A 72089-nucleotide genomic window follows, 5' to 3' on the forward strand; every position below is an offset into this window, starting at 1 on the left:
CACCTGTGCACTGGGGTGATCCTCCAAGGCAGTTAAACCAGCTATTGAGCCTAGGGTTGCAAATTTTGGTTGGCTGTATTCCTGGAGATTTCATCACATGATATAATCTTTAATTAACAATTAATCTTTAATTCCTGGAGACTCCAAGCCAATCCCAGAGAGTTGGCAACTCCAATTGAGCTGGATTGCACAGGTGTTGGTGGTGTAAAGGAGACACACCTCCCAGTGATCCTGGCCCTGTTTTTTGATAATCAAGTCTTAAGAGAAAAGAAAAGAGAGAAAAATAAACAAAAGAAAGTGAAAGCTTAATAGCAGCTAATAGGAGAACTCATGCTGTGCAGTAACTGTTGCTCATTGCTATAGTGTAGTAAGCAGTCCCTTCTGTGACTGTGAAATCCAGGCCAAGATTTAGGTGCTCCTAAAAGCACAAGCATGTTAGACAGCGTCCTAGAGAGACCCATAGGATCTGCCTGTGTCCGACAGTCTCCATTCCCTTTATATTCATTGCAACCCAGTCCTGTGGCTTCTTTACTCAGGGGATGCTGTCAGAGATAGTAGGAGATAGGGAGAAAGTAAGCTGTAATGTATATTTGTTTTTCTTGCTAATGAGACACCTGCCACTAAACAGCACATCAAGGTTGCAGGCTTTTTGAGGCTTCCATAAAGGGTTCCTTGGTTTGTTCGTATTTATAACACTTGCCTTCCATGCATTGTGCCAGCTTGGAGAGGTCAGCTATCTGCTGAACAAAGGGAAACCATGCCCCTTGAAGGACAGGGTGTTCTGCTCTTTCCATTTACATGTTACAAGTGGCCTCCCAGCTGTCAGCAGATCTGCCATAGATCACTTGTGTCTGGGGGGGACTGAAGAATTGTGAAGGAAGGGCCAGGATCGCAGGCATCAGGCAAATGAGGCTGTAACTTCTAGTGCACACTCTGTGAACTCACCTCTTTCTATCAGTACAGGCTAAATCTTGATTTACTGAAACTCCTGTTACCCAATCTCTAGGTTATTAACCAGTTCTCTTCCCTGGAGTTACTCACAGAACTCCTAAGTAGAACTGTCTTGGAGGTTAGAATACTTTGGTGGTGGGGGTACAAGTCAGAGAGGTGGGTTTGGGTTTGGGGCACCACTCATCGCTGGCTCAGACTCCTCTGTTCCACAGCATATACCCAGAATCTCACAGTCCAGCTCTGCAAATCCAGCTGTTCCATCTGCCTTCAGAGCCATAAGTCTTAGTTATGTAGAGCTTCTGAGCTCTGCAGGACTGAAACGAAGCCCCCTGTGGAGCTCTTAAAACTTTGCAGGAATGGGACCACAGAGGAGGTATGAATCAATTTGCCCTTAAGTGAAAATTCTCTCCAGCAAACGTCAAATAAGTAGGTGGGTTAAGGATCTCAGATGAGCTGGAATATATAGGTGCTTGGGAACCAGTTTGTACTGAGTTCTTATTATTAGCTGGAGGTAGATCATTTTGTTTTGCTAAACATTATTGAATCCCATTCTCCCTATATCTGTTTTTTGCTTTCTTTCTCATTTTGGTCTAATATAGGAGGAAAGATTCCAGGGGAATTATGCAATTTTCCTATTATCTGTAATATTTATGACATTTTGAATAACCTATATTCAGTGCCTGGCTTGTTCTGAAGTGATGTGTTGGTCTTTTTATATAACATTAGTAAATACTTGTGGACTTATATAAGCACAAACAATTGTGAGTTCAATTTTTCAGATACATTTCAATAATTTCTGTGTCTAAGTGGCTGATTTATAGGTATAATAGTATACTTAGGCACATAAGGGCTAGATTTTTAAACAAATTAACCTCTCTTTTTGACACTCAGTTATTTTCAGGCACAGTTTAGGTTATATAAGTACCAGACTGTGTCCGCAAATCAGGCACTTTAAACAACTAAAGGACTTGGGCCCTAATTCAGCAAAGCACTTAAGCACATGCTTAACTTGAAGGGTGTATCTTAAGTCCTATTGAAGTCAATGGGACTTAAGTACATGTTTTAAGTGTTTTGTTGAATTAAGACTCAAACCGCACCTGCAATTATATATACCTGAGCAATTGCACTTGTAATTATTTTTGTTTGCAAAATTGTTGGTGGAAAAAGGGAAGCCCGGTTAAGGTTCAGCTCTGATCAGAGTCTAAATAACCTCAACTGTGCCTGCAAATAATTGCAGGTGCAAAACTGTCCTTGCAATTATTTGTACCCTCAAAATGTGGTGGGGAGACCACTTTTGAATAATCTGTCCCTGAAAATCTAAGTTCCTTGGGGAACTTCGTGGTGGAAACTGAATTAACCCAGATCTCAGTGAAAAGAAAGGTCAATGGGTGGGAAGTCTTACCACTCTGATGTTCTGGGGGACTTCCCCTAAATGGACCAAATGCTATTCTCTGCCTTCGTATCAGTGACCAACTCCTCCTCTATGGCTATCCAATGACAGAACCCTGACTTAGGCTGCCAGTATATGAGTGAGCACAGGTGGAGAGTTTAATATTATAAGAAAAAATCAGGAAGCAACACCTTGCCTTTCTCCAGCCTGTTTTGCAGCAGATACAGACACATTGTAGGGTATTGACCTTCTCATAGGTATTGGTTTATAAAGCGCTAATCCAGCAAGATGCTTAAGCATATGATTAATTTAGAGTCCCATTGGACTCCTCATGTGCTGAATGTTAATCACATGCTTAAGTATTTTGCTGGATCAGGGATCAGCTTCTGAAAGTCCTTCAAGAATATACCAGATAGGGTTGGTCATAATTATTTATTTCAAGTAAAACTCATGAATTCACCCTTTTTCTTTTATTAGCAACTGATTCATGAACTGATCTTGACCTATGGGCAGATGAACCTTCCTCTCTGTCCCATGTCTGTCAACTTTCCACACTGAGAAGCTCTTAAAACCCCCACAATATATGTTAAGTTACACATGTGCTTTGTGATGGTCACATGTCACATACACAACTTGCCTAGACATATCTAACCACAGCTTTTCCTGATGCTGAACTCAAATATGTATTATGACATTAAGCAAAATGCATGCTACAATGGTGATGAGATGAACATTTAAACAAGAGGGGAAAAAGTGTCACAGCCCCAGGACAGAGGAATGTCTAAGGACATGGCCTGTATGGGTGGTCTCTGGTACCCTAACAATGGTTGCTCACAAACTCTTTGCTTCAGCTAAATACTACTAGCTATTTGTAATGAATCAAGTCCCATCTGGGGTGCCATTTTGTAACAAATTATGGCTGCATCCTCTTACAAACACCAAGGGCATCAGTGGAGATGCAGATCAGGACCTTCAACACCAAAAGTGTAAGCCTCTAAAGCAGCTAGCCCAACTGTGAGTAATTAGAAAGTTGTTATCGCTGCTGGGACCAGTCACTAGAGGGAGCCATGATCAGACCGAGAAGGCTAGTCTACTGTAAATTTGTAGTGTGTGACTGGTCTCCTTAAGTCATGTGGTATTGTTTCTGCTCCTTGAATAGATGACTGAAACTTTTAAAATATATGATATGATATGATTGATATATGTTTGTATTACCATGGCCCAGGAGCCCGTTTTGCGAAGAGCTGTACACACACAGAACAAAAAGTCAGTCCCTGCCCCAGTGAGCTCACAATCTAAATAAATGGTAGAAAATCACAACAGGGAATCACAAATAATGCACTTCCTGGTATGAATAATCATTGGTGCACATCTGTGGTGCTTTAAAGGTGCATGCACGTTTTCATAAACACTCAACACCAACCCAAATTCTCATAAATTACAAACAATGAGACCACAAATAATACCAAATAGAAATTGTTATATTTTTCCGTACACAAAAAGCTACAGATACTTCCAGTCTGAATTTCCTTTAGTTCAGATTTGGAGAACAACAAAACTAAAAAGAAGAGTAAAGTCTCCATGAGAGAGACTGTGTGTATTTCCTTTGATATTCTGCACAGGATTTATCACAAAATGGCTGCCTGTCTCTGCAGATAGCATAGTACTTAAAGATATAAAGGTGCAGTACACAAAGAGTAAAGGCATAACAGTTACGTGGATAAATTCACCACAGAGCTCACTGCTTTTTTCAAAGGTGTATCATTTTTTTATGTTGTTGCTCCTTCTGATGCCATTGTCCTGTACTGACACCAGTGTCATACCAAAGCCAGGTAGTAGCAGACATAGGGGGACTTGCAGGTTGGCTTCCTAGTGCAGGAGATATCAGTGACACAGTGTCTGGGTATATTATGTGTGACTTGCTTTATTTACATACATACACCAGTCCTAGGACAGAGGTGGTCACAAATAACATGCAGGGCAATCCCTTCTTCCAGGAATCCCAGTCCAACACCAATGCCCGGTTTCCAGTAAGTCTCAGGTATTGACACTAATGAGCAACTAACAGGAGAGAAGACTCGCCTGCTGCTCACACAGTTCCCTCTACACGAACCTTTTATAACCAAAAACTAACAACACAAACATTCCTTCCAAGACCAAGAAGTTAGAATACTATGTGTAACAGTGTGACCTGGCAGAGCTGTATCTAGGGGCAGGTGAGCAAGGCAGTTGCCCTTAGCACAAACTTCCAGTGGGCACTCTACCACTGAGCTACTCAGCTTTTGCATAGGTGCACACACTCTGCTGATTGACCAGCAGTGGGTTTTTGTTTCGTTTTTTGCTCAGATGCTCAGGGTGGGGAAGAGCGCTGCAAAAATGTTTTCTACCTTAACTGACAAAATGGCTATGGCTGCTCCTGCCCCCTCTTGACACCTTCCATAGCATAGTTTTTAACCAGCCATCTGAGAAAAAGAGATGGGCCAGAACAAAACCCTGGATCCAGACACCTCCAAACATAGTGCTGGAATTAGAGGTGCTGCCGCACCCCCTGGCTTGAAATGGTTTCCATTATATACAGAGTTTACAGTTTGGTTCAATGGCTGTCAGCACCCCCCCCATACAAATTGTTTCAGCACCCCTGCCTCCAAACTTTAGAAAAATGTGGATCAATATCAAAGTTCTCCCTCTCCAGTAGAAAACCCATCACTTTGATGATGATATACATAGTTTGCTTGGCATGTAGAAAATAGGTACCCTTTTTGTGTGTATAGGGCTTTATTTATTGTTTTGATGTTTCTAGGGCAAGGGACAGAGAGAAGGAAGTACAGATAAAGCATTGGGGAAGAAGGATAGGTAGGTCCCTGTCCACTGACATCTTTTTCTTCAGATGCTGGCTCTAACTGTCAGGAAAAATATCCTGTTCTGAGTTTACTGGTCATTACTTTTACTGAATCACGTGATGTTATGGGACAGTGTACAAACAGGGACTGATCAGTTTTCACTGTGCCCTTCAGAATCTTTAATACTTTGACCAAATCCTTGCTAAACTGTGCCCTTTGCTAAACTAAACAAACCCACACAGCACAGACAGCTCTTGCTCCTGGAAACTGTTCTTTTCTTTAGCTATTGGTCTCTATCTGGTGGACAAAGAAGAAAATTGCTTCCGCCTTTTACAAGCTGCAGACACGCTTGCTGAGAGCAAAGCCCTGGAGTGCAGTGTGCTGTTTTGCAGAGGGAAAGGGAGCCTTTCCTATGGAAAATGCATCCGATGAAGTGAGCTGTAGCTCACGAAAGCTTATGCTCTAATAAATTTGTTAGTCTCTAAGGTGCCACAAGTACTCCTTTTCTTTTTGAGAATACAGACTAACACGGCTGCTACTCTGAAACCTGTTTCCTATGGAGCTGCTTCTGCTTGTCACTAGATGGCAATAACGTACAATAATCTGAATGCAAACAAATACTCTGCTGAACTACTAGGCCCCAGCTAAAATAATTAACATTAAAAAAAAAAGCCTCTGTTAATAAGTCAGGAAGAATTTAATGGGGGCCAATGGGTGCTCAACATTTTTGGAAAACAGACCACTCACTTACATGCTCAAACAGAGACTGAGTGCACCTAATTTTAGGCACCTACTTGTGAAAGTCTTGACCAGTATGTGAATGGCCCCTTGTGTTCTTTTGGAGCATTGGGATCCATCAGCTCTTCAAGGGAAGAACACCCCCCTGCTGAGTTATCAATATTATTTCATTCAGCACTTGCATTTTCATAGGAAGTCTCCCATTCAAATAATGGCTGGATGCCCCATCTGCTTAAATTACATAATACCCCAAAAGTTCACAGTCCAAGGTAGTGAGGATACAGTCCTAAGATGCAGTTTGGCCAGGTTTAAAGTTATTTCACCTGCCTTTCCTCTCCTGTTGTTCTGTGCAGTGTAGATATAATAATACTTTGTCCTTCTCCATCTCCAAGCACTTTACCAACATTAATGAATTTAGATTAAAAACATCCCTGGAAGTTTCTATGGATAAGACTATCCAGAGTTACAATAGTTCATGCTGACAAAAAGTATTCAGTATGGCTAACTCTTGCAATTTTATCATGAGTCTCAATAGTCTGTGGTTTTTCCTTAAAGCCCCAGCTCCTGGAGTCATGTGATTTGTGAGAATCTCAGAGAAAAGTTGAAAATGTGACCTAAGTGCATCCTAAGGGCTCAGAAACCAGAAGGCAAAGAAAAGGAACCCCAAATGTATTATTTTGTAAAAAATGTGTGACCTGACTCATGATTTTTAAACACTTGGGATGGATGATGCTGAGTTTTGGAAGGGTGATAAAATCTCATGTGTTGGGGCCAAAACCAATGTCTATTAGAAATTAGGACAAAACCTTCATGGGGATTAGATTAACCCACATCTGCTTGCTGTAGGGGTTTCTTGCACCATCCTTGGTACTGATCATCATCAGAGACAAGGTGCTGGACTAGATGGATCTTGAGCCTGATCCAGTCTGGCAATTACTGTGTTCCTATCCCAGTTAGGAAGGCTGGTATCATTATCCCCATTTCACAGATGGGGAAACGGAGGGGCAAAAAGAAGTGAAGTAACTTGCCCAAGGCCACACAGCAAGTCAATGGCAGAGCCAAGTAAGCGCTCCAGATGTCCCATCTCTGTGCTTTAATCACAAGCCCACCCTTCCTGCATGTTCACATTCACTGATGACACTGTCATTGTGTTATTTTGCCCTTTAGGGCTAAATTATACCCTTAGCTCTGCTGATGTAAATCCAGAGTAAAGCCAGGCAAGTAACTGAATTTGTAACTGAGAGCAGAATCTGGCACCTCACACACCAGTCTCTGGCTATTTAAATAACAATGGCATTTGTGCTGGTGTAGGTGCTGCAATGCTGCCCTGTGAATCCACTGCTGCTAGCAGCTGCGGTGCAGCAGCCATCTCCCCCATCAATATCCTTTCCCCTGAGCTGGAAGGACTAAGGGATAATTTAGTCTTTATGCTAGTTTGGACTTTTGCTGATTACCAGCTGAGCCTGATTACACAGTCCATGTGGTCCTTCTGGGATACGGACTAGGCAGCACTGAGGAGACGCTGTGACTGCTGCTGAGACCATTTATTTCATTTTGGATTCGAAGATGAATCACTCTTTATCTCCCGTCCTCCCATGCACCCAGCCTCAGATGGTTAAGGGCCTTGGTTCTCATGAGTACTCTAAATTGGATTCTTGCAAGGCTGAAATGCAAAATTGCTGGTACAGATGTGACAGATCTGAGCTCCTGTAACATCCGTGCCTTGGCATGCCACTTAAATGGGGTGAAGAACTTACTTTTAGACAGAGTTGGGTACAAGCGGCAAAGTCTAGATCCTAACTTTAGGTGCTTGGATCAGGAAGACACAAAATTCAGGTCTGGCTCTCACTTGGCACTTCCCTGGAGTTCAGTGGTGTTTGGATCCGGGCTTTGGCTTTGGGCTCATGGACAGTTTAAAGTCTAAGGCTACAGCTGTGCTGCTAAAAGGTGTGCAGTGTAGCTGCTCTTTGTCAGCAGGAGAGAGCTCTCCTACTGACAAAATAAATCCACCCCCAAGGAGAGGTGGTAGCTTTGTCGATAGGAGAGCTCTTCGCTGACAAAGCGCTGTCCACACCAGCGCTTTTCATTGGTAATACTTTTGTCATTCAAGAGGGGGGTTTCACACCCCTGAACAACAAAAGTTTTACCAACAAAAGTGCAGTGTAGACAAAGCCTAATTAACAAATGATGTTCTCCCTCCTGTCTAGAGACCCCTTTGTGGCATGTTTCTAGCATGCCCAGCCAGGCAGGAGTGTGAACAATGCTGCAGCCACTGTACATCAGGAACCCAGGGTTAGGGCAGGGATATAAAGTTTAAACCACAATGTGACACTCTGCCTTGGGGGAGCACTCTGGAACCCCCATATTCCTCATCTGTATATACTGTAATTGTGATATTGCATATAAAGCAGGCTGTGTGAGGTATCAGGGGAAAGGTTATGATCTGCTGAAACCCACTGTTCTATCTATCTATCTATCTATCTATCTATCTATCTATCTATCTATCTATCTATCTATCTATCTATCTATCATTAATGCATATGAAGTTATGAGAATTGTGTTGTATGATCGTCACTAAAACATGCTGTAAGTCTGGGAAGTGCCCAGATATTAGCTCCCCAAAGACAATAACCAGGGGGCTAACCAATGCCCGGGCAGGTATTGAACAACCATCAACAGACATTGTCCAGCAAGGGAACTATGTAACAATGCAATGACTCACTTGCCCCAGGCCATTGTGAGAGAGTCAGCCCAGGCTGGAGAGAGTTCAGGGGGCACAGCAGTCCCACAGTCCCAGGCTGCATCCTGGGGATCCTGTTACACACAGTTCTCTTTATTAGCTAGTGTGACGGGATCCCCAGGGTGCAGCCTGGGACTGTAGGACCACTGTGCCCCCCTAAATCTCTCCAGACTGGGCTGTCTCTCACAATGGCTTGCTAGGGACCAGCCACAAACCCCTCCATGCGCTGTGATCGCTCAGCACAACAGCATGGGGAGCCCCACACCCAGCTGGATGGCATGAATGCTCCCAGAGCCACTCATGGATCACACAGAGAAAGGCACCAGAGCCAAATCCCACCCAGCTCCCAGCACTGTACCCCAGGAATATGCATCTTGCACTGCTCAAGATAGGTAGTGCAGATTTATCAATTGGTTCACCACTTCATTAATGGAAAGTGGTTATACACCAGCCTTTGCAAAACCTGAAATTTTCCATACACTTTATACAAACTCACTGGTAAAGATAAACAGCTAAACAACTTTATTCATTACAAAAGATAGATTTTAAGTGATATTAAGTGATAGGCAAAAAGTCAGAGTTAGTTACCAAAATAAAATAAAATATAAGCAGGCAGTGTAAAATCACAATCCTATTAGACTGGGCAACATCTAGATTAAGCAGTTTCTCACCCCACTGGATATTGCAGTCTTTAATATACAGGTTTATTCCTTAAATCTGCACCAATCTCCTCTGCTGGAGTCTTGTTTTCTTCTCAGTGTCTTAGTTGCCTGCAGCAAAGGTGGGGGCAGGAGAAGGGCCCAGTATGTGTCCACTCTGTCTGTTTTATACCCTCAGTCCATGTGCTTGGAAAACAAAAGTCCAGGCATGTCTAGGGCATTGCTGAGTCTCCCAGCAAGGTTGAGCAATTCCGCTGGTGTGGCCTCCTGCTGGTGAGTCATTGCATTGTAGCTCCCTTGCTGGACAGTTGTTGTTGATGGGTTGATTGATACCCCACCCAGATGTTGGTTACTTTCCTTGCTATTGTCTGTGGGGAGTTAATATCTGGCTGATTCCCCAACTTACAGCATGTTTTAATGACCACCATTCAATACAATTCTCATAATTTTATAAGCATTAATGATACTCATATGTGGATAGAGAAATGACTTTCAGCAGATCATAACCTTTCCCGTGATATCTTACAAGGCATGCTTTATATGTACGATCATGATTATATAAAAATGAGGAATATAGGTGTTACAGCAGTCTCCCCCAAGGTATAGAATGTCACAGATAGGGGTGAGGGGTTTTTTAGCATGGCTTCAGCATTGTCTCATAAATGAAACTCGGTCCTTACAAACTCACTGAACCCAGTCAGTTGAGCACAAATATCAGATAAGTAAAGCGGCCATGAGTTGCCATCCAAGCTCCTGGGCAACTTGCCTGAGTGAAGGGACAGGAAGTTTTGCTTGTCTGCTTGGAATTCTTTCAGACGGATCAAGGCTCCCTCATGAAAGCTAATTAACTTTGTGTGAAGGAAGAAAATATCTGCTGTGGTGAGAGGCAGCTTAGAAATGTGAAGGACACAAATAAATAGATAAATAGATAGATCTCGAGGGTGCTCCCTGTGATAAATATTGCCACCCCATCCAGCACCTTTGGGTCCATTGTTTTAAATTAATGGTTTATATATGATTGTCAAGTATCAGGGGGTAGCAGTGTTAGTCTGTAGCCACAAAAACAACAAGGAGTCCGCTGGCACCTTAAAGACTAACAGATTTATTTGGGCATAAGCTTTCTTGGGTAAAAAACCCACTTCTTCAGATGCATGGAGTGAAAATTACAGTTGCAGACATTATTATACTGATAATACTGAGCATAATAATGCCTGCATCTGTAATTTTCACTCCATGCATCTGAAGAAGTGGGTTTTTTACCCACAAAAGCTTATGCCCAAATAAATCTGTTAATCTTTAAGGTGCCACTGGACTCTTTGTTGTTTTTATATATGATTGTGTTCTACTCTATGGGTAGTAGTTCTACCACAGCTCCTCCAGGAACTCAAAACAGTGTGTGGTGATTAAGGCAAATCAGCCAGTTTGTAACCCCCATAGGGAGGTAGCCTCATTCCTGGTAAGGGTCACTTATACTAGTTCAAAACACATTCTCCAGACACCAATAAAGAAAGAACTTTTGAATAAATAGCCTGAGTTTAAACTGACTCAGGGCCTTCTTATGGATCCAGCAAAAGCACAGGACCTTCTGTCCAAGGGAGGGCCCCCAATCTTTGTGGAAGGGTTGATAAGACTTGACCTATTAGGGCCCCATAAGACTGATGGGTGAACCCTGGTAAGGTGTTAGCATGCATATAGGAACATATATTGGTTTAATTTGTTTTTTCTGTATTGCTTTCACCTTTAGAATAAAGATGCTTGCTTAGAAAGAGCAGGATGGTAACTTGTAACTGCTGGCAATTACTCTGTTTATAGCCCTTGTAGAGAAAGCAAAGCATAGATGCTGGCCTGTTTAGGCAGTCTGGCTTGCTGGGAATATCACAGTGTAGGCAGGAAATTGTGTCACCTGGAAAAACCCTCGTTAGGAAGGAGAGAGACATGGGTCTCCATCCAAGAGAGGTGATGGATGACATCCAGAAACCTTTAAGTGTGTGCCCTTGGTGGACCATGGAGGGAGAACACAGGGGCAGTTACCCTAAAACTGTGACACTTCCTACCAGTTTCATCACATTTTGCCCCCAAAGTAAACTCCTGGTGTGAGCTTTAACCACATTAGGTATCTCTGCAGAAGCATCAGTAACTGCCAACTGTGCTGGGATTTTCTTTGTAGATAGGGTTTCCCTGTGCATACTGCCATGAGATGAACCAGAACAGAAAACCCAAATCTGGACCACCCTCCTGCTAAATCTTGGGGAAGTTCAGCTTTGTACTTTGCAGCGTGAACCCATCTCTCTGTTGAACCTGCCCCCTGTGCCTCTTGCTTATTGCTCATGCTCCATTCATGCTTATTCCAGCACAACAATTATCAGCAAACTCCACAAATCTATCTACTCTTTGAGAAATAGACTTTGTAGCTGTGCAGGTTGGCAAAGCCTGTGAAGAAAGGAACTCTTCTCTTTGCCATTGGCTTCACTTCCAACATACAGGAGATGCTTCGCAGTGGAAGCCACATCAGTGGATGCATCAAACTGAATTGCAAAGAAACAGCTGCTATGAACTAGGGTCATGGTTGGTTCTTATACTTCCGCAGTCTTGGCAGAGATTATTCTTGATACTGTGTCATTTGGCAAAAGTACCAAGTCCAGGTGCCTTCTTTTCTTGTCACCAAACTGCTCTCAAACCATTTCATAGGCTGCTGGAAGATCTAACCTTTCCCATATTATGAGCTTTTTCCAGGCTTTTTGATGCACAGACACACGATATGACACCTCAAAAGCTTTTGTGTTAAGGGCTAAGACTGACTGCACATTCTTTTTGTTGGCCTCAATCTTGCATGACAAAAAATCCAGAAGATTTGTTTTTTACATCAACATATTCTATCTCCAGATGTTGCTGAAGATTTGCTAGTTTGAAGTTTTCATTAGCCAATGCTTTATAACAGATGACTCAGTGGAGGAGAAACTTATCTGGGGAATCAAGCCATGGAAAAGCCATTTCTATATGTGTTGATCCACAGAACTGGGCAAAAATTTTTTGATGAAATATTTTTCCATAGGAAAATGCCATTTCATCTAAATAAAAACTTTTCATGGGAACAGTGCTGTTTTTGAAGAAAAATCTGAGTTCTATCCCGGCTTCCATCTACAATTGTTAATGGTCAAGGTGTGCAATATAGCAACGACTGTGAATTTGTTATAGCCTACTAGAAAGGCTAGTTTGTGACTTGACTTTTTAATTTACCGAACTGTGTGCATGTAATGTGTGTATAGTGTTGTGCATTTAAAGTATGCGTTACAGCTGCCTCTAATGGCTAGTCCACATAGAAGATAACTATAACCTACTACTGCTGTCTGCTAATGAAATACTCCTTTAACTCAACGCAGTGATTGAGGTCTGCACTATGGTAGTGAAAGCCCTGGGTTCTGGTTCAACCCCAGCTGTTGACCACTGGGGAAGAGGGTTGTTACATTTGCTAACTAGGTAACTGCCTGTGAAAAATTACCAACTGGATACATAACTGTCCATTTGCCTGAATAATTACCTGAAGTGCATATGCAAGTGAGGTAATGTTGCATGCATATTAGATGTGCAGTTTTGAAAGCTGTCTCGGTATGCTTGGAAAGTGCTCAGCAAGCTGTGAGCAGAGACGGTGCTCCTTCTCCATGCAGAAGTGCTCCCCTACTCACCTGGATTCTTGCTCTGAACATCCCCCTGCCCCCAGAGAAAAAAATTCATTTTTTTATTCTGCATTCCCTACGTGCAGAATACCTGGGAAAGAAAAAGTAACATCTCTGTCCCTCAGGGCCAGCATTTGGAATGCATGAGGCTGGGAGGAAATATAGATCTACCAGCTGCTGGACACAGCTCTCAGGTTCTTTTCCTAGACACCTGAGACAAAAGCTTAATGTTCAAGGCTGTCAGTAGCATTCTCAGCCTGGGGAAGAGCCATTTTCTGGCTTAGCTCATCTTTTCCCTCATACAGGTATTGTATTCACTAGGGTAGGCTGAGACTTCTGGGGATATATGATCAAATGAACTGATCGTTCATGGACCTTAATCAAGAGTCCTGTTTGGAGGATCAGTTCCTGATTTCATTGATATGCAGCCACTGTTAATATTTCAGATCTGCCAAGTGCTGCCCTCATTTTTCATTTTGGGATTAATTTTTAGGCAGTTTTGAAAGTCTCTCCGGCTCATTCATCTCTCAGTTGTGGTCCCATTAAATTTAGTAGGGCTGGGTGGATGTAACTGGGGCCAGAAATAGACCTCACTGTTAAGACAAGAAAGTTGCCATGAGACCTACAACATCATACTTGGAATTGTCTGAAACCTCCTTCATTGATACGGATAATGAGACCATCCAGCATGGCAGCGGCAAGAGGTGCATATCCTGGGTGCCTCATCATGTTCTGTGTCCACAGCAAACACAGTCTGAATCCGAATCACATTGGCATCCCTTTTAAATACAAGAAGAAGGGGGCATTTGGTAAAATTGAGAGTGGTAAATCTGAACCTGACAAAAGGAAAGGCTTTTTCACACAGTGCACAATTAGTCTGTGGCACTCAGTGTCACAAGATATCACTGAAGCCAAGAGTTTAATAGCAGGAGTCCAACAGGGATTAGACATTTGTGTAGCTAGCAATATCCAGAGTTCTATTAGTATATATTAATAATAAACAAAAGTTTTGGTGGGAACATAAACCCATATGCCTCAGGCTTAAATTGGCCACGCACCAGTGGGATTAGGAGGAGACTTTCCCTAAGAGCAGCTTATCCCATAGCTGCCTACTGCAGGGTTTCTAGAATCTTCCTCTGAAGCAGCTGCTGCAGGCCACTGCCAGAGACAGGAGACTGGAGTGGATGGACCGCCAGATGGATCCAGACTGGCAAGTCCTGTGTTTGGACTTGTCAGAGTTCCCTCCCCACTTTGAACTCTAGGGTACAGATGTGGGGACCCGCATGAAAAACCTCCTAAACTTATTTCTACCCGCTTAGGTTAAAACTTCCACAAGGCACAAATTCTTTGCCCTTGGACGGTATGCTGCCACCACCAAGTGATTTAACAAAGAATCAAGGAAAGGACCACTTGGAGTTCCTATTCCCCCAAAATATCCCCCCAAGCCTTACACCCCCCTTTCTGGTGAGGCTTGAGAATAATATCCTAACCAATTGGTTACAAAGTGATCACAGACCCAAACCCCTGAGTCTTAGGACAATAGAGAAATCAGTCAGGTTCTTAAAAGAAGGATTTTATTTAAAAAAAAGGTAAAAATCGCCTCTGTAAAATCAGGATAGAAAATAACTTTACAGGGTAACAAAAAATTCAAAAACACAGCAGAACTTCCTCTAGGCTTAGTTTCAAAGTTACAAAAAACAGGAATAAACCTCCCTCCAACAAAGGAAAAATTCACAAGCAAAACAAAAGATAATCTAACACATCTTGCCTGGCTTTTACTTACAATTTTTGTAATATGAGAGACTTTTAGGATGGTTTATAGGAGAAGGAGTTTTCTGACCTGATGCTTCTCTGCTTCCCAAGAGAACACACCAAACAAAGCCTTCCCCCACCGAGATTTGAAAGTATCTTCTTTCCCCATTGGTCCTTTTGGTCAGGTGCCAACCAGGTTATTTGAGCTTCTTAACCCCTTACAGGTAAGGAGGAATTCTAGGCTACCCTTAGCTGTATGGTTATGACAGGATTAAAACCAAAAAACAAGAGTTTTGTGACATAGAGAGCCTCATGATTCAAGGTGTAAGCCAACCTCTAACTAAGGGGCATTAGGAAGGAACAGCTTACTCCATAGCTGGAGTGTCTCAACCCTCTTCCTCTGAAGCATCTAGTATGGGTCACTCTTTGAGACTGGATACTAGACTAGGTGAACCACTAGTCTGATCTGGGCTGGCAATCCCCATGTTCGTTGTTCCTTCTGGTACATTCTGAGTCAGCTCTAAATATTTCAAAGATAAGAGCAGAACCCTGGAAATCCTTACAGTTCATGTTTTGTACTGATTTGTTGTTGTTCATTTGAGACTTGACTCAACTCAGCCTTGCTGATGGCATTTTTAAACCACAGAGCTGAATGAAGATGAAATAATGTTTTTATTACTAAAAGAATAAAGTAAAATAAAAATGTGGGGGACCCCTCTTAGGTAGATGTCAAGTTGATGTGTATATATGTGCAAGAGGAACAAAAAAAGCCACCATGGCTAAACAACAGAGTAAAAGGGGTAGTTAAGGGACAAAACAACATCTTTTAAAAATTGGAAGTCAGATCCTGGAGGAAAATAGAAAGAAGCATGAACTCTGGCAAGACAAGTGTAAAAATATAGTTGTAAAAATATAATGTGAAGAGCAACGACCAAAAGACACAGAAACTAACAGCTAATTTTTTATAAGTACATCAGAAGCAGGAAGCCTTCTAAGCAATCAGCGGGGTCACTGGACAATGAAGGTGCTAAAGGAGCACTCAAGGGAACCAAGGCCTTTGTGGGGAAGCTACATGAATTATGTGCATTGGTGTTCACTGCAGAGGATGTGAGGAAGATTTCCACACCTGAGACATTCTTTTTAGGTGACAAATCTTAAGAAGTGCCCCAGATTGAGCTGTCAATAGAGGAGGTTTTGGAACCGATTGATAAATCAAACAGTAATAAGTCACCATGATCAGATGGTATTTACCCAACAATTTTGAAGGAACTCAGATATGAAATTGCAGAACTACTAACAGTGGTGTATAACCTATCACTTAAATCAGACTCTGTACCAGATGACTGGAAGGTAACAAATGGTAACAACAATTTTTTTTAAAGACTCCAGAGGTGGTCCTGGCAATTACAGGCTAGTAAGACTACTTTCAGTACCAGGCAAATTGGTTGAAATGATAGTAAAGAACAGAGTTATCAGACACATAGATGAACCTGATTTTTTGGGAAAAAGTCAACATGGCTATTGTAAATGGAAATCATGCCTCACCAATCTATTAGAATTCTTTGAGGGGGTCAACAAACATGTGGACAAGGGTGATCCAGTAGATATAGTGTATTTGGACTTTCAGAAAGCCTTTGAAAAGGTCCCTCACCAAAGGCTCTTAAACTAAGCCATCATGGGATAAGAGGGAAGGTTCTCTCTTGAATCAGTAACTGGTTAAAATACAGGAAACAAAGGAATAAATGGTCATTTTTCACAGTGGCAAGAGATAAATAGCAGGGTCCCCCAAAGATTTGTACTGGGACCTGTGCTGTTCAGCGTATTCATAAATGATCTGGAAAAAGGGGTAAACAGTAAGGTGGCAAATTTTGCAAATGATGCAAAATTACTCAAGATAGCTAAGTCCAAAGCTGATTGTGAAGAGATACGAAAGGATCTCACACAGGGATCTCACAAAACTGGGTGACTGGGCAATGAAATGGGAGATGAAATTCAATGTTGATAAATGAAAATTCATGCTCATTGGAAGAGAAAATTCCAACTACATGTATAAAATGATGGGGTCTAAATTAGCTGAAGAAAGAGATCTTGGAATTATTGTGGATAGTTCTCTGAAAACATCTTCTCAATGTACAGCAGCAGTCAAAAAAGCTAACAATGTGAGGAACCATTAGGAAAGGGATAGATAATATGCCAGAAAATATCATAATGCCACTACATAAATGTGATATGCCCACACCTTGAATACTGCATGGAGTTCTGGTCGCCCTATCTCAGAAAAGATATAGTAGAATTGGAAAACATACAGAGAAGGGCAACAAAAATGGGGGGGGGTATGGAACAGCTTCCATGTGAGGAGAGATTTAAAAGACTGGGACTGTTCAGCTTGGAAAAGAGACGACTAAGGGGGGATAGGACAGAGGTCTATAAAATCATGACTAGTGGGGAGAAAGTGAATGGGGAAGTGTTATTTACCCCTTCACATAACACAAAAACCAGGGGTCACCCAATGAAATGAATAATAAGTTTAAAACAAACAAAAGGAAGGACTTCTTCACACAACAAACAGTCAACCTGTGGAACTCATTGCCAGTGGATGGTGTGAAGGCCAAAAGTATAACTGAGTTCAAAGAAGAATTAGATATGTTCATGGAAGATTGGTCCATCAATGACAATTATCCAAGCTTGTCAGGGACCCAACCCCATGCTTTGGGGTCTCTAAACCTCTGACTGCTAGAAGCTGGGACTGGTAATATGGGATGGATCATTCGATAAATTGCCCTGTTCTGTTCATTCCCTCTGAAGCATCTGGCACTAGCCACTGTCAGAAGACAGGATACAGGATACTATTGGTCTGACCCAGTATGGCCGTTCTTGTTCTTATGTTTTTATATTCTGTCTTTCTTTGTGTATTGGTACATATGGTCTCAATGGATATGGAGTGGAAGCGGTCCTATTTTGTAGGTCCCCAGTGCTCAGGTTTGTGTTTGTGTACTGGGAGAGTTAATGAGAACAGACTGCCTTTCTTTCCCTCCACTCCCCAATCCCATCTGTTCAAACAAAAGGCTGAAAGGGAGAGAGAGCTGAGACCCTGCTGGTCAAGAGGGGAGGGATAATAACACATATCCTTGGGCTACATTTCAGCACATGCAACCCTTTCATGCTGTGCTAAAGCTTTTATTCAGGCAAGAGAAAGGACTGCTAATACAGAGTAAGTTGTGTTTTTGTTTTGTTTTGCTTTGTTTTTTTGTAAAAGATGCTTCGGGCCTAGAGGATGCTACATTCCTTTCCATTCACATAACATTTATCAAGCTGGAATATCAAGCAAGGAGTTTAAAACATCATTGTTAAAGAAAGAGCCATTGGGATAGAATGTGCAGAAGGTACAGGGATGGTTTAGAAAGTCAATTTTCACTGTGTTTGCACATGGTAACAGTTCCAGAGCCATGTAATTAACAACACATCAAAAGGGTGTGAAGGAAGACATATTCCTCCCTACCTTGGGAATTCAGTGGGTACTTTGCAATTCATCATAACCCCCTTTCACATATTTATCATCACGGTCATGTCAAACAACTCATTTGAAGATCAAAACAGCTTTCCCTGGGACTGTTACAGCAAGAGCAAGGAGAGAGATGGCACCTAGAATCCCAAAGCGGAGATAGCGTGCAATAGAAAGAAATAATGCTGGGATGGTTAGCTGGCTCTCTGGTCTATGCCAGCAGTTACAGAGAAGTCATAACGGTTTATGGGAGAAAAATGGTCTCAAATGCCATTAGTTTAATGCTTCATAATGTTGTCGTATCTGTTTTAAATGCAATCACAGAACTCAGGGGACACCAAGGATTAAAATAAAAGAGAAGGAAAAGGGTTTCCAGAAATGTAACGATGGTGATCTTTGTAGGATGGGGAAATGAGATTCAGTTATTTCTTTTGTTGAGTATGCAACATGCAAGAAATTAACTAATGACAGTGAAGGGACACTCATTGTAAAAATGATTACTCCCTGGTTGTAATAAATAAATAAAAATAATAAAGCCAGAGTGGAATGGAGGGGATGGAGATTTACAAAACATAAGGCCTAATCTTGCTCCTTTTAGAGGCCAAGAATTAAAAAAATAGGAGCCTAAAGCTAGGCTCCTAAGTCCATGTTTATGTATCTGCCATATTTTCATTTGTTGAGGACCCAACTGTTCCCACTGAAGTTAAAGGGGGCTGTTGGGTGCTTAGTGCTTTTAAAATCAAGCAGGTGCATAAATATTAAAGTTGGGCTCCTATTTGTGAAATCTTACCCACAGTCAATTGCCACTCTCCCATTGATTTTAATGGGAGCAGGATTGGAGTCCTAGAAGTCAAAGAAATGTTTTCACAAAATTATTTTAGAAAATGTAACCGAGAGCTGCTGGTTGCTTTGTTTGTTTCAGGTAGAGAAGTAAAGAGATCCAGAAGGTGAAAAAGACCAGAAACAGAAAATGAAATTGTTGAGGTTGACCTGTCCATGCCAAGTAATGTGCAAAAAACAAGCAACCACAAAAATGGTGAAATGCAAAGGAGATATTTAGAATTCATTTTTAACCAATCTCAGGAGTTATTAACAACACAGGTGTAGGAATCTCCCATATAGGAAATTCTCCACTGCCTGGCATCTTGTATTGTCATTTACATCTGTGCCAAGTGACTGCAAAGTGGATGTAAAATTTTGCCAAACCAGAATTGTTCACTCACAGTGTTATACATCGAATTTTTCACAGCTGTAAATAATTAAACAATGTGTGAGGCATGGGAGAATCAGGCCCACCATACTTATCTTGACCATACTCCTTTAGTTTTCATTCTAATGCAAGAGCGTAATTATAGTTTCTTCAGATTGCAGAGGCTTATCTAATACAGGAGATTTGTTTTACCAAATGCTTCCTTCTCCCTCTCTCCAAACTTAATCAGATGGAGGATCCATCTAATATGGAAAGTGCACAGGATGGCTCTTGTCTTGTATATCATTCAAATGCAGACCCCATGAGCCTAGGCTTACCATGTGTGTGATTGATATATTATCCCTACATGCCTTAGCTGAATTCATCTGTCAAGCAACCAGGAGAGGTGACTTCTGGGGATTAATGATCTGGTGGGTGATGTGTGGGGGTTGAAAGGAGAAGGGATGAAAGTGGTGATGGTGCAGTGAGGAGTGCACTGAAGGGATAGAGGCCTGAATATTATGGTGAATAGCAATACCGGTGGATGGATATGCTAAAAAATCCCCTATTGGCTTTCTGTAGCAGCTGCTTTTATAAAATAGTAGTACAGAATTACAGGCCATGTAGGTAGCAATGCCTATAGTTATAGTTGCCTGATATTCCCCACTATAAGACCCTGTTTCCAGTTGGTTATCACTGTGCCAGACTGTAACAGTTTGAGCTGAAATCTTCCATGCCTGGTGATATTTTTGTTTAAAGGTTCAGGTAAAATTGTTCAGCTCTTTCTCAGAACGAGATTAGGGGGGGAAATACCTTGTTTTGCCCATGTGAAAAATTCCTTAAAATTGTTAAGTTGAACTTTGCTGGGTAGGGTTGCCAATTTTGGTAGGACATATTCCTGGAGGTTTCATCACATGACATAATCTTTAATTAATTTAATTCCTGGAGACTCCAGGGCAGTCCTGGAGGGTTGGCAACCCTCCTGCTGGGGGAGGGGGCGAGGGGAGGAGATTGCCCTGGTATTAGGGGTATGATTTTTGCTTAGGGTTATGAGCCACTGAAAATCTCAGTTTGCACATGCTCAGTGGAGACTTGTTAGCACTTGGCACCTAAATTCTCCAAAGATTCCGTCTGCACTGAGCATGCTCCATCACTTCACAGCTCCTGTCGGCCAGCTGGAGGGTGTGTGTGCCACCCCACACAGAAGAATTGAACATACCCCTGCCCCAGGGCTGCAGGAATGGGGTGGGACTGTAATGGCTGCTCAAGGCAGGTGGGGGCTGCTATGGCTTCAGGCACTGGACTGAGAGCACAGGAGCATGTCTCTTCTGTGCTCTCAGTGCTCCCCCGATGGCACCTAGGCAACGTGGAGGGAAAGGACTTCACAAGTGGCCACTAACTGTAGGTCTTTTTCTGGATGCCCGACTTGAGACACGGGGGTCTGAATTGCAGAACTGCAGCTGAGGTCAGTGGGAACTCTGCTCTGAACATATAAAGTGAAGGAAACATTAAAGGTCTGCCTATACCGCAAAGAAAAACCCGTGGCACTGAGTCACAGAGCCTGGGTCAATTGACTCAGACTTGCGGGACTAAAAATAGCAGTGTAGATGTTCCCACTAAGGCTGGAGACTGGGCTCTGAGACCCTCCTTCCTCCCCATGTTTCAGAGCCCAGGCTCCAGCCCGAGCAGGAATGTCTACACTACTATTTTCAGCCCTGCAGCCCAAGCCCAGTGAGAACGAGTGAATTGACTCAGGCTCTGAGATGTGGTGTTGTGAGTTCTTCTTGGCTGTATAGGCACACTCTGATACTCTGAAAAGTCAGGCCTGAGGTTGTTCAGATTGGGGCCCCCAATTTAGCAGACCCTTTTGACAATTTTGGCTTTTATCTTTGTGCCTCAGTTCCCTCTCTGTAAACCATGGATAATAATAACACTTCACTGCACCGGGGTGTTGTCAAAATCAATTAATTAATGGCTGTAAATAACTAAGATCCAGCAAGGAGAGCACCATAGAAAAAGAAAGGAATAATTCCATATTCAGAGCAGGGGTTGGGTTTCAGTGCTTAATTTGTAATGAAAGAGGTGCCGCAACTAGGTGCCAGGGCTCAAGCAATTTGTTTACTTTCATAACTGATGCAACAAGCCCAGAGGTACCCCAGACGGGGCTCAGCCCCAGCACAAATTCAGCACTGGTTGGATGATAGCAGTAAGAAATGCAAGGGGTGACATACACCAAATATGGGGATAACACTCCCCATTCAATGATTGTGATTACTGATTCACTGTGTTGTATGGCTGTGCTTTGTTTTCTATCTTTCACTGTGGATTGAGTCTCCAAATGGGAAGATTCTCTGCCACACATCTCACTCTCTTCCTCTTTCCATTACTGCCCATTGTGCTAGGCACATACAGACACAGAAAAGACAGTGGTTGCCCCAAAGAGCGTATAGTTGAACCAATTGGAAGGTGGAATATGAGAAGGATTATTAAGCCCATGTTAAAGATGGGTAACTGAGGCATGGAAATATTCCCCATTGACTGCAGGACCAAGGAGAGCTAAGGCTTGTTTGTGTTAGTAAACCCAGAAGATGCAACTCAAAGACACACCGGGAGCAATGATGCAGAGTAAGGCTGTTCTTATATAGACACTTCCCTGATTGTAACAATGCTATAACTTTAACTTGGCAGAAATTCCCCTGCTGAAGGCACGGTTGTTTTCAATGCAATTATCTTTTACCAGGATCTTCCAGTCCTAACCATCCTTATTTTAATGGGCCATTCCTTTTAGAAGAAGCATTTCTAGATTGTCGCATAAACTCCATTTCCTTTCAGTTTGTTTCATATGTATCCACATCCAGATTACTGTGACTTGAAAGTACAGTAATTAAATGAGCTTCATCGGAGCAGGAAGGAGATGGATGCTATTAACAACTTGTTTATGCTAAAATGGAGGGCAGGTTTCCGTGTGCTGCTTTACCAATGTGCCTTAACTCTGTCCTGGAGAGACTATATCTGAAGGGAAATGGGGAAGCTTCACCATGCATTTAGTGCTTGAGGTGTCTGCTGAGATTCCCAGTTAGTGCCAATTTAATGGTGGTTTTATGCTGTGGACACCTGTCTCACTAGGAACTATAATGAGCCCCACCAACTCATTCCATGCAGGCCATCAACCATACTTCTGAGGGTAATGCATTTCAGACAGTACCAACCAGGGCTGGATTTGAATTGGTTCCACCTGCAGCCTTTTCTGCCTTTCAGTGCTTGAATGCTGTGCTCTGCTGTAATAACTGTATGGCTGGTGGGACATCTGCCTTCAGAGCTGGATGGCCAGAGAGTGGTGGCTGCTGGTCAGGAACCCAGCTCTTAAGGCAGTGCTGCTGCTAGCAGTAGCAGAGAAGTAAGGATGGCAATACCATACCATGCCACCCTTACTTCCTTGCTGCTGCTGGCAGTGGTGTTGCCTTCAGAGCTGGGCAGCTGGAGAGCTGCAGCTGCTGGCCGGATGCCTGGCTCTGAAGGCAGCGCCATCACTAACAGCAGTGCAGAAGTAAGGGTGGAAATAACATACTATGCCACCCTTACTTCTGCACTATGCTGGCAGCGGCACTGACTTCTGGGCTGGGTACCTGGCCAACAGCCACCAATCTCCAGCCACCCAGCTCTGAAGACAGCACAGAAATAAGGGAGGCATTACCATGGCACCGGTACAATAGCCAGATTTCATGGGGGAGACCAGATTTCACGGAGGAGACCAGATTTCATGGTAGGTACTTGATGTGTTTTTCATGGCCGTGAATTTGGCAGGGCCATATGCATAACACAAGCCACAGAAATTCCCCCAAATAATTCCTGTTTGAACTACAGCCGATCTTTAGAGGAACATCCAATCTTGATTTAAAAATTGCTAGTGATGGAGAATCTGCCATCACCTTTGGTAAATTGTTCCAATGGTTAATTACCCTCACTGTTAAAAATGTGTGCCTTATTTCCAGTCTGAATTTGTATAGCTATCAACTTCCAGCCATTGGATCATGTTATACCTTTCTCTGCTAGATTGAAGAGCCAATTACTAAATATTTATTCCCTGTGTAGGTACTTTTAGATGTGATCAAATTACCCCTTAACCTTCTCTTTATTAAGGTAAATAGACTGAGCTCCTTGATTTTATCACTACAAGACATAGATTCATAGATTCATAGATACTAAGGTCAGAAGGGACCATTCTGATCATCTAGTCCGACCTCCTGCACAGGCATGTTTAATACTTTAATCTTTCTCTTGGCTCTTCTCTGAACCTTCTTCAGTATCTTGAATTATGGACACCAGAACTGAATACAGTATTCCAGCAACAGTCATACCAGTGCCAACTACAGAAGTAAAATGGCCTCTCTACTCCTATTCAAGATTCCCCTGTTTATACATCCCAGGATCACATTAACTCTTTTGGCCAGAGCATCACACTGAGAGCTCATGTTCAGCTGATTATCCACCACAACCCCCAAATCTTTTTCAGAGTCCCTGCTTTCCAGGATACAGTCCCCCATCCTGCAAGTATGGCCTACATTATTTTTCCTTAGATGTATAACTTTATATTTGGCTGTAGTAAAATGCATATTGGTTGCTTGTGCCCCGCTAATCAGGCAGGTAAATTATTAACAAATACGTTACTGACAGGCAGGTAGGCAGAGTTTGGGTGTCTCAAAATCATACAGAAAGGAGATTATGAGTGTTTGGAGATCAAAAATGAATTGCAATTCAACTGTTCATTGGTGCTTTAGCAGTAACACAAAAGACTATCCAGTAGGATAAGGTTACCTCTAGAGATCAGGGTTCAAATCCTGGGTTTTGTCACAAGGGAAACTGAGCTGGGAAGTCCTGTACCAGTCTGCTGTGTACATGTCACAAAAACGTCACACAGTTCAACATATTTGGCAGTCTCTGCTCAGAGGAGACCTGGGAACTGAATTAGTAAGGGTGCTGAAGATCTGGATGGGATGCATTGGCAGAGCTGTGTGAGGAACTTAGGCACTGCAGGGCAGAAATGTGGTGCATCAGCAGAGCTATGTGAGGGGCTCCAGGAATGGAATATCGGGGGAGGTACTGTACAGGTCCCCAGTATAAAGCTGAATAGCAAAGTGTAGGCTTTGAGGAAGAGGATCTGATATCCATGTATAGGATGGTGAGTTTTGCCACCCAAATTTATCTCTGAACCCGTGGGCCCAGCTTTTTCTTTGTCTCCTTGTCAAGAAAGAACCTCCCCAAAACTGCTATTTGATGGACAACACATAATTGTGCAGCAAGGGCTGGCTCACATTAGAGATGGGCCTTGGCCACAAAACTTGGGCCTGGATTTCCCAAAGCCTGGAGTGTTCATACTGGGGAGTTCAGTTTAGGCCCAGGTCAGGCTAAGGCTAGCCTACTGCAATGTCATCCTGACAGATACCCATCTCTCCAGTGAGGCTACCACCAAATAAAACATGGAAATGTAAGGCAGCCCCAGTCTGAGCAGTTTGGAATATTGGGCAGGCTTAGGAGGGACAATTTAGTCCCCTCCATGGCCTGGTGATAGTCCATTTGGCTGTTCTCTTTCTCACATCTTTTCTTTCACTCACATCTTCTCTTTTCCTTTCTCCATCTTGAGTTCAGTTTGGGGCAAAAGTTTGGTAGGTTTCTATTAGGGAGGAGGCTGAATTAAAACCCTGGATCATATCCCCACACTGGAGAGTTCAAAATCCAGATGTGAATTTTTTAGCTTGAGCCTATCTCTAGGGTTTTTTTTATCTGAACCCGTTTACCCGACCCTAGTTTTGTTTTGGACAATTCATACAAGGTCAGAAACTGTGACAGAATAAAATAGAATCTAGCCCTATAGAATGTAAAGTCTACTGGGAGTTCTGCCTGAGTAAAGAGTCAATAAGAATGTCAGGACTAGATATTTAGGACCAGATTCTGATCAGGACCCAATCATGATTGTGGCCTTTGGGTGCTATTGCATTATCATCATCCTCAGTTACTCTGCTGTAAATCGCAAGTAACTCTGGTGACATCTGTGGAGCTGCTTTGGATTTACAGCTGTGTAACTGGTATCAGAACCTGAACCTTAGTTTTTAGGGGAATAAACCAGTCTTCCCTCGGTCTTCATTTAATTAACTCCATTGATTAATGTTTGCTTCAGCCCCCATTGCTGGATGATGGCAGCAAAATCTACATATCTGAGAGCTTTCACACTTGGACCTTGAGACTGCAGCTAGAGGGAAACCACCGTCTGCCAAGGACGCCATTTCTGCTATGTCCAGTACAGATTTGTGGCTATTCCTGTAGGAACTGATTCTTGGAAAGTTTTGAAGCTTGTGTTTAAGCCTGGGATGGATCCTGCAGTCCTTTACCAGGCAAAAATCCAATTGATGTCTATTGGAGTTTAGCTTGAGTAGGCACTGAAAGCTTGGTCTTTGCCCACTGTGTCTGCACAAGAAAATCCCTCCGAACTCAGCTCTTCCCAAGGTCATAGCCCCGTAGCCCATCTCTGTTCTTTCTTTCTTTCTTTCTTTCTTTCTTTCTTTCTTTCTTTCTTTCTTTCTTTCTTTCTTTCTTTCTTTCTTTCTTTCTTTCTCCAAACATCATTAAGCCAGATTGTTTATCTGGTTCATAAACCTTTGTTGTCCTTTGGCCCCCGTGGCCGCAGTCTTTCACCACTTGTATGTGCAGGCGGATTTAGAAAGAGAGACAGACAGACAGCTCATTGGAAGAGTAAACTGGGGGTAAAATCAAATCCCTTGTCCTTTGTACTCAGACAGAATGTCCCTCTCTATATGGATACCATTAATATTGTCATCCACTCCCTTCAGCAGTCTTTAATGTCTAATTAATGACTCCCTGTGGCTCCATCCTACATGGCATCAGTCTCCTCTTGATTTTAATTTCCTATAATGACTGCTTGTAATTCCCAAGATGGCTGTTATCTGTGGCCATCCTAAGCATCTTCTCTCCTGTCTCATATACCCCCATCAAGACCCACCCACTCAAACCCTTCCCCTTCCTTATGCTTCACACTACTTTCCCTTCCAGTCTTCATCTCCTGCCCTCTCATATACTTACTCCCACTCACAGACCTTCCTCCCTACATCCCTTCCTTCACATACACCTATCTCTCCCTCTCACACATCCCACACCCAACATTCATATACTTATCCCTACACTTTCCCCCCTCCCCTTCATCCCACCCTTCACATATACATATACATACACACACCTCTCCCTCTCCCACATACTCCACCTCTCATTTTACGGAATGGGACACTGATGGGGTTAAATGACTCACCCAAGCCCATACAAGAGGTCAATGGCAGAGCCAGGAAGAGAATCCAGGAACCTTGATGCCCAGGCATGCCTTCTCACCACAAGACAACTCTATTTAAATAAAGCACCCAATCTATGTCCACTTCATTTCGTCGTGGGATGATCCCTGTCTCTGCAGAGCTTCTCCCACAGGGTATCAGCCCAAAGGTGGATTAAGGCAGGGTATTTGAATCCTGGGACTCCAGACCCAGTGTTTTGAGGGGAATCAGCTGTAGGTAAGACCTCCCCCAAACTAGTTCCTGGAGAGAAGATTGTGAGGAAGTCACTGGGAAGAAGAGCCTATCATATGGACAGCTGAGAGAAAGTTCAAAGATATGGGGAGCTGAGAGAAGGGCCTGTTGAGTGGCCCAGTTTTGTTTTGGTTTGGATTTTTCCTGTGTGTGGGGGGTGGTGGTGGTGGTGAAAGTTTGGTGGATGTGAGCCCTGTTCAGTTTTAAGCCTGTGCTGTTCAAGCTCAATATCTGAGTTCATTTCTGTCTCTAATACTGACATTTCTCTCTCAGGTGGCTGCTGCTGCCTATTTTAGGGTGGGGCTGAAGGCTGGTGTACTCATGTTTTCAGGCTCTTATCAGCATCAGGATAATGTTATGCCTTTCTTTTCTGTCATGTGGCATCCTGCCTCCCTCCCCTTCTTTCCTCCCTCTGCCATCTCCCAGAGGAGGCGACAGACGGTCCTGTAATTTGGTTCCATTCGCTCGACTGGAGCAACACCTGCCCCCCTCCCAGGAGACGGGAGGGTCTCATCCCAAACCATACAAGGAGCCAAAGACAAATCTGAGGCCCACATGCAAATAAAACACAGGATAAAACAGCATGGCCATTATGGACAGAAAGGAGAAATCCAGCACCAGGGGAAGAGGCAGGGGAAACAAAATCACCTCGGCAGGAAGAAACAAAAACTGCAGGAGAGTGCCTTTTTCTTTAGGGGTGATTGTTATTGTGGTTAGTGAGCTTTCCTCCCTTAGAGAATAAACCAAGAGTATTGAAAAATAATGGCTGATATTAGATTATATCTATCCACACTAAAAGGGCTAGGTTACTTGGGTTACAGGATAGACAGATAGATAAGATAGATTCCAAGGCCAGAAGAAACCACTGCAATCATCTAGTCTGACCCACTGTATGACATAGGCCATAGAATTTCCCCCAAATAATTGCCAGAGCAGATCTTTTAGTTAAACATCCAATCTTGATTTAAAAATTGTCAGTGATGAAGAATCCAACAGGATCCTCAATAAGTTGACCCATGGTTAATTACTCTCGCTGTTAAAAATGTATGCCTTATTTCAAATATGACATACATAGCTAGATAGATAAACTTAGGTATTTCTTCATAACAATACGCTGAAAACGTGCCATTTCTTTGTTGAAACTCACACACAAAAAATAGAAAATAATTTCCTTCCCCTGTTGGTAGGAATAACGCAAGATATCAAGTTACTTCAAACGCCCTCACTGTTTCCCCCATTCTGAGCACTGGCTACATAACATTATCCAACCTGAAGGTGCTATTTCTTGGTCAGTAACTAAGCTATTTATGAATAAACATAGCATGTACCATGCTTAAAAGTTAGAGGCATGTTTCATGTCTGGAAACAGTTTACCTCATGTATGCCTGTCTGTTAGCAGTGTAACTCATGTCTGCATGTTTTGTAGAATGCGCTATGCTCCTGACCCTGCAATCTTTTATGCACATGAGCATTATACACTGCACAGTGCATATGTAAAGAGCCCTTACTCGTGCAAATTGGCCCTCTGAAGTGAGTAAGCTTACCTGTGTAAGTGACACTTGCGGATAAAGTGGTATAGATTTGTGCCCTATATCTTTATGTTAGCCCATGGTCTGTGTGCAGTGGTTTGATCTCTATCATTGTGTTAGTGGCAGGATCCATTTCTGTGTTTCAGTAGAATGCCTTGTATTTGCATGTTTGTTGCATGCTTCATGTCTGATGTTATTCATGTGCTCTTGTCAATATATTAGCACAGCATTCTATGTCATACATTGGAAGTACCATGCCCCATTGCTATGTTAGTGATATGTCTTATCTCTTTATACTAATGGCATGCTGGATATCTGTTAGTGAAATGCCCCAGGTGTGTACATTGGAGGCATTTCTCATGTCTGTATGTTAGTGGTAATTTCCAGGTCTCTGTCTTATACTTTATATCAGTATTAATTAGAGAAGGACCTGAGCCATGTTGTTCAGGGCCAGATTTAGGTCTGGATTCAGAACTAAACTTTCCCGAGTTTTGAGCATGTTCATATCCATGGTTGCAGTGTGGGCTCATGTCTATCATTAAATGCAAAAAAAACATATTAGTGCAACATTAAAGATACAGGTTTAAACATTAAAAAGTCAGCGATATTCATTTTAAGTTTGCACTCTGCCTGCTGGTCGGCTTGCACAAAATGATATAGTCCTTAACATGTGACCACATCCTGTAAGTCAAATAATAATACATTTTGCTACTAACTTAAGTACAGTGTATCCAAGATAACCTCTGAGCTACGGATGGTATCTGTCTCATAAGGCATAAACACAAGGGGGTAGAGTTAAGGTTGTTTATTTGATCTTCATTTAGGCATTTCCTGGCTTTTGCATGCTTAACCATGAAGACCTCACGTTGCACTAACTTTGTTTCTTGTGTTTATTTCCTCAATGATGATGATTTTTATTTTTAAGAAAAAGAAAGAAGTGGGGAGCAAAAGACTTAGTTTTTTATAATTAACTGGCATCAGCCATCAAATGACAACTGGAATTTACCAATGTCAGTAGAAAAAGTCACACTTAGGATTTGATCCTGTTACTACCCCTCACCCCCTAATGACTTCAGTTAAAGCAGGAGCTGGTCCACTTAGAGGTACTAGTCAGCCAAGGACTGATTTCTGTATGTTAGTACTGCAGCCTATTTATACTGGCGGACTTACTACTGATTTACACCTGTGTAATTGAGAGTAGAATCTGGCCCTAATGTGCATTTCCCACTTGATACGGACCTTGTAAGTCTGTGTGAATTAAGGTAGTGCCAGGGCTTGCTGAATGTAAATGATCATAACTTCAAATCTGCTCAGTCAATTGTCATCATACTTGCATAATGTATAAATCTCTGTGTGGTCTACATGAAACAAGCCAGATTTGAAGAAAACTGGAGCAAAAGTTCTAAAATTACATGATCATTTAAAGTTGTAACATTTTGAAAAGGGTGCATCTGGCTGCAATATCTGTATATGCTGCACAGTGCATATGAAAATATGCAGCTTTAGAGTTTACATCATCTACTGTACCTTCTCCATGTACAGTTTTCAGCTGGTCAGGTTAATCAAAATTTTTTTTTTCAGACTAAGTAAAACCTCTATTCATCAGTGAAGATTGTGGGCCTGATGATGGACATCATGACTATGATGAAGGTTAAAGATGTGTCCCATAGTCAATGGGACTACTCATAGTGTCCAGCAGTGCAGGTAAAATGCACCCCATGCAGAGGAGCCAGACAAGGGCTTAATTGTCAGTTAAGTGGTGATTAGGCCTTGTCTGGTCCTCTGCACAGTGTGATTTTCACCCTGGTAATATACCTTTACAAGGTCAGGTCTACATTAATGCCATGTTTCAAATATCAGTCATTTTAGCTGTAGCCCTGTCCAAATAAGTGGGGTTGGAGTTTTTATAAACAAGAAAAGTGTATTTTTATTTCACTGCACCCAAATCAGAACTAGCAGAAGGGATTTTAATTAAACTTAAAAAACCCAAACACCTCACAGTCAGGCAGGGACAAAGCATGAAAAATGCCAGCCTCATAGATGAATGCGCTAGAAACAATTTGTAAAAACAGGTGATTCTAAAGGTTTGATTTGACTTCACAGCCTGAACTTTAAGGTGTGCTACCAGATGCCCAGTGGAATGAGCAGGGGATGAAAGAAATGTCCTGCAGCTCATACACAGTTAGGCCCCGATCTTGGAACTGAATCTGTTGAGCCCAGTTGTAGGATCAGGGCCTTATTTGAGGAATTTCTTTATTATCAGATAAATTATTATCTTTAATATCAGACAGCAACTGTCCATTTTTGTGCAACCTGTTGAGATTCTTTCATAGACAACTTTAGAAGGCTTCAAAAATCTCATGCAAATACTGGCTGAACATCCTTTCTAATTTCCATCTTATGGAAAAATCAAAGAAAAATAATTAGGAAAAACCAGCTTTATTTGATACTTTTATTTATATGCAAAACAGCGCACCATTCATGAGAGATATGAAAAACGCGTCAGATAGAAACCAGATTTATCTATTTCCACTACAAAATATTGCATTATATAAAGCAACAGAGACACACAAAAAAACCCTGAAAAAGATTAAAATCTTTGGATCGCAGACTTCTTTTTTCTTTTTTTGTCTCTAAAACGCGCTCCTTGTTTTGAGAGATTCACAGCAGAGAACATGAAACATATTCAGGTTATAGAATTTTTTTGGTTGTTACAAAGGAAAGTAGTCCTGGATTTTTTTTATTTTTATTTTTATTTTTATTTTATTTTTTTTAGGAAAAAAGTCATTTCCTAAAAAAATACCACACACATACATACACACGCACACGCACACACACACACACGCACACACACGGACAAAAAACTACTTCCCTTATAAACTGTTTGTAAAGTACTTTTCAGACATAACGATAGGTCAGAATAACAACAAGTATTTTAAAAAAAAAACCTCTAGTGAAGTGCTAGTGTTGATCCCACACAAAAAAGAAAAATCCTTCAAGAACAAATGTCTTAATATATAAAATATACTTAGAAACAGGGTGGGGAAGGGAAGGTTGTCATATACAAGTGCAATATAACTGGAGCAAAAAACAAATAACCACTGTATTGATCCCAACAAACACTTGAAAAGTTAGACATAATATTCCACAGGAGAAAGTGTAAACACTCGACTATATAAACCAATTGGCACAAAGTATCCAAAGTAAAATTGTCACCACTCAGAAAAATAAATAGGTCTTGAAAAAAATAAATAGTCTACTCCTTCTAACATAAATAAAAAATAGTTATTTTTAACTGCACCCATGGGTCACATGTTTAAGGTCACAAGTAGATGTTTTTGGATATATAAAGGGGCACTTGACAACCTGAAAAACAATCTGATTTTACATTTTCCTTCTAAAACTGGACTTTCTATATTTGTGTCACCAAACTGCTCTTCCACCTTGTGGTATAGGTGGGAAAAGATTTTTAAAAAGAAAACCTTGCAAAATATTCAGTATATTTGTATATACCCCAGAAGACTTTGGAAATGCATCTGCCCTTTCCCTTTTTATGTTCTTTCTAGCTTCCTTTCACCTTGTGAGTCTTTAATGTCCTCATTCAGCAAAGCCCTTAAGCTTGCAGAACTTAGGCCCGTTTTAAAGTCCCCTTGACCTGGCAAGTACTTAAGTGCTTTGCTGAATTGGAGGCTAATTGTAGAAGTTCTCGTGTGAAAAACAAACTGGTCTCTTGGGTGTTGCGTAGGGCACCGTGCGATTTTCCGGGAGGAGAAATAAAAAAGTCTCTAATTTCGGAGCTTTTGTCCCCTAGAGCCAGCACAGCTCCGAGCTCTCCTTCAGTAAGAAAGGGAGGACAATGAAATGTTACCTGCGAAGTCTGGAGAGATTTCCAAAGGAACCAGCCCTGCAGGAGACAGCGAGTTGGTCTATTGATATGAATGATCTTGGCTGGTTATCAGGCCCTACAGCTCTCTTGGAAAACGCAGATGCATCTGCAATGTCTGACCCGAAGGACTCCGGGGAACCCCGCAAAGCTGTCCCGAAAGAGTCAGATCCCCCCCCCCCGGGTCTACCAGGAGGGGCTCAGAGGGGCCCCCCAGGATGCCCCCTCCCTTCCCCCGGTGGAATATGTTGCAAGTGTCTCCCCTTGTCGGCATCACCTCCCGGCAGCGCGCGTCGCCTCCTTCCCCTCCATCGGGGCTTCCGCGGTCCCTCTCTCCCGCGGCGCAGCCCCTACACGTCCAGCACGTGGTTGAGATAGGAGATGTAGCAGATGGCCAGGCGCAGGATCTCGATCTTGGAGAGTTTTTTGTCCGGGGGCAGGGTGGGCAGCAGTTTGCGCAGTTCGGCAAAGGCCAGGTTGAAGGCTTCCACCCGGATCCGCTCGCGGGTGGCGTGGGCCGAGCGGTACTTGGCCGTGGCCCTCCTCCGGCGCCGCTTCTCCTCGCGGCTCAGCTGCTGGGGGTGCAGGGCCGCCCGGCCGCCCCCCTTGCCCTCCCCGCCGCCCTCCTCCACCGGCTCCGGGTCCGAGACGCAGCAGCCCAGCAGCCCCTTGGCGTCGGTCCCCGCCAGGGACTCCGGGTCCGAGGGAGCCGAGGAGGGGTGATCGGAATCCGCCGCTTGGTCCGGGCTGAGCATCATTTTGGTGGGGGGGGGGGGGGGAAGGAGCCTTCGGTGACACGGAAAGGGGGGGGGGAGGAGGGAGGCACAAAATAGAAAAGTCCACACTGTTACTGTGCAAGCCGACCGGCAAAGCCCCTTCCCCCGGGCCCGGCCCAGCCCCTCCCCGCTAGCGGAGCTCCTCGGTCAGGACCAAGCCGGGCTGGAATTACACTCCCTGGCCCTGCAAATGCCAAAGCTGAGCGCCAAGGGGCGTCAGGGGGGCTGCCCCTCCGCTCTGGGGAGAGCGAGCCGGCAATCGCCTCCCGGCTCAGGACAGAGGGCCGCATTCTGCTCCTGACACGCGCCGGCGTAACCCCGGGTGGAGCCGTTCTAGCCAAGGCAAGGGGGTGACTCCGGGGTGACACCATTGCGAGGGAGAACAATTTGGCCCAAGGAGAAAGAAACACCGGCTCAAACCAGGAGACCCGCTAGAGGTAGGGCCTGTTGATAACAGCGAGGCAACAATGTGTTCGGGCACAAAGGCAGATTGGGTATAACCAGACTAGACTAAGGTTTGATTTTGCTCTCACTTGCGTCAGTTTTAGCTTTGTGTCATTGACTTCAGTGGAGTTACTCCGGAGTAGAACCATGCCCTCTAGCCTCTGATTATATCTCCCTTTACCTGCCTTTGAAAAACAACATTACATCATCATCATCATCATCATATATATTAATTAATTAATAATAATTACCGCTGTCCTTCCCCTTGCCTGAACCTCCTCCCTACTTCTCCCAAGGGTTTGTGAATCCCAACTAACTGGCTCTAAACAAAACAACCCCCATCTCAGGAAAATAGAAAGGATACAAAAGATAAATCTTATATCTTACCTAGGTTATAACAGGGAGATTTCTATAGAGGAAACTCAAATTCATTTTTTTTATTAAGTGGAAAGGGTTACTACCAACGATCGTAGGAATAATAATAACAACAATAAACCATACTGCATAATTTACAATCTAACATCTGTCAACAGCTTTTACAGAATATTCTTCCTATGATCATTTCCCTAGTTTGTTTGCTTGTGGAAACAGGCCCAGGGAGCAATAACAAAATAAAATAATAATAATAAAACAATAATTCAGCTACTCTCCAACTATGAAATAGATTTTTCATTTCTAAATACAGTATTTCCCCTCTACCAATTGTTTGTTAAACTTTTTTTTGCTTAACACGGAAATGGAATCCAATATGGATTTGATGGCTTAAAATAGAAAGAAATATAACTCAAGACCCTTTAACCATAACAAGGCCAGTGTGGAAGTATGGGGGAGATACAATCAAACCTATAGGATCTAATGTATCTCCTCTATTCTATTCTTCGTACAATGCCGGGCTGCTTTCTCATGCTAATTTTCTTGAATCTGTAGTGTCAGAGTAACTGATTGTATGGGAATATTTCTGGGTTCCAGGTTATTAAAGATGGTTTAAAAAAAACTTTCACATTTCTTTTCATTCTCTCTTTCTTTCCCTCCTTCTAAAATATATAAATAAATGAATGAATTTAGACGTGCCTTTCAAAAGAAAATTGAATCGTATCTTCTTGCAGCTTCACAGAACACCATCTGTCATGTAGACAGCAATACAAATCCAGGAACTCATATGGACATGCCGGCATGTAATAAAACAATACATCAGGCAACTAGAGAATAACCTTGGACACAAATGTGGGGTGGGGGAGGGAGGAGGGAATACATCATCCTACCACAAAAATTAGGATTACAAAGTATTTCAGTGTAAAGTTTATGATCTCAGCTACAGTACTGTGGTCATTTAATGATTTATTTTTATTATTTCTTATTATTATTATTACTCAGAACCAATTTGCAAAAAAATCTTCAAAACGAAAGACTGTATGACTCCGAGCGCATTAAATATTTTAAATAAAATAATCAGGATAATTAATAATAAAGGGTGAGGGGTCAGGTAAGCTTCCACCCTGTTTGAAATGCTTTTCACATTGAGGAGCTTCCTGAGAGGAAAGGCTGAGTGGGAATTCAGAGTCTAAAATCCACATCTCTCTGTAGCTAGTTGTTTTATTACAACACATCCACACGGATTAAAAGTCTATCAATATGCCAGCGAATGTGTCAAGAAAACAAACAGTGGAACTGCAGGAAGCTGTGTAGAGAGCAAAGGAAACAAACATGAAACGATTACAGAAAAGAAACGGGGGGAAAGAAAAACAGCAACATTTCTTCATTTAGAAGAGAATCGGGGATCACCAGAACTTTCCGAATTGCTTATTGCTATTTTAAAATGCTGATTATTTTACTAATGAGGTTCTGAAAGCAAGAATACAAAACAAAATAACAAGCCGCTACGCAGGTTAAATATCAGCGATCTTCTGAAAACTACTAATAGCGCCTGTCAGCTGAGAGGTTGATTTGAAAGAACGGATAGATAAATAGCTTTAGAAATTTACAGCGTGGCAACATATAAAACGGGAAATTATAGCGTTAGTTATCGGAGAAAGTTGCTGTAAGGTTTGTGCATACAGCGTGTTGAATTCCCTTTCTTTACGATTTGGGTTGATCTCAAACAATATCCAGCGCCTATGTTGGCAATCCGAACAAAGAGAGATTTCAAATAAAACGATTCCAATTTCACCTGCAAAAAAATATTAGTTAAAGAGAGCTTACCTTGCCTCAGTCTTTGCAACAATCTTTCTTAAAGCCCCCTTTCCCACACCCTGGTGCTTTTACAGTTGGAAACTCCAGGAGAGGAACATTAAAAAGAAAAAAAAATCAGAATCAAAAATAAATTAAAAGCAGCGAGTTGTTCTGTTTGAATGGGAAAAGGCAGATCTCATTCCTTGTGATGGCCTCGCAGGTCCAGAAATGGAAGATGTTATCTAATTTTTGGAGAGTATAAATAACAACGTAGGTAATTTAAGACGTATTAGAAATACATTTTCCCACCAGAGTCTTTTTCTCCCAGAGATCTAGAATATATCAGTAGCCGGTGTGTTTGGGGTGTGTGCGTGTGTGTGTGAGGATGTGTTGAAAAGTGCTGTTTTTCCCTTCTCTTCCTCCTCCCAGGTCTCGATAAATAACAAAAGAGATGCAGAGATAAACACAATCAAGATATTTCCCCCCTCTCCTTCCTAATAGCAGCACAATCGATAAAGATGATGGTCGGGATAAGATTCAATTTATGTTGTACTCCTCGGCTTACCCCTGTAAAAAGAAAATGCCATGCAGGTCTCTGATATGATCTGGCTCAGAAGTGAGATTGTTCGGTAGAGATAGGCTTTGTTCAGCTGATGTCTCTTCTATTCCCAGGCACACAATACTGTAAATCAGGAATAATGATGCGTCCCCTTCTTCTTTTTATGTATGTATTTATTTACTAGGGTGCAGGGAAATAAATGTTTAGTTTTCTTCCAGTCCTTGAAGATCAGATTTAAAATATACCCCGTATCCTTCTGTCCCAACACCTTCTTTATCTCTTTTATTTATACATGTATATAAACCATGGCTAGTGGCTTGGAAATGCTGCAAGAGATGATGTTGGTGGAAAAGTGCAAGTCCCCCTTGTAGTGACAGCGAAGCAAAGAAAAGCTGGGGAAGGTGGCACAGGGAGAGAAACAGAGAGATGCTGTGGATTCTCTCCTGGTACCAAAGGGTTGAGCCTGGAGATGGTGGAAGAGATAAAGGCATAGGGAAAGAGGGATGGCATCCCCCCCTCCTTAAATTGATATTTAATGGGAAATCCTATTGGACAGAAACCTGGACACGTGTCACATAATTGGACTTGACATCTGTCACAGTGTGGGAGTTTTCACAGCCCAAATATTTTCAGCAGAGCAGATTCTCACTGAATCGGTGCCACAAATTATAACTGTCGAAAGCAGCCTGTGATAGAAACCGTAGCCTCTGGATATGCAGGCTCTGGCCATGTTTGCTCCCTCGTGCCCAAACTATTGGCTACCCACTCGTCTAGAAAAACACCACTGGCATTGTGCATGGAAGTTAATAAAGAAGTTTTAGACACCAATCTGCACCATATACATTATACACTAAGCTCAATGAGACTCCTCAGACTGTTCTCCAGCACATTTCTTTAGTGCTCACCCAAATGTCCAATACACCTGGAAGTGCACCCAGCCTGGCTGGACTGTGGGGGGAGGAAGGGACATGGTGGCCCCAGGGTTGTTCAACAAAGCAGCTAATAGCCTGGGACAGCAGTTTGCAACCTTTTTTCATTTGCAGACCCCTAAACAATTTCAAATGGAGGTGGGGACCTCTTTGGAAATCTTAGATGTAGTGTGCGGCCCCCCAGGGATCTGCAGACCACAGGTTGAAAACCACTGGTCTGGGAGGGCGCTTAGCCCCCCAGCCAGGCGAGAGAATGGGATGCGGGGTGCAGAGCTCTATGCTGGGCCAACAGCTTCTTTAGCACTGAAATGAGCCAGAGCTTGGTTTTAGAGAGGTGCATGGCACTGCCTGGCACCAGGGAAGACCCCCAGGGCAGTACCCCGGTACATTTTCTACTGCCAGCATCTTGGGATGAATCTATTGCCAAGAAGCATTTCTTGGTGGGAAGGGGGAGGCTCTGTGGTCATGGAGCCAGGCCTTCTGAGGTCTGCCCCGACACTGCTGTGGACTGGGAGGGTGGCCTTGGGCAAAGCACTTCACCTCTCTGGCCTTGGGGTTCCGCAACTGTGCCAGGGGGAGACTATTGCATGGGGGTGTTGAGAGTCCCAAGTAGTAATGCACTTGCCCAGCACCCTGGGATTAATTCAGGACCCATATAAAGTGCTTTGAGATCTTTGCGTGGAGGACACCAGCACAGGGCAAAGCATCAGTAAAGGTTTTTTAATAATAATAACAACATTATGTTGACTGGGATTGAATAATTTGCCGGCTGTGTGGGGTTTCTAAGAATAAGAAATATTCCGACAATAAATGCAGTGCCTAAGTTACCATGGGTGTACATTGGCACAGAGCCATTCCAATCAATGGGGGAGGACATCTCTGGAAGGTGCGTCCTTTGGAAAGGGGCATCGCTCCCTGTGATGTGGCGGACTGGGTCTGGAAGCCCCCTGCTGGATGCCTTGCTGCCCTGCCTCACCCTGCTTCACAAAAGGGCAGTAGAAAGGTCCTCCAAGCTGCTTAGAGCTGCTGTGTAGGAAGCAGCCAATCAGGGCCCTGCAGGCTAGTATAAGAAGAGATACAGGGCCAGAGTGAGTTCAGTTCTTTGCTAGAGTTGGAAAAGAATGGATGGTGGCTTGAGGTAAGTATGGAGAATGAACAGAGGCTGTGGGGAATGGTAGTAGTGATACAGTTTATTTAAAGGGATGTGGTGGATGGCTGCTGTCTATAGGGTCCCTGGGCTGGGACCTCCCCACCAGCCATTGGGAAAGTGGGCTGGACTTTGATACCTCCCTGAAGGGGACTGAATTCTTTTAGTGGCCCAGATGAAGAGCTGGGGCTGGAAAGGCCCAGAGAGGTGAAGAGTCTTGGTGAGGGAGTCCTGGGGGATGTGGCTTTGCATGATGGCCAGGACTGCTTGAAGAGCAGGGGCAGTATGGAGGGCTTTGAGATATGCCCAGTTGGATTTTTGTCCTGGAAGAAGTTTTGATATTTTTTTTTCCTCATAGTGACTGTGTGACTGGGCTGGAGGGCTGAGTCACTGAAGACCTGACATAAGCTAAGAGAGCAGGCATGTGCAGTGAGATGGGGGTACTTGTGAGAGGTGAGTGTACCCCATTACACTCCCCCTCCCACATTAGGTCCTGAGGTATCAGCAGGCAGCCAGGACCTTCTTTCTGTTTTGGTGTTCTAACAATCCATCACTGCTCTGGATTCCTGGAGCGGCTCTTTGGCCTCACGGCTCCAATGGAGCCATACTGCTAAACTCTCTGGTGGTGGCTGCCCTTAAAGGGAAACTTTCACTGTAGAAGAGGTTGCAGAAATGCAATATAGCCTCTGGCTGGGACTCTCTAAAATGTATGTCCTCTGAGCCTTGATCCTGACATGTGACTTCTGTCTTTGTTGGTGGGTCCTCTCTGCCCCTTCCCCTTGTGTGACTGGTGGGCAGGGCTTTAGGGGAAGAGGCTGGATGGGGCCTTAGGGTGGAGTACAGATGGGCTAGGGGCACAGTCCAGGCACTGAGGCCCACAAAATATTAAGTTGTCCCTGTGGGTGCTGAGCACCCCCTATTTTTTGGGTGGATACTAGGGCCCTGGAACACCCATGGAGTTGATGCCTGTACATTCACTCCCATCCTGGCCCTCTAGTTGACAATCCCACCACACAGAACCTTGGGTCTACAGACAGCCGTCTGCAGAATCTGAGGAAAGGGAAAACTGTTGCTGTGAATACCATTTTCTATCTAGGAAGAAGAGATACAAGTACAGATCGGGGGCATGATTGAGCTCCAAAATATTAAGACTGGATCATCTTTTTTTGCATCTGCAAGCAGAGAACCAAAATCCTTCCTCAGGAGGGCATGGAACTGGGTAGCTGCAACATTCCTTGCAGCTTGCAGATGCTCCTCCACAAGGGGATCTGTGAAGATCAGGCTCCACATGTGTGGAAGATCCAAGGTCACTCCATAGCTTTGCCTCCTTCCAATGCAGCCAGATGTCCCAGTTCATATTAATGAAGATCCAGTCACATTCCTGTTTGCCCAATGGATTTGGGGGGTGAGGAGAATCTGGCATAGTGTGGCCAGTCCTTTCTCCCCAAATCACATGCCCTGCCTATCCTCTGCTCACCTGTTTATCTGGCTCCTCCTGCCCAGGGACTTCTAAGTGGGGAGAAGCATACATGCTGTGGAGGCAGCATTCCCAAGCTATTGCTCCTTCCTGACCCACATCTGGTGGGAGGGAAGGTTGGCTTTCTGTGTTCATGTAAATATAGGGGAGTCCCTACAACACAGTTCCCCTACAGGGAAGGGGACAACAGAGAAGGAAGCAGGAGGGAGGTGGCTTCCACAAGCTAGGTCCATGAAGCTAGTCGTTTGCACAGTGCATGCATTGTGGAAGTGCTGATTTTTGATGCCAACACTGTCACTTTAAAGTTTATTAAGTTTTCCTTTTCCTTAATTTGGTGCAGGAGGGTGGCTCAGCCACTTAATCGTCTGGGTCACTCAGTAGCTAGCAGACAAATTGACACCACATATCATGCTGTTTATTATTTGATTACACCCCCAATATATCCTCCTGGATCTGAAAATCCAGAGGACCCTGCTCTATGGAGATTACAGACTAACAATCCAGTCATGCAGCTCCTAACCCAACTGAACAGCCCTACTTGAAGTCAGTGGAACTTGTCACATCAGTAAGGGCTGAAGGCTTTGACCCTAGATATTTTCCGATTTAAGGAATTGGACTGATCCCCTTGGAGGCTACAGGTATCTGCTCTGACAATATACCAAGAAAGCAGTAAGGCAAGCTTCCCTTCCACGCACCCTGGCAATGTGCCTTGCTCCTGCCATGGAAGAAGCCAGTTCTAGAAATGGATGGGGAATCTCCGTGACCCATTCACTCCTTGACCTTTCTGCCAAGGTAGCAAACACAGGTACCAATTTTAACGCTATTTATGATGGCAGGTTTTGTAACCCTTTTCTATGGGGAAATGGGCTGACAGCCAACACTCTTTATTTGTTTAATTTGCTTAGTTGTATTCTTGCTTTAGATTGTGTGCCTATCAATCTCTGGGGGCAACAGTGGTGTTAATATATTTCTTACAAAAAGACATTGTGATAGGGTGATAAGGTGGGAGAGGTAAAACCTTTTATTTGGTCAACTTCTGTTGGTGAGACATGCTTTTGAGCTTACACAGAGCTCTTCAGGTCTGGGAAAGGTACTCCCAGCATCACAGCTAAATGTAAGGTGGAACAGATTGTTTAGCATAAGTAGTTAGACTCTTAACGCTTCTCCAGTCATAAGATGAAAAGAGTTAGTGGGTTACAGGTTTTGTAATGAGCCATAAATCCATTGTCTTCATTGAGACCGTGATTTTTAGTGTCTATCAAAGTTAGGAATTTAAGCTTCCAGGCTTGTCTTTTGAAGGTGTTGGGAAGGTTTTCTTTGAGGATGAGGACCTAATAGGTCAGATGCAGAGTGATTGCTTTGTGAAAACTGTTCAGCCACAGGAGTGTTTTTCTTATCATTTTCTTGTAGGCTCATTCAAGAGCACAGTGGTTGTCTGCTTTCACCCCCCCCATAGTTGGGGCATTTAGTGCACTGGAGGAGGTACACCACATTTTGTGATCAAGTGTACGACCCTTAGATCTTGAAAGGTGTGTTGATCATCGTAGCAGTGGAGATGTCTGCAGGTTTTGCATCTGTTCTGGCAGGGTCTGGTGCTGCTTTGAGCTGGTGTGCCCTGGTCTGTGGGGAGCTTGCCTCTGATGAAGAGCTTGGCAAGGCTGGGGGGGTTGTCTGAAGGCCAGAAGAAGGAAAGATTTTTCAGGATGGGGTCCCCATTGAGTATGGGTTGTACTTGTTTGATACCCCATATGGGTTCCAGTGTGGGATGGTAGGTGACAACTAGGGGTGTATGGTCAGAAGGGGGTTTTATTTCTGTATTGAAGTGGGTTCTCTTGGGCTATTTGGATAGCACATTCCATGATGTCTACCTCAGACAAGTGGTGAATAGATACATGTGGGCCCAAAAGGTCAATTAACATACCTGGTTACAACCTGAGGGGGACTAGACCTAATTAAAGATGAAAACCTGCTGGGGAGAAGCTGGGTGGTACTATAAAGAGAATCTGGAGAGGGAAGTATACCAAGTTATTTACTTGGTAGCAGAGACCTGAGGGGGAACCAGGCAAGGAGGAATTGGTCCTGCTTTGAGCAGGTGGTTGGACTAGATGACCTCCTGAAGTCCCTTCCAATCCTGATATTCTATGAAGCTTGTGGTGGGAAGGGAAGATATCTAAAAGACCTAGGATTGAAGCAAGCACATGTGGTTGACCCCTGACACAAGGGAAGCAACCAGACCTCTGGGGAGAAATCCTGGGAGGTGCTGATAATTACACAGAGCCCAGGAAAGGGGGAAGGCCTGAAGGTAGGAAGAAGTCTGGGGACAGTGGCAAAGCATCTGATGGAGCAGACCTTGGCTGTTCGTTCTAAGGTCCCTGGGCTCTGGAGAGGATATCCTTATCTTATGGGTTTAGACTAGTGGCTCTCAATCTTTCCAGACTACTGCACCCCTTTCAAGAGTCTGCTTCCTGATTGTGTAAGCAAGTAGTTTAAGTGAGGTGTAACTTGGTAGTACACAAGACAAATCAATCTCTATTTTTCTTTTTTTACCATATATGGATTGGAATATAAATATTGTACTTTCATTTGGGTGTACAGTATATAGAGCTGTATGACAAAGTCATTGTAAGAAATTTTAGTTTGTGCTGACTTCGCTAATGCTTTTTATGTAGCCTGTAGTAAAACTAGGCAAATATCTAGAGGAGTTGATGTGCCCCCTGGAAGACCTCTGTGTAAGTGTTCTCAACCAGGGGAACCACTGGTTTAGACCTTGGCAGCTCACCATAGTATGCACACAGAAGGTGTTCAGAATCTCTAGAGCAGTGTCTAGAGGACTTCATGGAGTCTCGCTTCTCCCTTCTTGGGGGGGCCAAAACTCTACTTGGGTTTTTTATTTGGAATTGTTAGAGGTAGGTAGGTTAGTTTGCTTGTGTCTTGGCATTTTAAACACCTCCTTCCTGACTCTCTGATCCAATCACACATTTCTGTTCCATGGCAACTTTCAATGTTTTTAATAATCATCCAGTCAGCTCTAGAAGTGCCTGAAAGCCAAGTGCCCTCATGGATGATCAGACATCCCAAGAGTTCAAATCTAGGGACTACTAGCCAGTGAGCCACTTGAGCTCAATTGCTTGCCTGGTCCATAAAGAAGAGTTGACTTCTAAGGCAGACAAGAGCCAAAGCATGTACAGTGGTACAGCTCAGAACAAACATTATGAATCATACACAGAAATTGACAGTGTAATCTACAGAGCAGTTATTCTGCACTCCATTAAGCAAGCAGACTGCCATATTCTCCACTAGCAGAAGGTTCCAAATTGCCTTTAAGGGTAGCCAAATCAACCCACAAGACCTCCAAGGCCACCCAGAACAATTACATGGGAAAGTGCAATGCGTGTGCAGTAGGGATTCATAATCCTGAGTAACATAGAACACGTTTTGGCAAGGTCTAAAAAAACTCATTAAACAATATTCTACAGCACTCAGTGAGACAAAGGTACCATCTGTGAAGTTGTTTGTGATGTGAACACCTGTCACTGGGAACTGGATCCAGACTCAAGCTCACGTCACACAGGCCATCTGCAATCTTTCAGTATTACTGACCTGAGTTACCTTTGAACTGGCAAAAGTTTGTGAGGGTGCAGGGTGTAACTGAGGGCAGCAGTTTGCCTGTGGAAACTTCCTTATGGATGAGGCAAAAGAATGAAAGAACCCACCTTGACTCTCAGATTCCAGGTCAGCCATTAGAAAAAACAACCCATCAGTTTTCACTTGCACCACAAGCAAAACTGATCTGGAGTCATGAAGAGATTGAACATGGAAACCCACAGTGCCACTCTAAAAGCATCACTTGTCAGAGCAGAGCTACACTTTAAGGCTTTCCTTATCAACACATGATATGTTGAAGGGGTAGCTTAGAATGTCTTGGAATGTTCACTCTCTTCTAGCATCTGCCATTCAAGTTGCTGGCATATGCTGCCCATTGAAATAGATGGAGTTTCCATCTTGGATGTGTTCCTTGGGAAAATAAATGGTCAAGCAAATTAAAACACTGAGCTGTGCAAATCAGTTTGTTTGAAAAATATCCGCAGTGGACTTATTCCAGTGGCTGCGGTTTACTGAAGTTTGGGTGACTTTTTTCTACTTGTCACCTTGTTCCCTATTACCAGAGACCTGTATTCTTAAGTACCCCTGTGTATGTGGGCTGCATACTAGAGAACCCTGAAATAGTGGAAAGCGCCAAAATATATAAATTTCCCTAGGTCAAAAGAGTAGGGCCAGTGGGTCAGACACATCCCTAGCAGCCACTGCAAAGTGCCAGGGCAGTGCAGTTATAACCATAATATTAGTTCTTGTATTGCAATTTACATCCTCAAAGCCCCCTCCAAACAAGAATTCACTAAGCCCCACACCAATCCTGTAGGTCAAGTATCCTGGGAGGTAGATGACTGTTGCAGATTCATCCATCTTGGTGGGAGGATAGATTAATTAGCTCCTCTGCCCCAAAAGGACCACAGCGAAGCCAGACTGCTTCTGGTCTGACCAGGACAAAGACCCTTCCACTCTACAATCCTAGTCCAAAAATGAGATTCAGAGTATGCCCTGTACATGTGATACCTTTAAGTTTGATTGTCATGGTGACCATGAGCCTAATGCAGCCTGGATACTATTGTGAGGCTCACATTAGGAATCTAGAGAGCTATTTCAATCAAGCAAATGCACAAGACTACATGTAAATATGGTTGCAGATGAAATTGGCAAGATCACTGGACTACTCTTTGGGGGGCCTGTAGTTCATTGGCATTTGGTTGGGTGGTGATTGGGTTGCCACCTAATGTACTAGGGTACCACTGAACCTACCTGTTCCACCAACCTAGGCTCCCTCACACTGTCCTGCTAAGCTGCCTCTAGTGCGCACACACAGGTAAGGCCACACCCAGTTGCAGAAAGATGGACCCTGAGATCTGCTCTGTGTGGGAAGACTCAGCTTGGGAATTGGCCAGCACTTAAGTACACACCCCATCTAGAGTGTAAACCCAAAAATATTGTCTCATGCTGTATAGAGATCTATATAGCACAAGCTCATGAAAATCATCCCCTCCAATGTGGAGGAAAACATGCACAGCTTTTTGCCCCAGTTATGAATTGCACAAACTGCTTATAGAACGTAACCAAGCCTCTTAACTAAAAGGACAGATTTTAAGTGATAAGGGATAGCAAGCAGATTACTGAGCAAATAAAGCAAATGTGCAAATTAAACTTAATACACTAAAACTGGCTACAAGTAGTAATTTTATCACCCTAAAAGTTGGTTAAAGCAGGTTGCGGAGATTCTTGAAGACACAGGTCTTGCTTGCCGCTTAGAACTCCAGATAGTCTTTTCACAGGCCAGACACCTTCTAGCCTGGGTCCAGCCCTTTCTTCCCCAGATCAGTCTTGGGTGTTTTCAGCAGTCATCTTGGGCAGTGATTCACTGAAGAACAAACCTAGATTAACTGGACTTCCCTGCCTTAAATAGGATTTACATAGGGCAGGAATCCTTAGTTTCCCAGTTTGATCCCTCCCTATTAGTAGAAAGATACTAGTAGGCCAAGATGGGGTCCAGTACCAGGTGACATGATCACATGACCCTGAAGTGTCAAAGCCACATCCCAAGAAGCTTCTCAGGAAGGTGTCAGTCCTACTGTTCTCCCTAATGGCCCCTCCAGGCTGATTGCCTACTGTCTGGTGGGCATTCCCTAGGTGTAAACACACTTGTAATTGTTACATAGTCAGTATTCCTAATTTCAGATACAGAAATGATACATGCATACAAATAAGAATCGTAGTCAGTACATCATAACCTTTCCAAGGATACCTCACAAGATCCATCTTGTATAAAACATTGTAGATATGCCATTTCGTATAACAATATCTCTATGGGGATAGTCTCAATGTTTTCATCTGCAAAAATATTTATGAACAATTAGTGTTAAGTGCAATTGGTGGAAAGCACAGATAATCTGTAAAATATTTCTGTATCTAAAGATGAGAGCACAGCTTAATTGTGCCAAGTTACCCACAAGAACCCAAAGCCGGAGGCCTGATTCACTAAGTACAGCTAATAAACTAGACTGATAGGGCCCTTGGACTGCACCCTCTGCAAATAGTCCTTACGTTGCACATTTACTAAGCAGTTTGGGTGACTGACAGAGGTGAAGAAAGTTGTAGAGAACTGGCACTGACAGGGTTAATGCAATGAGCTAGAAAAGGATAAGTGAATGTAACCTTTGTAAAGAGCATTAGCTTATAGCAAATAGTTCATATAAACACTGAATAACTAGTGAATGGTTGGTATATGGAGCACAACAAACAGTGGAAACCAGTGGATTTCAATCCATGCATGTGGCAGATAGATGAAATAGTACATGCTGATATATGTGGCTCCCAAATGCTTATGTCTGGAGGTGTGGCACTTAGATGGGCCACATTTGATCTGCCTATAATTAACTAGGAACAGGCATGTGTACACACATGCAATTACATCATGTCAGTATGACAAATTGAATGTACAAGTCTTCTAGGCAGCCATAAATCTGCCGCCTTTCTGTCACTCCCCTACAGGAGTGGATGGAACATAGCTATATTTAAATCTGAGGTCTGTGTACATGTAGTCAAGTGGAATGCTCTTTTTGTAGTCAAAAGAGTAAGAAAACATCTAACATGTTCAATTCCCTAAGCAGCCATTTCTTTCTATTGCTCCTGCTCCCTGAAACGCTTCCTTCCCCGTCACTCTGAAGAAATAAAGGCCACAGTGAAAAGCACTACCTGTTTATCAAGTTTTGGTCAGCCAATCAGAACAAAAACCACACTGACTTAATGAAATAAGAATTTCCATACTGGATGAAACTAGCGCTCCATCCGATCCAGCATTTCGTCTCCAGCAATGTCCTGTACTAGATGCTTCACAGGTAGGTGCAAAAAACCCCACAGGAGGCAGTTTTGGCAGGACAAGATTGGCACCTGTCATGTCACTTTGAAGCCCAGAATAACTGAGTCAGTGAGAAGCAATGGAAAGAACTACAAAAGAAAGCAGCACTCACCACGCTTGTTCAGAATATCACAAGGTTCAATCAGCACTGGGATTCGTGGTCTGTTACCATCCAATTTTTAAGGTTTCAGCAATTTTGACTTAATCAATTACACCCGTGTGACGGCAAGGCATGTATCTCTGCCATGCCCAGAGTTTGAGACCATTGTGATATCTGAGGTAACTCAACCAATCACCACCCTTACTCTACAGCTAATTTAAATACAATCATTTCTTTGGTTATCTGAGGCAGACTGCACCGAGGGTGGATTACTTGATCCAACTGCCATGGTTTCTCAAAACCACAAGCACACACAATAACCCCAAACACATACAGCCCCCACTACAGCATAAAGCCCTCTGCACTTTCCATGCAAGTCTCCCACAAATCCTTCCTCCCAGGCACAAATCTGAACAATCACCTACATGACAGTACAACCTCCTATACACAAATTAACACATACACAAATCTCCCAACCCAGCCAGACAACCAGCACATACTACAATACCATATAACCCCCTCATTCATCACCTGCACAAATCAACATGATCTCCCAGCACAATATCCACCCTCATTCATACCCATAGGTGCTGACTCTGGGGATGCTTCGGGGCTCAAGCACCCACAGGGGGAGAAAAATAGTGGGTGCTCAGCATCTACCAGCCACAGCTGTTGGGTGCTGCCCCAATGAGCTGATCAGGGAGGCACCGCTGTTTGGCAGCTGCAGGAGATGTGGGGGGAAGGGTGGAAAGCAGTGAGGGGGGGGCAGGAAGAGGCAGGGTGTGGTCTCAGGGGAGGAGGCAGAGCAGGGACTGGGCCTCAAAGCGGAGCAGGAGAGCAGCGCCCCCCAGGGACAAATAAAAGTTGGCATCTATGCTCATACTTCTCATAAAACCACAAACTTGAGCTGCAAGGTTGCGGGTCATCTCTGGTAGTGAATAACCATAGAAGACACAAATCCTGGGTAATACTAGGTTTGCATAAAGGAGTCAGTGATCACCTAGCAATAGGTACATTCATAAATGTCCTGGCCATGGATATGTCACAGAAAAAATGGCCTAAGTAATTGCATAAAATGGTTATGAATATTTTAACCAGCTGTGACCGACAGAGATCCCTAGTTAGAAGGGAAATGACTGGTTGCTACATTCTGCTCCAAAGGCAGTAGCATTTTCAGTCTGCTGCCTATATCTACTATCCGTAGGGCACTCTGGATGAAAGGTGGGGGTGTGGTTCAGTGGCTAGAATGGAGGGGGAGACAGTGAATCAAGAACATGTGTTCTATACCTGGCTGTAATACAAACTCAATTTGGCCTTGGGCAGTTTATTTCACCTGTCTGAATCTCAGTTGTGTCCTCCATAAAATGGTGGTGATGCCCGCCTACTTTACAGGAGGTAATGTGAGGCTAATGTCCCTAAAGATCTTTGAGATCCATGGATGTAAGCCGCTCTAGAAGCGCAACTGATTTATTAGTATTGTTCCTAATTAAGTGACTGTAAAGGAAGTTCTAATTCTCCTCCCCACGGTGTTCCCTTGCTTGCGGTACTTCCATCCTTGCTCCCTGTGATTCACTTGCAAACATGAGACTAAAACTAATTGCTTGATTAATAATTAAAGAGCATATAAAAATTCAAACAATTTTAATACATCCCAAGAGCAGACTGAGTTTCGCTGCAGCACAGAGCATAAGGGGCCCGGACTGACCAATTTATTTCTACTTGTTTAGGTCTGACCAGATGTAATTGGCTTTGTTCTGCCTCTTGCGGGTTCTCTGGTCACTCTTGATAGGTGCAGATAAATTGTTTCACACCCACTGCCCTACTCACGATTGCCTTTATTGTAATGCACAGATGTCTCAAGTGTAATGAGGACATGCATGTTTCTTTGCCCTCTCTGGAGCATGCAAGGGAAGAACAGAGTCCAGTCCATTCCTCCATCCAGGAACGCTGCCCACCAGTTAGTGTGTTAAGAGGCTGCTGGCAGCAGCAGCATGGCTGTTCTTGCCTGTGCAGGAAGTAGCTTATACTTCCTGAATCACTTTATTCACCCTATCCTCCAAGAAACTCTTCCAGCTGTCTGAAAAGCCACTCCCTTCTGATATGGCTTCCCAACATTGCCTTGACTCCATCTCTGGTAAAATCTTTGTCTGGCCTTAATTGCCTCGGCTACTGCAACTTCCTCTTCCTTGGCTTCCCCAATGTCCACCTCTCCAGCTTCCAGCGTGTGCAGAAGGCAGCTGCCCACATCTCTCACCTCTGGCATTTCCACAGGCTGTCCATCCATGTCGTGCCCTATGTCAAAGGGCCCCCCCAAAGCCAAAGGCTCATCAGGCTGACGTGGTTAAGACGCATCAGTTTCATAGCCAATGGTACCCAAGGGTATTGTCCGCTTGCCTTGGAGCTACCGTGTTAGGGCAGCCAATGTATCCATTTTTGCAGGTAAGTGAATTCGAGTCCACTGTTCAGTTTGAAATTGAGCAAACCTATGAATGATAACAATGGTAAGCCTATATAATTTAGTTGTCTTTTTTCTAGAGGTTGACAAAGAATACTTTTTTCTTGAAAGATAGGAGATAGGGGGATTGGGGAAACAAGATTTTGATTTGCTTTCAACTGTAATATTTACAATATCCCATGGCCCCACTGATTGCCTTTTGTGACCCCACCATGGGTCATGACACCAGTTGAGTGACAGCGAACTAATGAATTCAGTTTAATAGGCTTACATGGGTGCTTTTCATCCATAGATCTCAAAGCTTTTTTGAAAGGTGAATTAGTAGCATTAGTTTCACTTGACAGTTTTGGCGGGGGCGGGGGAAATGGGGTATGGATGAGTTAACTGGCTTGCCTGCACAGAGTAAGTCTGGCAGAGTAGGGATAGGAATATGACTTTCTCTTACCTCCACCCCCAGCACCTGGGTAACAGGAATCACTCGTATGCTCTGGTGGGAGACTCCCAGCTCCCCCCAGCAGGCAGGGTGGGATAGAGTTGTTAGGATGGATACTGTACAAAATACAGTTAGACTACTGAGCCCCTTGGTGCAGCTACTGATTAGCCTCTGTAGCTAGGGAATGTTCTCATGGGATTTCAGGCCCAATAATGTGCAGTGCTGGTGGTGGTCTTCACAGGATGGACACCTGTTCCACTGACCCTGTGGCTGCAGCTCAGCAAAAGTCAGACCCCTCCTCAAGGAACCTGAGCAGTCTCTAGATTAACAACCTTGATTTAACTGCTGGCCAGGGCTGGATTCGAACCGGTGTAACAAAAGTTGAAGTTGCCGCATCCACTCAGCTTCCTTTTTTAGACGTGCTTTCCCTCCGTGTTTCTCCTCCCTGTCATTCATTTAAAATGCGTATATTGACCTCTGTGCTGCAGTGCTCTGGGCACTGGCTGCCAGCTCCCTGACAACTACCCATCCACAGTATCAAGGGGAGTATAATGCAGCCTGATTCTCTGCTCACTTAAATCCAGAGAAGTCAGGAGTATGTCTGTGGGATTGTGCCGATGGAAAATCCATGTGTCTGAGAAGGAATCCAGCTTGTAGAGTATGGATGTGGATACACTATACAAAGACCTTTAAGATCTAATGAGAACTCCCTGATGTCTTGATGGATTTAGCTTTTCATGCCCATCTCCATACCGTATACATTGTAAGTGAAACATGCATCTGTTCATTCGTAGCTTTTCATCTTGAGGAAAATTACAGGATGGGTTACGGCACCAGAGAGTGGGCTGCAGCTAATAAATGGCCATTTGTTAGTATTGTATAGACTTGAGGGGATAGAAGGATGTATTCCCAGGCTGTAATTTTACTGCAGGATTAACATCACATAACTTTTCAAATGTTTTCTTCTTCTTTTCCCCACACAAGCCCTTTGAGATGCAAGTGATCTCCTCCTTTGTCTGGAGGGCGGGGGGGGGGCTGAGTATGGGCTAGTGAGAGATGGAAAGGGGAGGATGAGACGAGAGGCAAGGTGATATGAGAAGATAGAATGGCCAAGGAGAGTGAGAGGAGAAAGGAGGGAAGACAGAAAGGGCCTGATGGGACTGAAAAGGCAAGAGATGCAGAGATGGGGGGGGAGGGGGGGAGAGAGAGGAGTCCTTGAATCACAGAATAATGGAAGGACTCTGGGTTACCTCTCTCTCCTCATTAGTTATTATTTGTGGAATGCTTTTGGAATTTAAATATTAAAATGAACTTCCATTTATACAACAATTTCTACCTTGGAGGCTGCCACCTTTTGACTTACTGACTATACAAGCTTCCCAGTAGGAATAAGTTTGTCCACTGCTGAAATGCAGCTACCTTGGAGGTGGAGTGCAGCATCTGTTTAACAGCACACAGCAACATTACATGCCAGCTTAGGAGAGAGAGTGCAGTGAACACCCATATCCAGCTGAAAATGAGACTTTTTTTTTTATGGAAGCAGAATGTAATTACCCAAAAGGAATTTGGCCAGGACACTGAGGTTAAGAAGTCTGCTCTCATGAAAAGTGACTGGGGATCTTCAATGACCACAAATGGTCAAGGCCTTAGTGGCATGCCTCACCCAAAAGCTGGCAAAGCCATTAGGAAAACACTGGTGGTGAACAGATGAAGGGTGGAGTTTTCAGAATTGTGTAAGTGACTTAGGAGCACAAGTATCATTGAGCGCCAGGGAGGCCATGTCTACATGACAAAATTCAGTTGACTTAACTTAGGGCAGCATACAGCTGCTGCAGTAATTGCATCGCTTGTGTATGTCTATGCTTTGCTCCTGGTGTTGGCGGTGCAGGTCCTCACCAGGAGCACTCTTTTCGAATGTACTGTCAGGGTGGAGCATTGTGGAACAGCTCCTGAAAGCTGGTAACAGTTGACATAAGCAATGCAGCGTCTACATTGTTTGACACTGCATTGACCTAATGACATCGACCTTGACTCTATGCTGCTTGTGGAGGTAGAGTTAAGGCAGTGTCACTGGACGGTTACATCAGCAGGAATGAAATGAAGTGCAAACACTTCCATAGTTAGGTCAATGCAAGGCAGCTTACGTCAATCTAACTCTAGTATAGACTAGACCTGAGATTTTTGCTCTCAAGTCACTTAGGTGCATTTTGAGAATCTCACCCAAAAAACCGACATGTGGGGCAGACAGGGTGCCATGGGCTCACAGGCCTGCCTGGGGCTTCCTCTTACTGCTGTTCAGACACCTTTCCTGTGGTGGTGTCCTGCAAGAGACAAAGGGGAATGCAGTACAGCTGTGCTGAGATGACTCATATTCTCCCCCCCTCCCCCCCGGCTTACACAGTGCACTAAGGAACCATAGGAGAGGCTGCCATTCTAGGACAGCACTGGGATCAGCCTGTGTCTAGGAGGTTTATGCATTTGTAACAGCCATATCACTCATTCAGCAGCCAGGAAAAGCAATCGCTGGCAAATGTAATGACATAATGTCAGGCAAACTATGTAAATATGGTTTGGGCTACATTCATAATCCCGTACCGCAAGCTGCATTTTCATAGGAGCTGCAGCCAGGTTTCCTGGATAATCGTAATAGTTTCTGACACACAAGCGTCTTCTCCTGTTTCATGACTTATTTCCCCTGTATCATTTAAATGTATTAAAACACTGTTAGTGCAGAAAGAAGGCATCATGTTAGCATAATATCTAATCAGAACTAGCCTGCCTGGCCCCGCAGGGTTTGTTTGTTTATTTTGTGTCTGTTCACTCTGTTTTCTTGTTAGATTGGAGGGCCCTTCTTTGACATACTCATTTGTTCTGCTGTGTAATGGAATAGGATCTTTCAGAGCCGCTGACATCTGCTTCGTTCCTGAGATCTGCAGAAGCCAGCCGGCAAAGCAATAATAATGCTAGGAAGCAAGAGAACAAAGTTAAACATGAGGAGATTTAAAAAAAAAAAAATGCGGGAAATTGGCTGTCAAACCGTGTTGTGATGTGTGTGTCAAATGTGTTTTGTCTGGGCTTGATTCTTAGTCACACCTTCTTTACAATGGTGCAACTACATTGCAGTCAATTAATGTACTCCTCACTTACACTATACAAGTGTAAATCGGAAGATTCATGCTTTTGTATAGTATGGGGATTGCATTCTGTTCTCCCTGAAATAGTGTCATTTTTCTGGACCTGATTCAGCACTGGGTTTTCCAACTTTATCCTGGTGGAACTCCATTGAAATGAATGTGTTGTAGTAGCCAGGCAAGGTATTAACAAACTTCACCAGGACTTTATTTTTTTAAAAGTGGAAACCTCTTTTCCAAGCTGCTGCTGCATACTCAGTAGCTCTCCCTCAGCCTCTCCAACTCCTCCTCCCCACCCCTTCCTGTTTCCTGTCCTTTCAGACTCCCAACAGCCAGTGCTCCCCATTCTAATAATTACAAGCAACACCTAAACTCCACATTCCCTCTTCTCTTAAACTCTCCCAATTACAATAAACATTGTGCTAACCACAAGAACAAAAAGGAAACAAGGCACTATACTGTTGGCAGAAATATTACACTAAAAACACTATAGATACGATGTAACAGTCTTGAGTCCAGACAGGTGGTTGTCTGGGTCTGACAGGCTGTCTCTCAAGCCCCAGTTCCAGTGCAATGTCTTGTTGTGTTGATACGACGGTGAAGTCATCCAATGCAGACTGGGTGTTGGCATAATGTCCTCTTGGTGCATAGGCAGGTGCAAGATAAGAAGCATTCCATACCCGCCCATCAGAAAGTCGATAGGTGTAAGGTCCCCTCTTTATGATTTTTAAGAGGAGCTGTGACTTTATGGTCCCCTTTGCATAAAATTCCAGGTTTTCGTATCCCAATGAAGGAACCACACTGAAACTTTGGTTCCTTAGCACCCCGCCACTTGTCTGTGAAACCTTTATACTTTGCTTGGTTCTGTTCAACTGTTTTTCTCACATCATCCTTGGTTGGGGCCTTAGGTTGTGCCTTTAACAATCCAGCAATGTTCAGTTTAGTATTCATCTGTTTCCCATGTAGTAACTTACGGGTGATCTTTGCGTTGTGGCATGTCATGTAGCCTGGTATGCTTGCAAGAAATCAGTAGTGAAGGGTATCCCCAATCGCCCTTCCAGTTTAGCCATTTGCAAACTCTCTTTAAATTCTGTTAAACCGTTCGATTTCCTCATTGGGTTGAGGGTAATATAGGGATGACCTTCTGTGTAAAATCTTCCTCTGTGCTAGAAAAGTTTCAAACTCCAAGGAAGTAAATTGACTACCATTATCTGAAACCAGTTCTTTGGGGTTAGCTTCCCTGCTAAAAACTGAAGAGAGGAACTTAATTACTGTAGCAGAGATTTGCAATGTAAATGGTACCTCAGGCCATTTACTGAAGTAGTCTATTAAAGTGATGGCGTAACAGCAGTCAATTGGAGCAGTATCAAAGGGTCCTACAATGTCAATCGCCACTTTGTCCCATGCAGATTCAGGAAGAGGAACAGGCTGTAATGGAGGGGTACATGTCACTGCTGTCTTATCATGCATTTGGCAAGTGACTCAGGATTTTGAGTGCTTCAGTTTGAGAGTCCATCTCTGGCCACCAATACAGATCCTGTAATTGTTTAGTTCTGACAATTCCTTGATGAGTATCATGCCAGGTGTATGAGTTTTGACTGTAATTCTTCTGGCACAAGGAGCCAGTGTGTACCTCATAGCACACAGCTAACAAACAAAGTTCATCCTGAACCCTAAAATAAGGTATCAAAACTGGGTCAAGGTTTTTAGGGTGACTGGGCCATCTTTGTCAGAAATTCCCGTAGTTTTTGTTGAATTGGACATGCTGAACAAGCAGCTTGAAATTGTTCTCTTGTAACTGCAGTGAGAGCACTTGTAATAAGCGCAACCACTACATCCTCATCCTCCAGTGGACCATCTGGTGAAGGCAAAGGCAGGTGAGGAAAGGCAATCAGCGACCACATTTTGGTTTCCAGGCTTATATTCCAGTTCATAATTGAAAGAGGGTAGTCTTGCAGACCATCAAGCAATAGGGTATCCTGTTCTTCAGTCCTTTCATGGTGAGCAACGTCGTCAAAGGGCTGTGGTCTGCGCACAACTTGAACATGCAGCCCCACAGGTAAGTTCTCCATTTTTCAGTAGCCCAGACACAAGCAAGTGCTTTTTTGACTAGAATATTTTCTCAGCATTACTTAGAGTCCTTGAAGCAAATGCAACAGTCCTCTCTGTGTTTGTCCTCATGCAGTTGTGTGAGAACTGCCCCAAGTCCATAATCGGAAGCATCAGTAGTTACAATTGTGGGCAATGCAGGACTGAATAGTGCAAGTACTGGACTATGGACAATCAAGTCTTTCACTGTTTTGAAACTAGCTTGTGCAGCCATTGTCCACACTAAGGTTGAATTTCCCTGAGTAATTCTTGTAACAGTTCAATGACAGAAGCATAACTGGGAATGAATTTTGCATACCAGGAGGTAAGACGCAAGAACAAACGTAAGGTTTGCAAATCTGTTGGAGGAGGAGCATTTGAAATTGCCAGGATATGAGCCGGATCAGGTTTTAGTCCAGCCTATGAAATTGTATGCCCCAGAAAGAGCTCAGTTTGAATAAATTTGCATTTGGTCCTATTGAGCTTGAGGCTGGCTTTGCTGATGCAGTTAGTACAGACTACAGGTTATTGTCGTGCTTCTCCAAAGTATTTCCAAACATGATAATATCATCCAAATAGCACTGAACTCCATGTTGACTCTTCAAAAACCATGACCTTTTTTTGGAAGGCACTTAGGACTGATGCGAGACCATATGGAACACGTTTAAAATGGAATAGTCCCATGTGTAATATATGCTGTCTTTATGCAACATAACCTGGTGGTATGTGCTCTGCAATTCAAGAGTATAAAACATCTTTGCTCCACAGAGTTCTGCAAATACTTCTATGTGAGGAAGAGGATGGCTGTCAATCACAATAACTTTATTTGGCTCCCTTAAGTCCACACAAAGATGAATGCCTCCACCCTTCTTCTGCGTCACAAACCCATTCCGAGGAGTCGATCTCTTCAATAATTGTCCTTTTGAACAAGTGTTCTAAGTTCCTCTGAAACAGCTTCCCTGACTGAATATGGTAAGCACTATAACTTCTGTCGTACAGGCATCACATTATTCCGCGTTTTAACTTTATGCAGAAACCCATAAGCACAGCCGAGTTTCTCCTCAACCTGATGTTGGGTCCCAGCTGAAACTGGTGTGTGTACCACAAGAGTGCTTTGCTGAGGGAGATCAAGTCATCCATTAACTACCCTGAGATTTAAAGCGGCCAATAAATCTCTGTCCAGAAGGGCACTCCTATCTTTGGCAATGTAGAACTCTGCAGTTACACAGCAATCGCCAAAAGTCACTATTACTGGCAGGCAGCCATGTACTAGAATATGGTTTTTCAAATACCACACCAAGTGAAGTTTGGGCTCAGTAAGAGGCACGTCTTTAAAGTAATGCAAATAGATGGAATCAGGTTGTATAGATACTGCTGAGCCAGTGTCCAACATTAGCTGAATAGAGTGTGGTTTGCCTGTAGTATGGCAGAAATGTTTACCGTGCACTTTATCTGTTCTGGAATATGTGCAGTAGTGATTTTGTCCACGCTCAGCCCAGTAACATCTGGTATTGTAACTGCATGCACCTGTTGATTGAACTGGCTACTGCAACGTACTTTAGCAAAATGCCCAATCTTTTTGCAATGATTGCACTGAGCTACTTTTGCTGGATATCCCGTGTAGCTTGCAAGGTGTTGTGGGGATCCATAGTGAAAACATGCTTTTACTGTATTTTGAATTTGCTGAATTTGCTGGCTTTTCCTTAGTTTTCCTCTTGTAATTGTTTGCGGCGATAGTGAACTTTTCTGCGAAGGAGTCACAGCCTGGACTGTGCCTCCTGTATCCATGCTCATTATTTTGGCTTCAGCTGTAGCTGTCTCAATCTGGGTAGCAATGGTTATTGCTTTTTCTAGTGTAAATTTAGAGTAGCAGCCATGTTAGTCTGTATCAGCAGAAAGAATGAGGAGTACTTGTGGCACCTTAGAGACTAACAAATTTATTTGAGCATAAGCTTTCATGAGCTACAGCTTACTTTATCGGATGCATTCAGTGGAAAATACAGTGGGGAGATTTATATACACAGAGAACATGAAACAATGGGTGTTACCATACACGCTGTAACCAGAGTGATCCCCAGGTAAGGTGAGCTATTACCAACAGGAGAGTGGGGGGAGGGGGGAACCTTTTGTAGTGATAATCGAGGTGGGCCATTTCCAGCAGTTGACAAGAACATCGGGGGGGGGGGGGGGAAGAGAATAAACATGGGGAAATAGTTTTACTTTGTGTAATGACCCATCCACTCCCAGTCTTTATTCAAGCCTAAGTTAATTGTATCCAGTTTGCAAATTAACTCCAATTCAGCAGTCTCTCGTTGGAGTCTATTTTTGAAGTTTTTTTGTTCAAGAATTGACACTTTTAGGTCTGTAATTGAGAATTGTGGTGATTGGTGTGGTTGATTTTTTGTTTTTGTTTTTTTTTCCCTCCAGTCTAGTTTATTTAGCTCAGCAGGGCTGGAATCAGCTATACCAGCAAAAGTGCCATTTTGCTGGTATGAGTTGTGGCAACACCAAGTGAGCTTTGCTTGTATGACATACAGGGATAGCTATACTAGTGAAGCACTACTAGTATAAACCTGGCTTAAGGAGACAGATCAGAACTTCACAGCTGGCTTGTATGCCTAGGGTCAGAAAGCACATGCAGGATCCACTTCAGGTCTGTTTTGTTGGCAGAACTTCAGCAGGCTGCTTCACGCTCTAGATCAGCTCATGTGTCACCAACTGCTTCCTCCAGCACTGCTAATATTTAGGTCACAGCTCTATAGTGGCCTTGATACATCAATACATGGGGTGGAGATAGGCACCTAGTGAGATTTTTTTGAAAAGGTACCATTTCAGAGTTAGGTTCTAAGGTCCCGAGTTGGGTTTTCCTGTCAGCATTTTTGGGTGCCTTTGAAAATCTGGCCTAATGTGGTGGTGGTGGGGTTTTGTTTTTTTTCCTAATCCACTTAAATATTCCCTTTCTTAATTCTATCCCATCATTCTTAATTACATACCCTTAATACTTTTCTAACCTTGGTGTTTACAGCCTGCAAATTTGTAGTTCTCTAAAGGAGAATACAATAGCAATTGCTTAGCCAGATTAAACATATTGCTTGTAATCTTTCCTTGTATATCAGTCCCCTTGATCATTTTTGTTTGCTCTTCTGGGAATTCCCTCCAGTTTGTCCCTCTTTTTGGTAATCACATGCCCAGAAATTAGTGCAATATTTTTCACGATGGTCACATGAGAGACCTATAGACCGGGGCTGTTTTCTCTCCCTTTTGTATGATGTGATGCTTCTGAGCATCAGAGTGATGATCAGATACACTGCTGTATGACAGCAGGCTGCTAACCTAAGGAGTCTTACTTGCGTTACTTGTAAAATTAGGGTATGAAACAGTTCTGAGATGTGATTTGAAGAAGGAAAAGAGATGGCCTTGGCACACAGCAGCAGTGGATGGTGCAAGTGTTCCCAAGTAGCATGGGAGAAGGTCTGATGAGAACAGGGATTGAAAAGGGGTAGCAAGAAAATACTGAGTTTGGTTAAAAACAACAAATAGATGAGTAATTTTCATCTTCATTACTTAATATTTCATTGGCAGTGACTGAGAACAGACACTGGGAATTGAAATGAGGCTATTTGGCAATGAGGATGACTGAGGAAAAACGCTGTTTCTTTATAGCAGGTGCTTTAAAAAATACTGATCTGTGCTCTGGGCCTGCTTCCACTCCCAGTGAAATCAATGGCAAAACTCTCATTGACTTAAGTGGAAACAGGATTGATCCCTGTTTTGCTTATGCTCCAGCAGTGAGAGGTTGTATGTAGTTTAAGGGAAAATCCCAGTGAGAACCTTTCGTTCTCAACTAAGTTTAATGGCCACAATTTTCAAACCTGTGTGAATAAAGTGAAGCTCCTAAATTCATATTTAGGCACCTAAGTCAAAATTTTTGGTTTGATTTCCGGAGGTGCTGAGCACCTGCAGCTCCTAGTAGGATGTATGGGTGCTGAGCACTTCTGCAAAAAAAAAAAAAAAAAAAAAAAAAAAAATCAGATCATCTTTATTTTGGTGCCTAAATATGGATTTGGGATCTTAACTGTAGGTGCCCAGGTTTTTTTTTTTTTTTTAAATTGGATTATGTTCATAGACACAGGTGAACACAATTTTTTGCTTCCTTCCCTCAAACACACAAACAAACAAGACTTCGCTTAACTGTCAGCAGCACCCAAAGGACTGATTTGTTGAACTTGCGTGTTGCATTGTTACAGGATATTGATTTCTGCTGCTGTTTCACTCCCAGCATAATGCAACTATGAATTACTCGAAAATGGATGTTCAGACCTTCTTTTACTAGGCAGGATAAAGCAAACTGAGTTGGTATACAAACCGAACAGGCCAAATTCTGTCCTCCATTCCAGGCAGCTCCAGAGGTGTCTCTGAGAGTGGAAGTGGGCCCACAGTCCTGCAATGGGATTTAGAACCAAGAAACGTCCTGTCCAGGGAAGTCGTATCATGATAGCCAGGTGACCAAAACACAGCAGCATGGAAGTTGCCTCCAGTCACATTTTCTCTGTTGGGATAATTCTCAGCTCTCCTGGGAGAGGGATGGACTTAAACTTACAAATATTTAAAGTGCATTCCAAAATATCAAACATATCCAATTTGATGACCATGTCAAAACCTCTCCATTTCCCCCTAACAGGAAGGTGTAAATGCTTCACTGCTGGCAGTGCAGTGCATGTCTGCACCTCCCACTATGTGGTGGAAGCTGCCTATTGCACAGTCCATCTCTTAGGTTCCATCACTTTGTTTGGAGATACAAGAGGGAACCCTGTCTGATGATGTACGGAACCCCGAAGGATTCTTAATGGAACTACAGTGACCCAACTATTCCAATTCCATCTGGAGCAGGGACCCAGGTTTCTGGATACTCTTCTGGAAAAATTCTCACGAGTTAATCTTAATAGTTAAACTTATTGGGTTATTAGAGAACCAAAAACTAACCAATCTGCACCTCCCAAACAGAATAAGGCAAATAAACAGACTAGATGACCTCTTAAATTCTCTTTGAGCCCTACCTTTCTATGTTTCTATGGCTATGCTCCTTTCTTCCACCACAAATCAGCCATTTTGTCAGCCATATACAAAGGGGGAAGACAGATTAGTAGTGTCACATTCTGGCATCACTGAAATAGTGGCAAACTCCAGTTGGTTTCAATGGGACCAGGTCTGTTGCTGCTAGCAGGCTGGCTTACAGGACAACTGACACAGTTGCTGGTAAAAAGCACTTCATTTCCCTTCCCACAGCAATATATATACAGCACTTGTTTATTCCTTTTCTGTTGTTTATCACCCAATGTTCTCATCATTCTTATCTTTGGGTTCCATTATCTTGTGGTGGTAAAGACTCTCAGGTGTTGCTTATCTCATTAGTCCTCAGTCCAGCCAAAATCTTCTGGCCTCGTCCTTCAACTTGCCACCCGCAGCCCCGCCTCTTGTACTGTTATTTTCCATTACTTGGCACACATTTCTAAAACATCTGATACTCAGCATTTCCCACATCTCCCCCTTTTTGTTTAAAAGCAGCTTGAATCATCCGTGACATTCCCCAACGCATACATTGAACTATATATGGACCACACAAACAAATTATACCAATACAGATACCAATTAATAAAAGTGTGCTATAATGATGTTGTTCATATTTTGTTCTAATTTTGCAAGTAACTCATGAACAGAGTGAGAATGATCTGACAAATTAACACAACACATACCCTCAATCTTCACATCCGTGTCCATGTGCTAATAACAAAAATTCACTCGCAGCACTATTATATAAAACTGCATGGCAAATGCTATCTACATCGATTAATAACTCAGTTAATATTTCAAAAATTAGATTAAACTGTTTAATACTCCAACACACTAATTTCTCTAAATTAAAAGCATTTTCCATAATAGCAACACCAGGGATGCTTAAGCAATAGAAAATCAATTGCAGCTCGATTATCTAAAATGGCATCTCTTAATTCCTGTTCTTCTATACTTAAAAGAGCAATTGCCTGTAATATAGCATTAAGCGCTTTAACAGCAAAAACAAGCTAATGCATTCAAAGTTTGCACCGTGTAATAAGTTGCAAAGCCAGGAATGCCTGCAACAGCATTCAGCAAAGCCAAATATTCTGAGTGACTATATAAGGTAACATCGGCGGAACACGTATTTTGCAGGGCCGTGCTTCGCCGATTTCGCTGCTGATTCTTTCCAGGCAACAAAAGGGTCATTCGGCTAAGACAGCACAAGGTATTATGACTTAGATTGGCAGGAATATAACTAAAGGTTCGTTCGCCGCAGGTAAAAAACCAACCAGACGGCAAAATAATATGTCCATAATTAAAAGAAACATTAACTGCATTAGTACAATTCAAAAGGGGGGCACTTACGGTTTGGCAGCCCATGGGTACCTTTGCGCGTGTGCAATTAACCACTCGCGCACACGTTACATTATCTACCCCGGCTGGGTACGGGGTATGTAAAGATAGGGCCCCAGGGGGCAAGGAGTAATTGGCGGGGCCCCAATTTGCCATATTCGAATACTGTGAAGACAAATTGGCATAAGCTGCAAGCATGGTGTGACTGCCAGTTTCTTCGGGATGATGACATATGGGCACAAGACAAGTGCCCAGTAGTTCCCTGGCTGCCACAGAATCAGACAAACAAAAGTGTGTGACATTGGCTATCAATGCTAGACGTTCCCATAGGTTATACGTCATTCGCACGCGTAGGGGTACAAGGAGTCCCCCCTGTAACCCAAGCAATACCACTATAACAATATCGATAACCCACATCCTCATTCTGGAAATAAACAGGATATGGCCACAAGCACAACCTCCTCTGATGCTTCCCCTCCAAGCACGGGATCTTGTTCTCCAGGCGCCGGGTGCAAGGGCGAGCGAGGTTGCTGTAGCCACGGCCGCACCCACTTAGCAGGTATCCACCGAGGACCTTCATCAAGGGAGACACAAGCATAACCCCATCCCCAGGTTAGCAATTGTGCTGGCCCCTTCCATTGTTGAGAGGCATAATCAAACCATTTCACCTTAGGTTTCTTCTGCTCATGTTCTATCCCAATACTTCCTAGATATCTTTGCATTGGAACATGATTGTTATCAGCACTACTAGGTTGTAACCAATTAAGGACATATACCGCTTTAGCTAATCGCCCAGCTGGTGTCTGAACTACTGCATCCTGTCCAGTTTGTGCCTGCTTATCCAACATTCCTTTCAAAGTACCATGAGATCGTTCAATAATGGCCTGTCCTGTCGAATTGCCTGGCACTCCTGTTTTGTGTGTTATCCCCCACATTTGCAAAAAGGTTGCGGTGCGCCTGGCCACATACCCAGCTCCATTATCTGTTTTTAGCGAGCGGGGCATCCCTAATGCAGCAAAATATGCCTGCCAATGTTTTATCACTTCCTTACTGCCCGTGGACACCTGGGGTGTAGCCCAGATAACTCCAGAGAAGGTGTCTACTGACACATGGATGTATTTCTGCTTTCCGAATTGGTTATATTGGGTGACATCTGACTGCCATAATGTTAAAGCCTCTAGACCTCGGGGATTAACCCCGGCGGGAAAGGTGGGTGTCAACCTATTACATTCTGAGCAAGAGGCTACAATACTTCGGGTTTGGGATATAGGTAGAGAGTATTATCGCTCTAGGGCTTTCGCTGATTGATGGAAAAATCCATGAGACAGGCGAGCTTGCTCAAACCGATTGGGTACTACTACAGATCCCACCAGTGCATCTGCCTGATCGGTGCCCGTGCTTAAGTATCCAGGCAGGCCAGTATGGCTCCTGATATGGCCTACAAAATATGGATACTTTCTTTCATTGAGTCGATGCCAAAGGTGCAAGAGTATCTGTTGCAATGCTGGATTATGAACCTTTCCCAGCATAGCTCTCTCCAACCTGTTTACTAACCCCATGGCATATTTAGAATCGCTCATCACGTTGAGCGATTCTAGGTTCCAGTGATCAAATGCCAAAAGTATAGCTAGGAGTTCTAATATCTGTACCGACCCCTCACTAATAACCTTCTTATGGGCCCAAGTATGTCCATCCCACCAGACTACCCCTGCTCTCCCTGTTCGCCCAGCCGCATCAGTAAATACTGTTATTCCTGTCACTGGATTCTCCTGTCCCATAAGGTGTTTTTCCAACTGCAACGGGGAAGAAAACAGGCGGTGGGGAGGGTAATGACAACTCAATTGTCCCTGATAATTTGCTAGGGCAACAGCAAACACGGTGTCATACATCAACAGATGTGTAATCATCGTTTTTGAAAATGGCAACAAAATCTGATGCGGATCAATTCCTGCCATTACGGTTACTCTTTTCCGCGCTTGCACTATTAGCATGGCTATTGCTTCAATTCTGGAAGTTACCGTACGCACATTTTTACACGGTGGAAATATCCATTCCAAACCGACTAGGGGGTCTTTATCCCTAGTATCCCACTGAAATAATAGCGCTTCCAATACTGCATCTAGGCTAAAGACCGCTACCACGAAGGGTAAGTTTTCCCGATATCTCCCGGAATAATCCTCCCCCACCTTCTGTCCTATTCGTTGTAATGCTTGCTTCTGTAGTACCGACAATTGTCGTTTATCTCCAGGGGCTCTCCCCCCTTCTAATAAGGGAAGAAGAGGAATTATATCCTGATTTGTGATGCCACAAAGGGGGCGAAGCCATTGCAGTTCACCTAGCATCATGCAGTGTGCGCACATGAGGAGAGATTTTCAACTGCTGGGGGCGTACGGTGCAGTCAGTGATCCGAAGTCCCAAATACAAAAAAGGGGCTTTAGTCTGAACCTTTTCTGGGGCCACAAACAGACCAGCTTCTGCTAACGTGGAGGTGATCTGTTATAATCATGGGTTCAAAGGCTACTGGTGCCGCAAATAAAAGATCATCCATGTAATGATATATTTTCCATTGGGGATATTTCAGTCGGATTGGGCGTATTGCCCATGCAACGAAGAGCTGGCAGATGGTAGGGGAATTTTTCATTCCTTGGGGCAAAACCTTCCACTGATACTGTACGGAAGGTGCTTCACGATTTACCATCGGAATAGAGAAAGCAAAGCGCTCTCTGTCTCTCGGGTGTAATGGAATAGTAAAATAACAATCCTTCAGGTCAATGATTAGTAATGGCCACCCCGATGGGAGCATGGATGGGGCAGGTAAACCGGGCTGTAAAGCACCCATGTCGACCATAATAACATTAATGGCACGCAGATCTTGGAGCAAACGCCATTTTCCTGATTTCTTTAGGATAGTAAATACAGGTGTATTCCATGGACTAACTGAGGGTTCTAGATGGTCAAGATGTACTTGCTTCTCTGCTAGTTTTGTTAATGCGGCAAGTTTTTCTGTTGGCAGTGGCCACTGAGCAACCCAAATCGGCTCATCGGATTTCCATTCCAATGCCAGGGTTGGCCGCTCCTCAGTGGCCGCTATTAGAAAGGGGGGGAGCTGATCACCACCCCCCATTGACTCAAGCAATCCCTCCCCAACAGCCAAATAGTTGTATCAACAAGGTAAGGACGGACTGACCCCCTTAATGTATTATCGATTACATCAGTAATGTCAATAAAAAATTCACTCAGCATGGGCTCACGCTGTCCGCCAATGCCCTGAAGAGGTGTGGTTACCGGTCGAAGTGGCCATGTCACCGGCCAACCCTGCAGGGGCAACACCGTCACATCTGCCCCAGTATCGATAAGGACCTGATGCTCGAAAGAATCACCATCTGGGCCCTTAAATTGAACTAATCTAGTGGGACGATCTTGTCCCACTGACAAAACAAATGCCGTTTGTTAATGGTGTGGGGTCTACCTGACTGGACGGCCCGAAGCCTCCAGTTCCTCTTATCTGGGATGACTTCACAGGAACATTCGCACGAAAGGGTATTAATTGTGCAATTTTGGTCCCGGCCATTATTGTAATAGGCGGACATATAGCTCGTACCATAATCCCAATGTTCCCTCTATAATCAGCATCAATTAGCCCTGGAAGACACAAAAAGCCCCTGTAAGGAGGCGGATGATCTACCTATTAACAATGCGCTTAATCCATGCCCCAACGGTCCAGATGCCACTGATGGAACGAGCGTCACCCTATCATTCTCTAGGGAGACGGCGGCGGCGGTGGCCAAATGAACTCCGGCACTGCCGGAAGTTGCCCCGCGGAGGCCGTCCAAGCAGCCGGCGTATTGTTTGTCCTCACGCCCTGCCGGCTGGTGCTCCGCGAGGTGTTTCCCGACCTCGACAAAGGGGTCCCATCTTTTTTAAACCGGGAGTGACACTCAGTAGCTTTATGACCGAATTTTTCACATCGATTACATGTCCCGGGAAATGGGGAGGGAAGTGCATTGTTTTGTGGCTGACCTCTTTTCTTGGGGCAATCCCATTTTAAATGACCCATCTTTCCACACTGATAACACGCCCCCTCCCTTCCTCTACGCCAATTCGACTTGGAGGTATTCAAGGCTACCGCCAAGGTGCGTGCATGAATCTTTGCCTTATCCTCCTCCTCCACCAAAGGAGCACGAGTGCAGGCTTCAGTCATGTCGACTAGGGAGGCTGATTTTGGTAAGGTCACCAAAATCTTCTTACACGTGGGGTTAGCATTTTGAAGGGCTAAATCTACCCCCATTGCCGATCTGGCGTCTGGTGTTAAATTAGGGGCCCTATCCAATGCCGTCCTTAGGCAGTCCAAAAAGAGGGCAAAAGATTCGCCCTCTCCCTGCGTGACTTTTAAATAGGGAGGTGAAGGGGTGCCCAAATCAGGGAGCTCTTTGAATGCCTCCAATGCTAGAAGCTGAGACTGTTGTAATATTTGGGGTACCAATCGCGCCTGTAGCTGAGGCTCTTCAAATCGCCCCTGTCCCAACAACATGTCTATTGATGCTACCTGGAGAGGGTCGTCCCGGGGTCTAACTAAATTAAGCACTGCCGCGTGCTCAGCCTTTTTTCTCCATGAATCCTTCCATAATAATCTCTGTGTGGGTGTTAACAACGTGTCTGCAAATTTCTGGGCGTCAAAGGGACACATCGCTTGCCCCGAGAATATTTGTTCTAATAACGCTTGTACATACGGATTTTTCAAGCCATACGCCACAATAGCTTTCTGAGCCTCCCTCATCAATTTCCAGTCTAACGGCACCCAAGATTTAACCCCCTCCCTTGATACCGATATCGGGAAAGTAGCCGGCATGGCATCCAAAAATTCCCCTTCAATTATAGCATCCTTTATCAATCCATGCCAGCGCTTAATTGGGTCAGGAGATCCCACTCCTCCCCCCCCATCCCTCTAAATCACCCCCGTCCCCCGTTCTTCTTGCCCTCATCCAATTGAAGAACACGTAGGTGGCGGAGTTTTCACTTTTGGTTGAATCGGTTGCGTAGCGGGGGCATAAATTTTGCGATATTCTTCCTCTGCTGTCGGTCGCAACTCTCCCTCGGGAGTGAGGTGCTCCGTACAACCATAATACCCACACAACCTACAAATATGGGGCAAACGTGAGGGGTCAGGTATGCCGTGCTCTTGAAGCTGTTGTAGCAGATGCGATCGTGACGATCCTTGCGGTCTGTTTTCCTTTCTATCCAGCTCATCCATCATCTGTTGAGCTGCAATACCTTCCTTATATAACCACCGAATTATCTGGTCCTGCGTCAAGTTATCAAACTCTCCAGTTTTAGGCAAGTCAGTAATCCGAAGGTGTCGGGGAGGGGCTGGTGGCACAACTGCGGGCGGCAATCCTGACCCCCCTTGTAACGGGTTCTCTGGATTGCCCGATGACAATTCCCCCGACACAGGCTGATCCACGGCCATCGGTTCGCCCCGATCTGAGTCGTCATCCTTCAAGGGCAACGGTACCTCACTGGGGTCCAACGGTGCCAAAGGAATCATAGGCGTTGTTTTACCAAAAAAGTCTTTCGCTCCTACCGTGAAGGCCCCTTTCGCTGATGATTTTAATGCCTCGCGTAATGCAATACGCGCCCCTGCCTGAGCCGCTGCGGTGGTAACGGCTCGATGAACAGTCCGCCAGATAGGGCTCAAGGCAGCAGCTTCTTTATTTCCGACCCCCACAAAGTCTCACAGGTCTTCCCCCCCCGTCTTCCACACCGAGGAGTCAAACACGTTCTTTGCATTAACCAGGAAACCCCGTCGCTTTCCCCACCGAAGCAATTTTTGCAGAGCTTCTGGGGAAAATTTTTCTCCCTGGTTATTAAGCAGATTGCTTAAGACCTTAAACACGGCCTGCTCATCTGCTGATGCTGCCGCTCCCATTATGAGAGAGATTCCCCGCCGCTCACCTTTCAGTGGGAGCTCCCCCGCCTCTTGGGCGTTCCGGTCCCTCACCTGAACGGAGGACACCGGCAGCGGCGGTCCCTGCTATTTCTTCCTCTGTCCGTGGTATCAAATTCACAGAATTCTATCACGTCGGGGTCACGATTTGTTGCTGCTAGCAGGCTGGCTTACAGGACAACTGACACAGTTGCTGGTAAAAAGCACTTCATTTCCCTTCCCACAGCAATATATATACAGCACTTGTTTATTCCTTTTCTGTTGTTTATCACCCAATGTTCTCATCATTCTTATCTTTGGGTTCCATTATCTTGTGGTGGTAAAGACTCTCAGGTGCTGCTTATCTCATTAGTCCTTAGTTCAGCCAAAGTTTAGTCCTCAGTCCAGCCAAAATCTTCTGGCCTCGTCCTTCAACTTGCCACCCTCAGCCCCGCCTCTTGTACTGTTATTTTCCATTACTTGGCACACATTTCTAAAACATCTGATACTCAGCATTTCCCATACAGGTCTTCACCCATAGTGGGTTGTTTTTTTTTTTTTTTAAGGTTACAAAGGACTATTCTGATCATCTACTTCCTGCATAACATAGGCCATAGAATTTTACCCAATGATTCCTATGTCTAGCACAAAGAAAAGGAGTACTTGTGGCACCTTAGAGACTAACAAATTTATTAGAGCACAAGCTTTCGTGAGCTACACCTCACTTCATCGGATCCGATGATACATCCGATGAAGTGAGGTGTAGCTCACGAAAGCTTATGCTCTAATAAATTTGTTAGTCTCTAAGGTGCCACAAGTACTCCTTTTCTTTTTGTGAATACAGACTAACACGGCTGCTACTCTGAAATATGTCTAGCACAGTGACTTGTGGTTGAATGAGTGAAAACATTTAATAAAACATCAAGCAGCAGAGGTGATAGGTTGAGGACCCTTCCTAGAAGTCTCTCTTTCTGGATGCATCTATCACTTTATAAAGGGTTGATCCAAATGAATGGGGAAAACTTCTGTTGAATTTAATGGGAGATGGTTTGGGCCCTAGATCAGCGATATTGTCTCTCAGCCTTACTGGACCAATCCCAGGGTGACTCCTTAGAAGCTAATGTCATTAGGCTGGGAATGAATTTGGCCCATTATCTTCAAGGCAACGCTCATAAGTGTAGTGCCATTTCTCAACTTCTTCCTGCCATCGGGAGAAGGACTAAGTTTGAGTTGAGTGAACAACCTGGTGACAGAGATTAGATTACATTGGGAAGTAAATTGGGAATAACACAGCAGAAATCAAGGGACTTAATCCAGATGGCCAAATTCTGTTCAGTTACATGAGTGAAAATCTGTTTTAACACTTTTAGAAAAAGACAGAAAATATTTTCACTGAGATAAATGATCCCTTATTTATTATACTCCCTTTGGTGCTTTCTGATTCTTTCTCTCCCTATATCTGTGGGCTGTTTGGGATTTGTGTGTAAGCCTCTTTTCAATAAATATGATTAAAACCAGGAAAGTCTTTAGTGTCAGAATCCTGACACAAACCATCAGGATGATTAGGCCAGACTCAAACCTGAGGTTGAGAGTAATGGATTTAACTACAAACTCCTCCTCCAGGCTGGCATCGATAGCAAGGATCAGTCCAAATTGGGTTCAGGGTCCAGGTCCTGAGGCAAGGACTAAATCAAGCTGAGGTTGAAGCCAGGAGTTCAAAAGCAGGAATGATTGTGGCAGCTACAGAAGATCCACATTGTTTCCCAGACGCTTCCTAGAAAGTTCTTTGGTTTAAAGAGGGTGGGGAGTGATGAGGCAGCAGCAGCTGCTGCTGCTTTTCAGACCCTTTTGAGATGGGCTTTCCCATGGTCCGTGTCCACAGTAGATAGTGGAGTGCAAGCTGGCTGGGTGGCAGTGTGAAGGTGTTCGCTGCCTGACAGCTCTGCAGGCCCAGGTACTGGGCCTCAGTTCCCTCCAACCCCCAGGGTGCCCTTGGTTGGCCCAGGTTCATGGGACAAGTTGAAGGCTGCCCTGAGGTCAGACATGGACTTGGGATGCTGATGCCCAGTATCATTCTTTTGGGCCATAGCCCTCAGTCTACAAAGTACCAGAGAGATTCAAAGCCAAACGTGGCTCCAGTATCTCTTGGACCTTGTACTTGTCATATCATTGGATCTGCTCTGGATGGTTGGGCCCGGAAAGCAAAGGGGTTTTTGACATAGGTGTGATAGGTTGCATCACAGAAACCCTCTGGGAGCTGCCACCTGATGTGCCAAGACTACTTCTGCTCCTGCCCTGTCAGTTTAGGACTTCAGCACCCTGCCTGGTTTGAGCCAGACCCAATAGACTGCTGCAGACCCGGGTCTGAACCACATCCCCTAACAGCTGTAGGCTTAACTGAAAGCAGCTTACAGAAGTGTTCCTGTCTGACACTCAGATGCCCAACTCGCAATGGGGTCCAAACCCTAAATAAATCCATTTTACCCTGTATTAAGCTTATTTGACTTACCAGTCGGTGGCTGTGGGATTGGTAGAGGAGACAGGCAGGGCCAGGTGGAGATGGAGGCAGAAGCCACTGTTTGTGCAGAATGGATTCTGCATGGTGGAGAGATGACTGGCATTGCTATCAGCAAACTCTGCTTGGGGTAATAGGTTTGCCCAGTTGTCCTGGGGAAAATTTATGAAGCAGTACAAACATTGTTCTAACACTTGATTCGCTTGCTTGGACTGATCATCAATTTGTGGGTGATAGGCAGTGGATGTGTAACTGTAGACCCCCAAGCAGTTGTAGGGTTTCGCGCCAAAACTGTGAGACAAACTGCAGACCCCAATCTGTTGTGACTTGCTGCAGGAATCCATGGAGATGACATAAATCACCAAGAGCCGGGCCGTTTCTTCTATGAAGGAATGGGGTGCGGATGGGGATGAAGTGGGCCATTTTTTGTCAATTGGTTGACCGTGGTGAGGACTACAGTGTTCCCATCAGAGACAGGATGCTTGACTATAAAGTTCAGAGTAATGGCTACCCAGGGTCTGGATGAAGTCTCCAAAGGCATTGGGGTGCCCAAGGGTTCTGAGCATGGCAGCTTTGGGCAGGCGCATGTCTCACAGGAATCAACATACAAATGGATCATCATGCTCATTCAGAGTCAGCAGAAGAAGCGGGCAATCAAATGGAGGATCTTGAGGTGACTCAAATGGCCTGCTAATCGCAAGTCATAACAGCGCTATAGTACCTCTAACTGAGGGGGTTCTGGTGGAACATACAAGCGACCCTTGACATATAGAGCAAGCCAAACTGGACATGGTGTTGCCCCTGGCTTGCTGCCTCAAGTGCCTTGAGAGGGGACTCCTTCCCTACAGCTAAGCAGATCAGTGCCCCAAGACCTCATGACACTGCACTGTCCAGAAAGTTCCAGGGCTTGAGAATGCATAGGGACTCAGCATGGGAAAGAGGTGGTTCTTGGCTGGCAAGATATCCCTCTTTACTGAACAAGGCACCAGAGGTCTTGTTCTGGGCTCCTGAGTGGTATGTGGTGTGAAACTGAAGTGTTGTGAAGAATCCAGCAAAACTGCCTTTGATTCAGCGCCTTGGCTCGGCAGAAGTACTGTAAGTTTGTTTTTGGTTTTGTTTTGTTTTTTTTAAATGATCTGTGTAGGCCAGTACTGGGTACCAAGCACCCTCCAGGTAGTGGCACCACACTTCGAAGGCCGCTTTTATGGATGGAATTTCCTTAGAATCCCATTCAGCTGGAGTGAGCTTCCGTGAATAGCAGGTGCAAGGGAGGAGGTAGTGGTGGGGACCACATGTTTGGGAGAATGTCCCAGTTGCTGCACTGGAAGTGTCAGTCTCAATGACAAAAGGGTCACGCAGGATTGGGATGGGCCAGGATTAGGGTGCTGGTAAAGGTAATCTTGCACCACTTGAATGCTTCTGGGCCTCTGGAGACTATGTGAGGGTAGTGGTTTTGCAGAGAAGCAAAGTCAGTGGGGTGAATGGCCCTGAAAATCCAGAGATGAACTGCCTATCAAAGTTAGTAAACCCCAAGAAGCATTGTAGCTCCTTGATGTTTTGTGGTGGGGGGTGGCTGATACCCAGGTCAGCCACCTTCCAGGGGTCCATTCAGAGGCTCTTTAGGGGAGAGGATGTAGCCCATGAACCCTATGGAGCACTGATTGAAGCTGCACTTTTCCAGCATCACATACAGGCGCTGTGGCAGAGATGTTCAAGGATGGACTGGACATGTTTGGCATGTCGGTCCAGATCCTCAGACAAAATGAGTCTATCATCTAGGTACACTATGATGTACTAGTTTAGGATGTCCTAGAAGACTTTATTCACAAAGTGCTGGAACATTGCAGGGGCATTCATGAGGCCAGACGGCATTACCAGGTATTCACAGCGGGCATACAGCATTCAAAAAGCTGTCTGCATTCATCCCCAGCTTGGATCCGAACCAGGTTGTAGTCCCCCGCAGGTCAAGTTTTGTGAATATTTGGGTCAATTGTACACGGTCCATTAGTTCCAAAATGAACAGAAGGGGGTTCTGAATCCTGATGGCTACCTGACTGAGAGCCTGGCAATCCACGCATAGGTGTGGGGTTCTATCTTTCTTTTTAATGAAAAGAACCAGGGCTCCAGGAGGAGAG

At 44.0% G+C, this 72089-nt stretch overlaps 1 protein-coding gene and 1 long non-coding RNA gene across 2 annotated transcripts; one reads left to right on the forward strand and one right to left on the reverse strand.

Annotated features, from left to right (window-relative positions):
- Positions 1-30981: 30981 nt before the first annotated feature.
- NHLH2 (nescient helix-loop-helix 2) lies at positions 30982-36854 on the reverse strand. The gene is made up of 2 exons (XM_038373087.2): positions 35853-36854; positions 30982-33219 (listed from the first exon to the last, which is right to left on the reverse strand). The coding sequence occupies exon 2, from the start codon at positions 33189-33191 to the stop codon at positions 32784-32786; it is 408 nt and encodes a 135-aa protein (XP_038229015.1). The 5' UTR covers positions 33192-33219; positions 35853-36854; the 3' UTR covers positions 30982-32783.
- A 1566-nt stretch (positions 36855-38420) lies between these two features.
- LOC119849057 lies at positions 38421-40295 on the forward strand. Its single transcript, XR_005290401.1, has 3 exons — positions 38421-38448; positions 38816-38910; positions 39554-40295. It is a non-coding gene; the product is annotated as an uncharacterized LOC119849057 (long non-coding RNA).
- The last annotated feature ends 31794 nt before the right edge of the window (positions 40296-72089 follow it).

The sequence above is a fragment of the Dermochelys coriacea genome, chromosome 1 (genome assembly GCF_009764565.3).
Source record: "Dermochelys coriacea isolate rDerCor1 chromosome 1, rDerCor1.pri.v4, whole genome shotgun sequence".
NCBI lineage: Eukaryota > Metazoa > Chordata > Testudines > Dermochelyidae > Dermochelys > Dermochelys coriacea.

Excerpts from the sequence above, each read along its gene's own strand:
- NHLH2 (XM_038373087.2), bottom strand. The coding sequence starts at position 33,191 with ATGATGCTCAGCCCGGACCAAGCGGCGGATTCCGATCACCCCTCCTCG.